Genomic DNA, 72,089 nt, shown 5'->3' with positions numbered 1-72,089 from the left:
CATCTCTGTTAAAAACTTCATTTGCCGATGAAAGAGTACTTCACATCCACTCTGGATTGAGCCAGGGCAGCAAGTGGACCCAATCTGACTGACTTTTCAGTAAGCTCAGGAATACCAAATATTAAAAATGTGTAGCTTAAGCTCCTGCAAGAGGGTTTTTTTGGGGTAGAAGTCCAGATACTTGCAGCTTGCAAGTGGACTGCTGTAGAGGAACAACAGCAGAAGACAAAATTTAAAATAAGTGTTACTCTAAACACATACACAAAGTTAAAAAGAGGAGATAGTAAATTAATTTCATGCCTCAAATACGTAAGGTGTTTGACTGTACTATGGGCTCAAATGTTTAAACGGCCAAAATGCATTTGGTATCATTCTTCAAAGACGGCATTTCGAGTGGCAATAAATGAAATAAGGTGCAGTACTTCAGCATTTAATTGTGAAATGTGTTACTGAAGTTGCATTGATTCTTGTAGTTAGAACTGAAACTGCACTTCCCACAAATTTCGCTAGGTGTCACTAAAAGGATTGGAAAATAGAAAAACGCAGGGCCGAGCAGGTACCCGAGGAAACACTTCGTGGGAGAAGGGCCATAATTTTTTTCAGCACAAAAGGGGATTTTTAAACCCAGAAGAAATGTGCACATCCAGATGAGAGTGCAGGTTACAGCCTCTTGATCTCTTTGCACTGTAGCATTTAATACACTGTAGAAAGTATCGGTTTTTTAAGATCTCAAAATTTTAATGTCAGCAACAGAAAAAAAACATGTGTCCACAAGTAGTTAAAAGTACAACCTCCAATGATGTTTAATAAATCTCTTACACCACGCTGGGAGGGCCAACTTTTGTCTTTCAACTGGAAGAGCCCAAAGCAAACGATATTGTAGTTCGGATCGCGTGGACTCGCTTCTCCTGACCTCAAGTCCCATCTGCTCGTTCAGCTGCTGGTTCCATCAGTAGCTCCGTTGAGCTCTTTGGGATTGATTCTGATGTGCCATTGGCTTTGTTCAGCTTTGAGTCCTTTTGCAAATAAAGGGCAGTGAACAGCTCCCGCCTGATGAGAATCTGCGCTCTCGGTACCATGTCCCAGTGTCACCAAAACCAGTTGTCAGGGACTTTTTACATTGCCTTGAACAAGGACAGGGCTATGCTTCCCACAGCGGGCAGGGCCACAGCCCAGGAGCTTTCAGAAAGTCTCTCTTCTCATTCTAACTCATAACTATGGACCATTTTGGTGAATGGAGTTAAATCCAGTCGGTGGCCGGTCACAAGTGGTGTTCCCCAGGGCTCGGTACTGGGGCCAGTTCTCTGAGGTTCTCTGAGGTCCTGCAATCCATCAGGCTCCGTCAAGAAAGCCAGAGATCCCACAACAAGCTTGAACTCGGCCACATGGGGCAGCGCGAGTAGATTATGGCGGATATTCAAGAACCTAAAAAGTAACATATCAGGTTATGCACATAACAAGAAAAACAGGAGAAGAAATTCCTGCTAACGTGCACTGCGGCCAGGACAACATCACTCTGGGAAGTTCCCTAGCACTTTGCTTGTCATAGCTAAATGGGCACGCTCCATTTGCCAAAAAAAAAAAAAAAAAAGACTTAATCGCACTTTGGGAAGGTCATATGTGGAAAAATCTCAGTGACAGTGCCTTTACAGCTGATTCTCTTATCGATAAGTCCATTATGGATCTTACCTGAAAACAATGGTTAAAGTAGACATTCTCTCTTCAACTCTTTCATTACTTTCAAAGGTTAAAAGCATTTTGTGGCCAATAGCATTTTCAAGTCACTCTTTCAAATCCTGCTCTCCACTACTTTTCTGCGTCTGGTTGACTTTTTCCACAGTAGAAGATTCGGTGTAACACCGTCATTAGGGTGCGCCAAATTGTGTAACTTTAGAAGTTCCTTCTGATTTTACAGCCCATCATCCTCCCGACGCTTTCCTCATTCTGGGTTGGCAGCCTGGATGATTTGTTGAGCTGGTATAATTACCCTGCCACGCTGATGGTCGGGTTGCCAGGCCGGGTTAGAGCTGCAATTACCTGTTGGCAGAAGCGTTACTGTGCTCCAGAGAGGAAGTAAGCAAAAAATACAAGTTTGGGGTCATTTTCCCCCCCGACGAAGCAGAGTTCATACCCACGCTGTAGCTCATCTGCCTTTTTGAATCCTTGTTTCCTGAAATCCATTTTTTTTTTAAATCCTGAAAAATGGGAGCAATGAATGACAACATTTGTGTAACGTTTACTTTTCTAAATCAATTTGGGAGGCGCAGATTATTTGCTAACAGTAATGCGGATGTGTCTTCTGGATGGTTAGTGCGCTGATGGACAGGACAGGTTAGACTTTCAGTCTCATGTTACATTCCACCGAAGTCAGCCCTCCATACTTCACAATTAATTTAAGATTCAGGAACAAATCCTGCTGCATTTCCTTCAGCTCCTTGCCGGATGGCAACTTTTTGGAAGTCTGGATTTAGCATTTTAGCAAATTCAGAGGTGCGCCACCCTGCAGCAGAGATTGGGGCCTCAGTAAAAGTAAGGTGGCTGAGCAAGGACCAACTCTGACCGGAGATAGAGAAATACGGTGAAGGGTTTCCCCTGTTCTGATCCCCGTTTGCAGACTGGGGACCCCCTCACCCCCCGCTTCCGGCCAAGCGGACGAGCAGTAGGCAGGATTGCACTCCAGTCCCGGCCTTTGGCTCAGAGGTCTTAGGTGTCCACCGTACATTTTATCATCAGCGTTTAAACTCCTAGGATAATTAAGAACAAATAATTGCTTTAATTGTTTAAGACTATTTTTAAAAAAATAGTTTATTTTAAATAATAATCTAATTTTAGATTAATAAATCTTAAACTGACCACTAACGCAGCCGCCTGTGTACCAAACCTGGTCTCTCCCCATTAGAGTACTTCATTGCCGTGTGGACAGCACTGATTGCCGGTGGGTACCAACTTCAAACCATCACCTCCACCTAAAGAGCCCAGGACGCACTCTCTGCCCCACGTCCCTGCCTGAAGGTGTTGCCCATCCTTCCACCTCACTGTTACAGCTGTGCTCCGAAACTCATCCCCTGGGTAAAGGAAGCCCTGCTGGGCAAGGTTGCACTGGAAGAGGTCCCATTTTCTGGGCATTAGGACGTGCCGACATTACAGAACTTTGCAAGAAGTCTGACATCTGATGAGAATGGTGGGTTTCCTCGCAATGCTCCATTTCATAGAATCATAGAAGGGTCTGGGTTGGAAGGGACCTTGAAGATCATCAAATTCCAGCCCCCCTGCCCTGGGCAGGGACACCTCCCACCAGCCCAGGTTGCTCCAAGCCCCGTCCAACCTGGCCTTGAACACCTCCAGGGATGGGGCAGCCACAGCTTCTCGGGGCAACCTGCCCCAGGGGATCACCACCCGCACAGGAAATAATTTCTTCCTAGTATCTAATCTAAATCTCCCCTCTTCCAGTTTGAAGCCATTCCCCCTCGTCCTGTCACTCCATGCCCCAGTAAAAAGTCCCTCCCAGCTCTCCTGGAGCCCCTTTAGGCACTGGAAGGCTGCAATAAGGTCTCCCCGGAGCCTTCTCTTCTCCAGGCTGAACACCCCCAACTCTCTCAGCCTCTCCTCATAGGAGAGGTGCTCCAGCACTCAGAGCATCTTTGTGGCTCTCCTCTGGCCCCGCTCCACCAGGTCCACGTCTCTCCTGTGCTGAGGCCCCTGAGCTGGAGGCAGCACTTCAGGGGGGTCTCCCCAGAGCAGGGTAGAGGGAAAGAATCCCCTCCCTCGCCCTGCTGGCCACACTTCTGATGCAGCCCGGGGTACAGTTGGCTTTCTGGGTTGCAATCACGCATTGTCAACTCATGTTGAGCTTCTCAGCCGGCTATTTCCAGATTATGTTGGATTTCGATTTGCTACATGTGCATGTTCAAAGAAATGCCTGCAGCTACCATCTTTACGTGGCATTATAACCTCAAACGTTAGCTACAAAACAGACAGAACGTCACTGCCAAGCCCCCATTCACTTACTCCTGCACTGTTTTTCCCCAGGTACTGATCATCCCTTCCCCAGACTAAATTAATTAGCACACTGATCGTCTGTTGAACGCTCTCTCTCTCTCCTCTGCTACAACTTGAGAGGGCATTGCATGGGCTCCCTCTCAATTATCACGTTGCAGAAGTACAATGTGCAGCGCGGTAACGAATGCACTGATGGGACAGCGTCAGAACAGCCGTTCTCCAGAGATTTGTCATGAAGAAACGCTTCCATGTACAAGATTTCATCATAAAAGATCATATAAAATGGCATCCGAGGGCTCATTAGGAGCAGCATCAACACCCTTATAAGCATAAAATGAATATATAAAAAGATAGGTATTAATAGCCAGACAGGAGAGCTTGTAATCGTGCAGCCTCCAAATGTACTAAGGAAGAGTCAGTAAAAAGGCTGTGGTTTTTACAAAAAAGACTGGAATCGGACTCATAAAGTGTCAGCAAAGCACACTTAGAAATCCTTTTTTTCAGTAAAAAGGGGAATCAGGAACATTTCTATTTGTAAACTCTCTAAAAACCAGAGTATATACTTCCAGTAACCCGAGAGATTAAGAATTCGGAGAGAGTAGCCCAAAAGGGAAAATAACACCACACACAGAACACAGGTACCGTATGTGGGCGGAAACTGCGGTAGCCAAACAGGCAAAAAGTTTGCAGGGAAATAAGGCTCTGATTTTCCAGCATTCGTTAACACCAAGTTCTTGTGAGCTCCCTTCCCCTTGATCCTAGCTAAAATTGGGGTTTCTAGCCTGAAAAATAGCATGGACAGAAGCTGCAGGTGCCCGGGTACTTGAAGATCAGGGCTGTAGCCTGTGGTAACTAGTCACATATTCTGCTCTACGATGGTTTTACAGAGGACCGTAGTACCTAAATTTGTAACAGCAACTCAGAGGGAGCAGCATAATTGATAGGCCTGAAGAGTGCAGGTAAGTAGAAGGATTGTATTTATATCCCTGGTGCGAAACCCAAAGGGAACCGGGCTATTGCACACTGGCTAAAGTGCTTGAAAATTGCCACCGATTCCTTTTTGTGTCGAGTTCTTCAGAGATTTAGTTCGTTCCTCCGTAGAATCCTACTTAATGCCTCCACAACTCATGTTTAACCATTATCACTAGCAACCCCGCTCATAACCGCTTCTTCCTTGTCAGATTCCACGAAGAGGAATCAAGGGGAGATGATACCACTGTTTCCTAATACAAAGGAAGGAGCGACAGCATTTCACAGCGTAGCCTACGAAATCCCAACTCTTCCACACTTTTTCACCAGCCTGGTTAACGGAAGAAATTTGATATTTTTGTACCTTGAAATGACTAGCCTTCTTAGGCTTAGGAGAATAAATTAAAGTCGAGCCAAAGTATGCCTCAGCTGCAGCGATGGGCAGATTGATTTGCTTTCCATCTGGGAGATTAAATTCCACTGCCAAAAAAATGGCACCAGCATAATTAGCTGTCAGTCAAGTTGCAAAGAGACAGACTATGTGGGATAATTGAAAGCCCTGCAGCTTCTCATTACATACTACAGTAGCCCTATTTGCAAATTTCCACCTTGAGGAGGTTCTCCGAACACGGTCAGGATTGTACTTATTCCTCCTGGCGCATTCTTCTGAAGTGAAATGGGAGTATTGCGCAGGGATGGATTAATTTTAAGTAACTTTCGCTTAACCTAAGTTGGTTATAATATATTTGTCAACAGCCCCTGACAGCTCCACTAGGCTTTAATTGCAAGCAAATTCAAACAGCGTGAACGAAATGGTAGGTCTTCAACTCCGGTTATGCCCAGGAGACACCTTTATAGGCATAAAAACCTCCTCCCTCCTTTTTTCTTTCTTTTCTCTCCATGCACGATCCCTCCCTCGTGAATTCTCTTATTCGGCAAATTGTAATTCATAATGAACCTATCAGTATGCGATATTACAAACATGTATGTTTCATAAAATAATCGACTCTTTTTTTTTTTTTTTTTTTTTTCCACTCCTCCCCCGTTTCACGAGGCTTGAGCGTGCTTCAGCGATTGCCGAGCGTACAGGAAAGTTTGGGAGAGAGAAGTAGCTCTGCCGACGGGCCCAAGCCTTGCTGAAGGCTGTGGGGTTGTCTTGGCAATGGGGCAAGAGGCAAACAGGGCCCTAAGAGTAAAATACATTACAGCTTTCATCCTAAAACCATAGGGAATATGTAAACCAGATATTTCTTTTGAGTATAATGGGAGCCAGCACTGACTGCAGTCTTTTCTGCAGTCGAGATTTGCTTTCTATCGCTCTTCCCCAGAAACTTCTTTACTGACTTATAAAACAAAGAGAATTAGGTCCATCGCACTCGCCAGTTCCCCAGTTTTTAACAAGAAACGATTCCTGCCAGCTCTGGCTGACCGCCTGGGCCATCCTTCGCTCCCCAGGGGAGGAGGCGACTGTGCCCCTTGCCTCACGGCTGGCCCTTCGCTCGCCCTGGCAGCGCCGATTGTGGTGTTATGTCTCCGAGGCGGGAGGGGACGGGGAAGATTTTGTGGGCTTCGCCTGCTTTTGGCAGCCTCAAAGTTCTCCAAACCAGAAAAGTTACTGCTTCCCACAGAAGAGGGAGCCAGTGTCACACCTCCCGCATGGCTCCGAACCCCCCGAGCTAATAAAGCTCAGCCTAATACACTAATAACTCTTCTTAAACCAGAGCTTTCATTATAAAGTGTAATTTATGTTCACCTTTAAGAGCACCACAAACCTGAGCCCTCTTACAGGCGCAGATTTGCCTCTTGCCTCCCCGCAGCACTTCCCCGAAGCTGGCAGTGTTTCCAGACCTGATGGGACTCACTGGTGTGAACTGGGAGCCAAACTGGGAACGGAACAGGTGGTTCATAAAACGACTAAAGCTGAAGTAACTAGCTTGCTGCTGTGATGTGGCAGAAGACTGGCTTGGCACAACAGAGCGAGAGAGAAACTGCGGAAAATGGTGCGAAACTCTTTCTGATTATTCAGGCTCCATCAGAAATATAAACACGCCGACCTACTCCTCTGCCTAGAGGGAGCGAGTCAGGATTTAGCACACAGCCAGGTCTCACGCTGGCTTATCCTCACGCACGTTAGGAAAGGGAAAATCGCCCCTCTTGTCTGTGCACAATGCCCCTTTATGATTTATTAGACAGTCCTCCTTTTTTTGCCTCAATTACTCACTTCAAAAGGGGGTGGAAATGGGACATTCCTAGCCCTAATACTAAATGCATGTAGTCAATAAAAAAGAAAAAACGCTGAAAAATGTTTAAAGGGAGGGTGCTTAAGTTATTGCAGCCCTTGGGAGCATTAATGTATGTGCCAACAAGTTACTGTATGTGGCTTTAACATGCTTATTTATTCTGCTGCGCAATAAAACCCAGTCTTAAATAGTGCCAAAACCTGTTTGCCATGGCAACCCCTCATCACACATGTGTTCCAGTAGTACTTACAAGCACCTTCTTAAAGAGAAATACACAGCAGGATGAATGGCTTGTGACCTTCGGGGCATTTTACAAAGTTTTAAGCACCCAAGTAAATATTACTTTGGACTGAAATATTTCTTCCAGGTATTTTTTTTTTCCCTTCTTCTTCTTTTTGAGTAACTCTTTAAGCAGTGAAGCAGAGCTTGTTCCTCGTTCGCTTCTCTCCAAGTGGAGCTCTAATGACTTGGACAGAGCACAGAGCCTGGTTTTTACCTGGCAGGTCTCAGGTGCTGCCAGTTGCCTGGGGAAGCACGGTAGGAATCAGCTGGGCTTCTATAGTTTCAAGTGCACTGCAGCTGTTCCTGGTGTAATTAGTCACCCTTCGCACTGGCACAAGAAAATAGATCTTTTCCCTCCTCCCATCCACCCTAACTGTTTGCTCAGTCTAGCCACTGGCCTTTAAATCCAAGAGTGCACGTGTCCATAATAAAGCTGCATAACTCTAATGTTACACTTACCAGTTCTGCAAGTGCTCAGCCCAGGAAAGGGTTTGATTCTGCCTTCTATTTCCACTGCTTAATTTACTGCTGTGCCTCAACAAAACTGGAGAGACAAGCTCATTTCCCACAGCACGCAGAGAGGCATCCGTGGATCCTAGCAGCAAATTGCATTAAAGCGGAGCAGGTACAGGTTAACCTGCTGAGCCATCCTCCAACCACAGGACTCTGCAGTGCGGGAATCCCTGTAGGGAACCAGTTTCCTCGGATTGCTGTCTGACCGTGCTATCTCAGCTAGACACAGCATGAAATGGAAGAGCAGTTCCACAGCCTTTCTAGACACAAATTCCCAGTGGCTCCACAAGCAAAGCCTGATGGATAGTGGCCATCTTTTTTTTTTATTATTATTATTATTATTATCATTGGCTGTTTGTTCTGCCGGCACGTTTGTCATGCACGAGCAGCAGCAGCGGAGGGAGCAGCCAGGCAGGTCCTGCCCAGGGAGCGTGGCTGCTTCCAGGAAGGCTTAAGTGGCAGGAGTTACCCCGTCTGCCCTTCCCTCCTGCCTTCCTTCTCACCTTCTTCCTTTCGTGGGGTTCGCACTCCACTCCTTTCCTTCCCTTTTCATTTTAAAAAGTGTTATTTTATATTTCCCCAGCTCCTCACAGGTCTCTACACAATGATGCTGCACCTTTACTCCCCCAATGACTGAGGCCATCGGATACTGCTGGAGGAGCCTCTCAAGTAGCTGCTCACCATCACCTGCATCACCATCACATCAGCACAGCCTAAAAAGCCCTCTCAGACCCCAAGGAGGACTCCAAGAAGGTCCCCATCATCACTGCCTAAGTGGGACTCCGTGCTTGGGACATGCCTGAGGACATGCCCACCTCACTGGACTCTACTAATAAGATTCCTGGGGGGAAATGAAAGGTATTTTAGTCCTCTGGCATCATATAATGAATTTCTCCACAAGAAAGCTCATTTTAATCCTTATGAAAAGAAATCTCTGAACATTATCAGCCTCTCCTGGGCCATGTGCTTTCCCCAGAGCTAACAACCCCCCCTTACTCCATCGCCCACCTCAATCCCTGTCCTGGACTCTGCTGCCGACTGCGCTGGGAGGGAGAGCGCTGGATCTTTTTTTTCATGGGGAACGGTACCGGGAACGGTACCAGAAACGGTTGGAGAGATGCTCCTTCTTCTAGCCAGATCCAGGGAAAAGATCTCTCCAGCACCCAGGAGAGAAATCCTAGAAAGCACCAAACCCCAGTTGTTTTAAAAATAAATATATGTATATAAAAGCAAGAAAAGAAAACAGTGTATTCTTAATGCTCCATTATTAATGGTGCTCAGGAAGGGATTTTCTGCTTTGCTGGAGCATGTAACAGGCTTAAATTAGAATCCATATCAGAATATAATTTCTTAATTATGCAGATAACATTTTGTTCTTGTAATGACAACATAAATGCTCACAAACTGCATTGGTTAAACATTTCTATAAATAACAGAGACATCTCTCTGCTTCCGCTTCGATAAAGACCACAAGCGCGTCACCTTGACAAACTACTAACTGATTAAGACTCCAGGCATTTAATAGTGTTGTCCTGTTGTTTTCAGCGAGGCTTTCAGCTACTGGTTCCTGGCACAATTCCTGAAGCAGTTGTGCCAGGGATGAATGCCGATTTCTTAGCCCCATGCTATTAGTTAACCTTTTCCAGCCAGCATCGTTAGCAAATTTGAGCTCAGGTGCATCCTTTTGATGCTCAGTGAACCTGTAGAAAGAGAGCTTTCCCCGGGGACTGTTTTCAAACACTTCAGTTGTGCTCTTCATCTCCCAAAACAATACCACTCCTAGAAAAGAAATAAATGCAGGTGAAGTATCCTGCTTCTTTTCTTTCCTTTCTCAGTGACTGATCATTTTGCGATCCCAGTGACCAGCATGGAATGTACACACAGCACTTCCATGCCTGCAAACGTAAGTGACAGGACGTGGTGCAAAATTTCCAAATGTGCAGAAATAAAATGTAACAGCTCTGTGCCGTAAATGATTCCTTCTGGTAAACCGCAACCTGCTTCTGAGCTAGTGCAGCAAATGTGGGCTTTACTACCCTGGCAGTGGGATCGATCCCTTCCCCAGTAAGTCTTGTAAACAGATACATTTCTTGGTTGAGAGCTGATTTTTGATCAACTCCGTGTGAGTTAAAATTTGTGCTGAAATGTCCTCTTATGAACACTTCTGTCATGTCTTCCTAAACCCCAACTGGAAAACATCTTGGCATTATACTGGTGTCATCAGTTTAGAAGAACATATAAAGTTCAGTTTATTGAGCTGCAATTTCGCAGTACATTTGCAAAATTCAGAAAATATGTTAATGTGTTATTTGTCCTAAAAGCAGACACTGAAAACACACACTGATCTACTTGTGCATGTGTTTACAATTATTTCTGTAAATTACTGTGTCCAAATAGCTGTTAGAAAAATTTCCAAGCTAGTGTGTATATGTTCAGTTTTACTCAAATTCCCATAAATACATAAGAAATCTCTGCTGCCTAGAGACTTTGGAAAACGTAGTTTTAACTGGAATCAAATATCATGAGTGATACTTATTACTGCATCCTACTTGCCCATTCCGTTATAACTTGGAGGCATCACAGTATTTTGTGTCATTACATAGTGCTGGAGGCATGAAAACTCTCCAGGCTGATTAGCATCTTAAAATTTCTCACACTAAAGCACCTAATCCATCGGAAAGGACTGTTAGGTCTCGGCTGATCATTCATTTGTCTCATTGAAACCCTATGACTCCATTTTAAGAGCTTTTTTATAGACTCGTATAAAGGAGAAAGTGAACTTTTTAACATGTTTGCACTCCACTAAGTCAATACACATAAAAAGAAGTGCAACTGGGGTTCCTACATGAATATATGGCCCAGAAGTGCTAAGCTGGTAAAGAGATACAGCTACCAGTTAGGCAAGAGATTAACTTTTTGATTTCCTTTTCTTCACTTTGCTAACATCTTCCTGGAAGCAGGGGGCATCCAGGAATGTGACAGTAGGATGAGCCGGATCCCAGACAGCTGTTTTACCCGCTAAATTCAGATGTGCGTTTTTCCCCCCAAATTATTCTCTTGGAATATTCCATCTTACTCTGGTTATCATTTTGCTATTGCTTATTTGTCCTTTGAACGCCAGTCCAAACCCCACAGCACTTAGCAGGGTTCCCACAGCACTGTCATTACTGTCTCTGTAGGACCTTATTGTTCAAGGAAATATGTGACTTAAAAATAACAAGTCTCCTCTGTCCCAAGAAGTTTATATCGCAGTACTTTGCCCAGTTACCGAGTAGGTTGGTCACAGAGCAGGGGTAAGGATTAAGGGTGTATTTTGCCCACGTGAAGGCCTGGTGCACTTGGCCATCCTGCCGCCTACATACGTAACGGTACATAAAGCACTGTGGAGTGTTTGACCATCCCATTTACTGTGAGCATTACAGAGCATCTTCTCCCCAGCATCTCTGGTACTTCCCAAATCCTTCCCACATCAATCCAAAGGAGCTGAGTCACATGAGAGTGAATAAAATCAAGTTCTCTCCATTGGTGTTGTTGAAGGCACTTGGCCCCCTCTTGGATGCCTGTGAGATGGTAAGACAAACTTAAGAGGGAGGAAGACAAAGAATTTCAGCTGCTGCAAGATGCAGCAAATGAAAGGAACATGTTTTTAAATAGAAACCATCAGTACCAATACAGCTGTCAACTGCGCTTTGCCCAAAAAGTGAATTTTTATTAAGGTCTGTAAAATCTTCTAAATCTGGAACTTTAAAAGCATTTTTCTGTTTAAAATGAAAGTTTAAAATGGCAGAGCTTTATTGAAAGCTAATGTTAAAGCAAGAGTTTCGCCAAGAGACTCGGAGATGCATGCTGTTATTAATTATCATTTAAACATCTACATCTTCAACAGTCTTTCAAAAACTGTCTGAAGTAGTACAATCAGGATGTCCCAGCCAGATGGCTAATGAAATAGCATCAGCCGGCCTTTCCCACAGACGATTACCTCCTTCATAGTCTGTAACTTTTAAAACACCCACATCATTGACAAAGTTTAGGAAAAAAGGTTTAACCCAAAGTTAACGACCTTGGTATAGTACCACCGATTGCTCAGTTTGCAGGAACCTGAGTGGCATTTGGGAAGTAATGAAAGAAATCAGAAAAGCTCAAAGGACAGTCTGAGGCTGTTATCTCAGGTGACATAAATCAATGCAGTTCTTCACTCTCTTTAGGTCTGAAGAACATTTTACTTCCTAAAAATCCGGAGTCGAGCTATGCAGCCAGGAAGCGGGGACTGAGGGGAGGTGACAGTGGAGTCAAGCGATGAATTTGTCAAGAAGTATAAATTGAGCAGAAAAGGCAAAGAGGAAATCTCAGGACTCTAGTCATCCTTCACAACAGTTAATCCCATATCGCTACGAGTAGTTCCTGGTGGTTCTTATCATCCACTGAAACCACATGGCCAGGCTTTGTGGGGTGTCCAGCAGGGCAGGAGAGAAGGGATCGCAGAGGACCTGGCACAAGGAAGAAACCTCCTGCATTTCCAGGTTCCTTGGCAAAAGAGTGACCTCATCCACAAGCCAGGGGAAATCAGCCAAAAACCTTCAGATACTCCTTGGTAAGGACCTTTCTGGTGCTGCCTTCATAGGCCCAGTCACTTCTCCACCCCCAGCTATGTTTTAAGAAAATTCAAATAATAAAATCCAGGCCTTGAATTGGTACACCCTACAAGTTCAAAGCATACAGACTCATCTTCTGTTTCTAGAGGATTTGAGACATTGTGTTGCATTTTGTGCACAAGGTTTCTTCCAACTCTTGTTCACACCTCAGCATCCTCCCTTGGCTGTTGATAGCCCTGTGGCAATGAGCCTGAACTAAAGCAGGGGTCCTGGGATTGTCCATGGCACACTCCTCCAAGCTTTCCTGCCATTTTCCCTTCCCTTCCCTTCCCTTCCCTTCCCTTCCCTTCCCTTCCCCATTCTATAATGGTGTTCCTTTCAATCTAGGCACATTTGGGATCAGATGCGATCCCAGCATTAGATCAAGAGCATAATTTGGCCTTGAAAAGAAGCTGACTTTTGCCAGGACTGGTTGGAACACTTCAAGAGAAGGTAATTTTGAACTGCAGAAGAACTGGCAAGGGAAGCAGCAAAACAGGAACAAATAGTGGGAAGAACACACAGAGAAATGAAAGAATAAATAAGCAACAAGAAGGAAGAAAAAAAAACAGAGGAAAGTAAGAAAAAAATAAAGAAGGAGAAAAACTAGAGGGAGGTGTACAGAGATTCAGAAATCCCAGTTATAGGCCGGGGGAAAAAAAAAAAAAAAAACAAACCAAAAAACCTTCACATCAGTTAACACAATAAAAGAGAAAGCTGTGAGTTGTCTTGGATGCTGTTTCAGCTAAAACCTTCCCAAGTCGTTAATCTGTTTTCTTGAAAAGTATACACATTAGTCCAAGCCCTCTGAAGGGCAGTGAAAGCCACAGAATCCCCAGCCATCCCCAAGCATCACCTCTTCCTAAAAACACTGTTCTATGGTGTTATTTATTTGACCAAAATGTTGAGAACGTTTAAACCAGAGGGAACCACATGCTAGAGAAAATGCTTATTAAAAACAGCCTCAAATTATATGTATAATTTGATACTGTGTTTTTAAAGTTGTATAACAATAATTCAGCTCTTTCAATAAAGTCAGGTTATGCTGCCTGGCAAAACACCCTGGACAAAGGCAACGTTTCCATAGGGGAGATTTTCTGATCTTGTTCTTCTCAGATTCTAACAGCATGCTATATGCTTTCTTTGGATCGCCCTACATCTTACTTACCCCAGAATACAGCCAGAATCGCCACATCCCATCCACACACCTGTAAGAAAATAAGGAAACTTATTCCCAGGAAGGATGGGGTTTAGTCTCCAAGTAATAGTTTATGCCTACACATTGACTGTGTGAAGACGGCTATCCCCGTGGGCTTATTTGAAAGACTTTGCTTTCAAAATAGGAGTGCAAAAAACACCAGCCACGGTGATCTTCCTGGAAATGAGGGCAGAAATTTATGCCGTCCTCTCCTTTCTGAAACTGCAGTGAGAAATACCCTAGAAACTCCTGTTTTATTACCATGAAATGAGAGTTCAAGGGAGGAGGTGTATGAAGGCAAGTAGACCTGCAGCTGCTGGATCAAGATAAACATGTACACAGCAAGAGAAAAAATTGTTCATTGGTAACCCTAAAATTAGAGGGAACCCAATCCTGATCCACAGGTTTTATGCAAGTAACTTATTATCATATCCATAACTGTATTAAGATTATAGCTACTGATTAAAATAACCCAGAAAATTAGGTAGTTACACGGTTTGATAAACTTGGACCATAACTTCTTGGCGGCAACTTTTCCATTTCATAAAATAGGGATATAAACACAACTCTTGCCTCACAGGGAAAAACAAACAAACAAACAAACAACACATGACTTACTCCCCTCTCCCTGGAGGGAAGACCTGGGCGCACCAAACACATCGTTGAGCTCTGCCAACCAACAGACAAGATTTCCGATCATGGGCAAATTTGCTGTGGAAGGTTAGAGGTGGACAGTACCCAGCCTTAGAAACTGTGACAGTCATGGTGAGAGCAACAGTAACGCAGACTCCCAGTGCCTACTGTATCATGTTCAAAGGTATTGAAATCAGCTGTCAGATATAAAAAGGGTTTGAGGGCACTGGCATGCAGAGTATGTTCTCCAAGTCTCTACCAAGCTGAAGTTTTGCGGGAAATCTTGATTTATGTATCTATATAGGGCTGAATTGGCCTCATCACCCAGGGATTGAGGGAAACTCAAAATAATTGCCAGCCTCTTATATAACTGGGGATTTTTATTTTTATTCCCCCCTTCCCTAAAAAATGGTTTGGAAGCTTCTGCTTGCACAGGATCTGCAGACCCTTGCAACAGCAGGCTAAGTTAATTAGCTTTTGATTCCCAAAGTCTTAAAAGGATGTCAAGAATAAAAGGACATTGAGGTCTTTGGGTGAATGAATATAGGATAGCAAGCCATATGTAAGTAAGTGTTTAAGTGTTTCTACTGTTACCCTAATTCCTAATGTGCTCTGGAAGACCGGTTATGATGGGCAATTTGACAACAATCTGAAATATGCCACATCCAAAATAAAATCTGTGACACAACAAACGGTCTAAGCAGCAAATACAATGTTTGCCCATGTGTTATGAGTTTGAACATGTGGAGTAGCATAAAATGAGAATTTGAAATGCTTTGGAGTTTAACTTTATTACCTCACTCAGTGCCTTGTTAACTAGGCCTAATTTTAATCAGCCAACTGTCTTAATTTAGTTGCAGCAGAATTGTCTTCTAGGGGATGGTGGGAACTACATGCCAGTGGGACATTGCATTTATTGAAGGAGCAGCATTCCTGGGGTGCTTGTCATTCTAAATAGCTTTGTTTCAGAAACAACGGGCAGTATAATTTTACCGAGCCCTGATGACAGTCTTGAGGTCCACTTCGCCATATTTCTCCCAACGACAGGATTCTCTGAGATCCAAGTTTCTAAGCTGTTCGTCTCAGTAAGATCACCATGACTCCACTCTCATCTTGCAGAAAGGTCAAGAGAAAGCCATCCTCACAACAGCTCTTGGGCCAAAATACTTGGGCCTTTCCACACTGGGACAGTTCATCAAAAGATCTCTAACTTCCCTTAACACTAAATGGCAAAGTTTTCAAGCAGCTTCTTGCTTCCCTCCCCCTTTAATTAAAAAGAAACAGGTTTAATAAAAAAGCCAGTGCCCTCCTGAGAGATAAACAAAAGGGAGGAGGAACCACAGCCAAGCGAACAGGATCCACTCTCTGATATGCAGTTTGCGCATGGTTAATGGATGGTGGGCATTAATATTTCTTACCCTTTTGTCTGTGTTCACTGTAATAGAAACCCCTGTCTAGACTGAGTGGCTACTACAAGTAATCCCAGTAATATCCAGTAAAATCACTCTGAAATGCGATAGCTATAGTTATCAAGGAGCACCAGGATTAACTTGATTGATTGAACAATGGACTTCCGGTTTTTAACATGATCTATATGTGTCCCAAAAAATCAAAAAATATACATAAGGTTGTAAACCCTTCAATGCAGGGCAACTTATCATAGTCTGTAAATGTACTGACACACCCTAAAAGGAGAGAGATTAGTGCTGCTCCAAAATGAAAGGATAAATGGCAACGGCCATAAGAAAATACTTTCACTTAACCAGTTCTGCAAGGACAGGACACACTGACCTCTCTACTGGTAGCCAGGGAACAAACAATACATACTTGGGTCAATCTTTCCTTAAAGGTCCTCTCCTGAAAATACATCACAAATGAAGATTTTTGCAGTCAGTCCAACCAAGAGAGCCATCTTCTCTTCCTAGAGTGCCCTCTCCAGTAACTCAGTAAAATCTGCTTTCATTGAACAAGAAGAGTTAGGTGCTACCAAGAGGTATGAGATGACATCGAATGCATTTGCTGAATTTAAGTGAGTAGCAAAACTTCTAGATCCAGGTGCAGAGCATCAGCCACCTCTGCTACGAATGCATGGTGGTTTTCTTGCTGACCTCGGTCTGCAGGTGTGCACCCAATACCTTTGCTTTGAGCTGAGATAGTCTGTGGTGTGTATGGCTGATCTTTCTGAAGACTGATTCACATCAGTGAATAAATAATTAGCAGAAGTACAAGATCTGAAACCAGAACTCCTTCATGCTTTTCCAGCTCTGTTCATAGTCCTCTTTATGAATTTGGTCAAAACTGAGTTCTTTGTGGGCTTGTATGAGTCTGGAAATGAGAAAAAGGCCTCTACCTGGCACAAAGGAGCTAATATTTAATAACTACATGCATAGTTTGGAAGAAGATGAACCACTTCTCAAACTAAGAAAGTATCAATCTTTAGAAAAGTTACTTGATAAATCAATGTCATCTAAGGAATCGCCACCTAAAGAGATGAATTTTATCTCTGCAGTTCATAACCAGTTCCCACTAAATTGAAAAAAAAACTATCTTGACTCTATAGCAGCACCCGGCTGTAAGACAGCTAACAAAAAAATAAATATATGGTTACCAACAGTTTTAGTACAATGCCATTCTCTTTAGGAATGGCTTTTTGAATTACCTGGCAGGGAGGTGGGCTTTTTTTTTTTTTTTTTTTTGCTTGTCTATGGTGTACTAACAGAAAACATGATTGCAAAGGAATGGAAGACTACTAACCTTAGCAAATTCTTCTGATGTTCAGGTTATTCCTGCCCTAATTGTGCAATAACACAAAACATTCTGTCACTGAACTTTCAAGCCCTGTCTCATACATCAGCAAAGAGGCAAGTTTCCTTCCTAAGCATCTCTGCCTTCCCTTTTATAGTGCACCTGTGACTCACATTTCCTTTGGTTCTTGCACTAAAATGGCAGAACAGGTGGTTCAGGTTTGTTTGAAAAAACAATTAAAAGAGCTCTCACTATATTGCCAATTGTTAAGTAGCTCACACTTACTCACCTGGGACTAGTCTGCTGCCACAGGGCTGCTTGTTCCCTTTGTTTCTGTAAGTAATCCGATTTGAGCAGGGCAGAGCAGGAAAGGGAACTCCACAGAAAGTCCCTCACTTTTTTTTTTTATTTTTCTAGTGGAAACACTTTTATTTCTGGAACCTGGGACTTGCTACTGCCCAGCTTTCCTCAAATGCTGACTGAATCCAACATTTAAAATGAGCAAACAGTGAATGATTTAAATCACTTCCACTCCACCAGCCGCTATGGAGCTGTGACAATTTCTTAGGTGAAGACATGGTCCATGTCTAGCAAAACATGGTTAAAGAGCTCGCTGTGCTGACCTGACAATGAACCTTTTGCTGAGCCATTCTCAGTGCAGGAAAATATTTATTTTATTACAGCCCTGCAGAATTCATCCCCGTCCAGGCACTCAGATTAAGACCAAATGTGTTGAGCTTGCGTTAGGTGAAGTTATGAGAGATCTGTATTTGGGATTTTATCTAACTTCTTTTGTAGATGCTAGTGATGCTGAAATAGCACAGAATAAAAGAATTGCAATAGTAATTGCTCACGGCATCGTGCAGGTTCTGTTGGGGACTTCGTAAAGGGGATTGCCCTATCCTGTGTTGAATATTGTTTTCAAAGGATTACATAACACGAGTCTCCCTGAATCCTAAGAAATTCCTTTTACAAGGAAATTCGTGAGGCTTCCCTGGCTGGCTGAGTAATGTCAGGCCTTCGGGTCTTGGCTTACGTCAGTTCCCTGCACATCACAGGGCCTGCAGACATCTCTAGCCTGGGCTCAGTAACATCCTGAACCATCCCAACAGCAAGAGGGAGGTGGAGGAGGGAACCTCTCCCCAGCCAAACCTGGAAAGATGTGGAGCTGTGGAGAGTTCGTAGTGGACATGTGTCTCTAGGCATAACCCAGGTCTGACCTTGGGAATCCTGAAATATGATAGAAGGGACCATCTGAGCTGTACTGAGACCTAAGTCTGAGATGTACATTAAGACACCAATGAAATACGTTCATACGTTTCTGATTTTCACTGCGTTAATAGCTATTTCAATAGCAGCGAAAGAACTGAAATCTCCTGGGGTTAGACATTGATGAAACCATTAAAGAGTTTTCTCACCAAAATTTCTAAGTAATCCATGTTCTCATGGTAACAGCAAAATCCCTGTTAAAATATAGTTGCAAATATCCTGTTTCTTTTTATTGCTGAGCTGATATATCAGACCTGGGATATGAGATATATGATATTTCCATTACAACCGTAATGTCTCCTTGGGACCTCTGTGGTGTCACTGTGTATTACCAGACTTCAAGAGTGATCCTGAATACAAGGATTTTATTTACTAAAATATCACGTATACCAGTTCCTGATCCATCTATTGTAGTACAAAGAAAGCAAAAACTAATGAAAAATAAAAGCTAATTCCAGTATTTTAAAGCCTAAATATAAATTTCAAACTTAGCAAGTGTGGTAAGGAAATACAGAGGAAAAAAGTGTGAAATCAGAAGTCCTTTTATCTGAACATGATCACGAGAGAAATGCCAAATGAATAGCATGAGGTTTTATTACTGTCTCTGGACTTGTTTCTGCAACTGTGTGAAAGCAACGTATATAAAGGAGGCATTATTTGAAGACGCCCCCCAGTTCTCACACAATTTTCCAAAAGCGTAACGATATATCACTAATACAGAAACTGAGATCTGCCACAGTATTATCTATCTGATCTATTTGGAAGTAGCCTGAGACGCAAGGAAGGGTGGTGAGATGCAGATGTTATCAATTAGCCAAAGAAGTTAACAAAACAACTTCAAACCGCAACAGTTGTTCCAGCTGAGAAGTCTGAAGTTTGAAGTGGGTATTTAGCCGTTGCTCTGCACTCACTTCTTTTGTATGTGCTGATAGGAAGCCAGTAAGACCGCAGCTGTGAAATCCCAGCTTTGGGAATGAGATCCTGCCCATCAAATCCAAGGAGCAGGAGGCGAGACTTGCACTGCAAAGGATGCCCAGTCCTGAGGCATAAGTCACAACTGAAATGCAACAGGTCTTGTAAAATATTGATAAACAAAGAGAGCGATTAAAAAAAAAAGTATACCCACTTCTGTCAGTGGCAAACCCAGCGGTGATACAAAGGTTATGTGAATTGCTACTAAAAAGAATTCCTCCAAATCATGACAAATAAAGCAAATGTGTGGGAAAGGATGACCAAGTCTAGAAATAGAGAGGAAATTTGGTTGTTCTGTGCCCTGAAATGTCATCACCTGAGTGAGGTGCAGTTGCACAAGAGTATGTGAGTTTTTGCAAACACTTCTTCGTTTTTAGACTATGCTGAAACCATCCGTTGATCACTAGCTAGAACAGCCGAACTATGGCAGAAGGAAAATCAGGGATTTGTATTTGCAACTGAAAAAAAAAAACAAAACAAAACAAAAAAAACCCCGCAGATGTCCAGAGCTCAGGAGAGAATAAAGACCTTCCTTCCCAGCAGCTGCTGGATTCCCAGTCCCTGTCTCTCTGTGGCTTATTTAGTGCAGCCTCTGACCATCCTGGCAGGCCCATCGCGTCCAACCAAACCTGGTACTGAGAGCCAACCTACAGGCGCAGCCAGGGGGACTAACGTGACTGCTTTCAGCCGCTGAAGGCACTGCAGGTGCCAGAGCAGCCTGAGGATACTGCAGCGTATAAGGGCAGTGTCTAAAGCCTGTGGGCACAAGCAGAGCCTGTGGTGCTTTCTGTGGAGCCTACGGGAGTGGAGCAGAAGCTGCTTATCACCTCTGTGAGTAAAACTCATCCAGACTGCGTGTTCTGGCCTACTTCTGCAAAAGTCAAAACAAAGTCTTGGAAACATGTAAATTCAAGGTAAATACAGTTTGTCTGCAAAGGCGTGATGTCTTGAGTGCGAACAAAGTTCCTGGAGATGTCCACGGCCCAAAATCTTGGGTGGGAGACAGAAATGTACTGCAGCGTTCAGCCAACAAGGCTCTTTGGTGACAAGCCCACAATATAGAGCAAACCAGGGAGAGATCATGGGTTACGTGGTTGGAAGCATTAGGAGACGAGAACAACCAAGGATAGCTGAGTACTTGTACTTATCACAGTTAATTAAAAAATCAGTGTGATTCAGAAGAGTGCAGCCAGAGGCTTATAAGGCAAAACGTGGTATGGAGGGTGTGTGTTGGCGTGGTTTAAAAGAAATAACAGCAAGAAATACTACGTTCTCTGATGCTGAAGTGACAAGAGAGAAACAATAAAAAATTGCTGTACCTGCAGTTTGTCGATGAGCTCTACAATATGCTGAGAGCGAATGGGAGTTTATTTCATTGCCTTGGAGCAAAGAGCCATCCCTTTCCTACCACAAGTCCTGCATGACGTGGCCATCAGCCCAGAGCTGCTGCGATCCGTGGTGTGTTATTTGGATTGCACCTGCTGTAGTCTTGTCTAAGGTAAAACACTAACTTCATTGAGTTCATTGGCAAGTGGTTGCACCAGCATATAAGCAATTTGAACGAGGTCTGAGTCATGCAGCCGTGGCACCTGGTGCACCAGTCCTTGCATAAAATAGGGCTGAGAGAGGCCTCCTGGGTCGCTGAGCCTTGTCTCCTGCTATCACAGGCACCGTGTCCTATAATCCCCTTCATAAACACAGCAGCAGCTGTGGGAGAAAAGCCTGGAATGGCTAAGGATGCTGAATGGGAGGTGTTAGAGGGTCCTGAGTCAGGGGGATTTGGAGTATGCAAAGAATGCAGCTTCGTGGTGTTTAGAAGAGCAACATAATATTTTATTAATGAAGCTGGAAAGTCATATATCCAGGGAAACACCCAAGACCTTAATTATGCCAGAGAGGCATCAGGGTAATGCAGTACTTGCTTTCTACTTCTGGACTTGAGTTTGGAGAATTATTTTCTTCTGTTTCAACATTTGATTGAGCACAACATGCCAGCAGGAGAGGAAAAAAAAAAAAATCACACTGGTTTCCACTCCTGCAAGTACTGTGTCTGTTTTAAATCATGAGAGAGGGAGACTTCTAATGAGGCTGATTCATATAATGATGTATTTTACAAGCTATTCTCAGCAGATTCACTGCAATATGTCATTCTTTATGTACCATGAGAGATATATGAGCACATGAGCTTACGAAGGGTGGGGAAGTCTGAATAATTGACCAGTTTTGCACCTCATGTGCTGGAGAAGGAGAGAAAGAATTGGAAGTTCACATAGACTATTGCTTCCAAACCCTCCAGACCTCAGGTCAGCTGTGAACTCCACTCCAATAAATATGAACATTACAAGACTCGTGTCTTAAAACTTATTTCCAAGGAAGTGTCTCATTTTATTGCAACACGAATAAGAGACTCTAAGGTAATATTTACTTTGTTTTACATTTCATAAAAAAAGAGGACTGTAATTTCATGGAGGCTCTAACAGAAATTCCTCTTTCCATCCAAGCGGAAGAAATCATGTTCAGGACCTTTCCCCGAGGGCTCGAGGAAAGCACATTAACATGGCAACTCCCACTCCGCTTTTTTTGTGAGTTACTCTTGCAGGAGGATGAGGCTGGAATTGAGAGAAGCTATAACTGGACTAACTGGCCAAACTCTGACATTAAAGGGTAGGCAAGGATGTCGAGAGGATAATCCCAAAGATGCAGCTCTCCAGCTGATGAAAATCAGAAGAGCCAGATAATCGCTGAGAGAGATTCCCACCTCGAAAGAAGGTAATTGCAGGGGCTTTAAGTAAAGGGTGCAGTAGTTACTCCAGTTCTGCCTGTCACTCCTGTCACTGCTGACTTTCCCAGCACTGTCTTTTAAGATGCTGGAGGAGGGGCCGAGGCCCTTTTAATGAAGTGAAAGGATGAGCGGGAGGCCTGTCCAGAACAGCGGTGGAAAGAGAAAAGACATATGCAGAGAGCCCCGGGCATGGGGAAACCAGAGCCGCAGCCCCTTCCAGACACAGGAGCTGCTGAAGCACAGATGTCTTCAGGAAATCTCCACGCTGCGCCCCAAAGAGTTTTGGCCAGGTGGGAGAGTGAGTCACTTCCGAGGCCGCGCCAGCGCCCGGCTCTGCCGCACGCCAGCCAGCAAGGACAGCCCAGCACCGCCTGGCCCCCGGGACCGCTTGCCGAAGGACGGTGCCGGCGTCTGACTGGTGAGTCCCACCTGGTCTGGGCTTTTCAAGCCGCATATCCCGATGGCACGCTCGCAGGTCTTTTCCGTGCGTCTCCTTGCAAGCCCCATGCCTGCTGCACGGCAGGGGCCCCACTTTAGCCTTTTTCTCACCGCCAATGTAGCAACCTGATTTCTGGCAAGGGGATCTGGCTGCTGTTCCCTCGCTGGGCTGCCAATATACCTCCTCTTTCTGGCCCGAGGGGCCACCAGAGAGCGATACGTGCTGTTGCCAACTCCGTCTGCCTGGGAACAAGGGACCCGGCTTGGAGCCCAAGCCCAGATCTTAGCGGTTCCCTGCTGCTAGCCCACAGACCAGCCCTTCTGGATTTCTTAAAGGCAGGCTGCCCTTACTTACTAATTTTCTTAATTTTTTGTGGCCTCGTCAGTGACTTAGTCATAACACCAGGGTCAGCCACCAGCTGCTGCCTATTCCCACGGTGTAACCTGCCCGCTTCACTGTCTTTCCTTAAATGTAATACGTGGTGCATTTGTGTCTGGTACTTTCTCTTGTTTCTGCAATTGAAATTTTATCCGTTCATGGAGTGCCCGAAATTCTGCAGAGACACTTGGCCTGAATACTCATTTCACTGTTGAAAGCCAATACTGCTTTAACAGATGCAGTAAAATTGTGAGAATCTAAAGTTCACTTTTCTGCTTTAACTACCACAGATGAAAGAAGCCTACTTCACGCAGCCGAATGCCTCTCTTGCTTGCTGGCACATTAGCTTTAAAGGTGTTCTGGTAGTTTTCAGTCCTCTGTGTTGCCTAACTACTTTTGTCCAGATCCTCAGCTGGAGTAGATGCTATGCCGCAGTCAGCAGAGCTACGCTGATTTATACCACCAGGCATACTTTTTTTTTTATATATAGATATCCTTAGAAAGTAATCACCAGGCTCCCTCAAGCTGACTCCACATGACTTGCAACTGCAGTTTCAAAAGCAACGCTGTTCCTGAAGCTTCAGCACCCCTCGCAGTATATTCCCACACTGTGTAGGCATCTGTCCAGGGTACAAAGCACTCCAGACCAACACCAGTGGCAAACTCCCAGCCTCCACTCGAAGTATCATTCATCTTTTGACAAGCTTGACTGTATAATTATTGTATTGCCTTGCACAATTTCAAACAACGTTTCGTAATGACACAGAAATCTCCAGACCAAGCTGTCAAATTATTTTCATTGCAATAATTTTAAAAATACAAACCCTGTCATTTCTTCACCTCTGGGAAACAAAACCAGAACAAACCAAAGCATTAGCAGCGCACACTCCATCTAAACCCAATGTCTTTAGATTCTCTTTCAATATCATTTCTGCCCTGTGAGTTAGACCAGTGCGGACCAGTTCCCTTCTGCGTTTGCAGCAGCTAAACACCCTGTGGAGATGTTAGGCTCTGTTTAGTGTACAGAGCTCACAGTCCTGAGTTACATGGCTATCTCCATTCAGCAACACAGTTCCTCTGTTCTCTGCCGACCTTGCAGGTTTGTCACCATTTGAAAACAATTATTTTCCTCTGACTTGGCATTTTTGGCTGCTTCCCAACTGCTTGCGGGCACTTTGGGATTTATAGTCAGAGCTCCTCAAAGGAATAGTTATCTTGAAAGTTGAAACTATTTCCAAAAGGCTAAAATGTATCTTTCAGCTGAGTGTGGTTTTCCCTGCTCAAATTGCTTCATATGGATCTAGCCAATTCTTTTTCCTGCGATGAAGTGGTTGCAGGAATACCTAAGGACTGGGGTGGAGGGAAGAGGCTGATTGTCTCACCACCAGGGACTTTAAAATAGCCGTACAATTTACTTCCCTTTTGAGATGCTTTACTTAGTGGATGAATGTGAATCAGATCTTCTAAGTGGAACAACTTCTTATGAAAAAATAAGGTTCAATAAAGTAATTTGGCTGGTAAGCAAAGCTAATATAGATTTTTAATGTTCGCAAGAGGAGGAGAGAAGAAGATCCAAGAATTACAGCCAGACCCAGCTCCCACTGAAGTGTTTAGTTCCCAAAGGGGGAGTCCTTACATACCTATGCACAAAGGTCCTGACCCTGCAGCCTGTCTTCTACCGCGCCGCGTGAGACTGCATTGCCGATGGGGGACACTGGGAACGGGGGCTTAGCACAAAATTACATCAGCTGTACCTCCCCTCCGGACTGCAAATTGGGATCTCGACATCCTTGTATGTTGTGTAGTGATGACAATAACTGTGTAATCCCAGTGGGCAGCTGGATCTCAACTTTCCTGGCTAGTGTTGAGCTGTAGCGAAGCCCAAGCAAGCCCCTAACTCGGAACAGGGGGGGCTGTGTGTGTAGCAGAAGGGAGATTCCAGATGGCATTGGCACTATTTCCCTAGCTGTAACTTTTCAGGTCTTGGTTTCAGAGGTGGCTATCTGACAGAGAAAAATAGAACTAAAACAAATTATCTCAAAGTGTTTTTACCTTACCGTTAGCTCTCAGTCATTATAGTCCAGCCATCTTTGAATTACTCCTCACAAACACACTAGCTCCCCCCAAAAATAAAAACAATAATCCATGCTTTTGGTTTAAAGAACTTATCTTCCTTCCTCTAGCACCTCATGCTGTTGTCACTTTTTATAACTATGGAAGGAAAGATGTTAAACTAGTTTAGGAAGTTGTGCTTTGATCACTAGCTATGTCATACAAGAGGACATGCCAAGTGGAATTTTCTACAGTCTCCTTAGCAAACACCCTTCTAAAGATCACATAAAGATCTGGACCTCAGTCTGGCACATTTCAGACTTGCTGATTTCTGTAGTTAAGAAAATAAAAAAAGAGCAATACCACTAGAAGCACTTTTGGAAATGTTTGATACCCCAGCCTTGTCATGCAGCTTGTGCATGATGCAGTCAGCCGGAGTGGCCTTGGTCATAAGTCCAAGTAATGCTCCAACTCACATTTCTGCAGTCTGTTATTGCTCGCTCATTTCATGGGAGACAAATATTTTATTAATGATCCAAGTCTGATTCCTGAAGTGTAGACTTTCACTCGCTCATTAGTAAAACATGCAAAATACTACAGTAAAAAGAAGTGAATCCAGGGATCTTTAGAGTGCCAGCAGAATGTCAGTAGTTTTTGATAATAACTTTAGCACAAGCTGGACAGACTGAAAGGTCAGTGCTATTTGTGCCATTGTTCTCATGGTGAGGGTCATGCGTGATCTGGGATGGCAACACCACCTGAACAAAGAGAGTAACAAGAAACCTACACAAGCTCAGGCATAGACAAAGAATTGGGTCAGTAGAGATTTTTTTCTAACACAAATAAAATAAATTAGTAGTCACACTAGATCTAAAAAGGATGTTCAAGGATCTGTCATTACATGAGTCTACTAATTTTCTATTATATGATCTTTTTCTCTTTCTATGCACAATAATATAACACCCTTGTAGCTATTACAGCAAAAGTAATATCTCAAGCTTATCTTCAAATAGGTATTTAACAGTCTATGTTCCATTATAACAGGTGGGCATGAGGAAGAAAGCCAGCACCACTGGACAATAAGCTTCCTGCTGCTTGCCAGCTGTCCACGGACTGTGATCCGGGAAAATACTCACTTAGAAAAATCGATCAGAGACAGGACATTGATATGATATACAGTGGCACCACTGCCTTCTGCAGAGCACTCAGACTTACACAAGCAGATACATTAAAGGGAACTGAGCCTGCCGTTTTACAAGAAAGTATCCTATACCAACGCTAGCTTTGACCATACTTCACCCTCAGGAATAATTCCTGGCATTCCCATTGACTATTTCTCAATGCATTAACACCTGAGTGATCTCTCTGGAAAGCCCTTCTCAAAGGATGCGCCGTCCTGTCAGGACTCTGCTTCTCCTTATGCCAGTGCTACCTGCATGCACTGATCCACCGGGAGCATCTGCAATTCCTTGGGATTCCTTCCCTGTGTGACTGACCATCATTAAAAACTGTTAGCAAATTCTGTTTACAATTGGTTGAATCTGTTTCCTTAAAGAAAAGTGAAACCGCAAGCAGGATAAGAGGGTCAGGGGAAAATTCCTAACACTTGGAATCCAACACACTTTAGAATAAAATGCAATAAATTTGCTTAGTGAGTGACAGCAGCACTTGGTAGGAATGCAGTTGTGAAGCACACCTTTTATCAAAGCTGTGCTTTTCCTCACAGCTTTATCAGACAGATTTCTTTGCAGAACTTCAGTACATCACCATCTGAAAAGCTCACATAAAAATGCAAAGTTAGGTCTTACCTGCCTTCACCCGCCATGCATTTCCTTGACTTGATTCCTGACGCTCTCACCCCTTGCAGACAAGAGCTCTGTTCAGCACAAGTTTTAGGTGATATTCAGATTTCTTTCGACACTCAGAGCACTTAATTCTTCAGGCTGTCTGGAATATATTGGCATTGGGTGAATAATCCCTCCCAAGTCATCACATCAGGCCTGTTTTAGTAAATCTTTCCACTTATTAAGAACAAATTTATACCGCCCAACTATGCTTATTTTTCTAAGGAGTCCTTTAAAAATAGTTCGTAAATTTATGAGCCAGCATACAGTGCAAAAATACAATAAAAAAGAAAAAAAGTCCGTGACACATTTTAGCCCAGTTTAAACCGTCAGCTGAATCCTCCCATCTTGTATAGAGCAAGCAAGAGTTTTGCATAAAAGCAGTCCGCAAAATGCTGCTGGGGTTACGATGTTCTTTCTGAAGCACCGGGCAACATTTCACCTACTTTATTAGCCCGTGGCTGAGCTGGTATCCACATTCCTGAACGGACAGACAGGATTTAGAGAGGTATATGTGCAGACCCAGTGAGTCTGCACCTCTGGAGGAGAGGAGGGGGTCTCCCCTGGACCCAGCTGGACACACAAGCCTCTTGCGTGAGCTCCCTGTGCCCTTCTTACTCACGGCCATGCCCGGGAGAAGCCAGCCTGACTCAGAGCAGCAGTTACAAAACGGAGTCCCTGAAACCCTGGTGAATCCCCTGCTATAGGTTAGGCGAGTTCACATCTGCAGTGCCGCCAGATGCTAAAGGGGTCTTCGGGAGAAAGAAGCCAGGGGACCAGTTGCTTGGGGCAACCTGCAGGCTGTTCATGGCAGCCCCGGGGAGGCGGGCTGGCGGCGGCACGCTGTGTGCCCAGGTCTTAGCCAAGCAGTGGGGCCAGAATATTGCAATATTGTCTAGGAGGGATCAGCGTCAGTCAGGAGAGTTACTGTAAAATCTTAGTGACCTAGAACTTTATATGACTGAAAGTCAGACTTCCTTCAGAAGCATGCTTATCGCCTCCCTCAGGCCAATGTACTGGCGCAGACACACCAGCCCCTGCCTGGCGACGGGACCTTGCTCTCTTTTCACGGCACTTTTGCAACGGCGTAATGCCCTTTGACTTCTGCTGAGATCTACCCTCAGTTGTGAGCGTGAAAGAAGAGGTGCGGGTCCAAACCTGGGTGTTATCACACTCTGCCCCAGAGTATGAGAATTGCAGTGGTTTGGTCAGTGTGTTCTTAAATTGATGATCCTTTTAAAGAAACAGCCTGCCAGTGGATGGAGAGTTCATTGGTATTGCAGGAGTGTCTTTTAAAGATGTTCCCCCAGGGCTGGCTTGAAGCTTCTGCTTGACAGGTGTATGTAACATACCGAGATCCAGGGAGAAATCCTGCCTTGTCAATTCAACTGAAATGAGTCAATGAACAGAAATGACAGAGTCGGCGGTTTCACGTGTGGGTTAATTTACAGCATCTCTAAGTGTCTGCCATTTCAGTACTTGGAAATCCTGTCACATTCTTTGAGCACGTATGAATTATAAATTCCCACTAAAGGCCTCACACATACAGATGTTTTGAGAGTTAGTAGTTGCTTATTTTTCCTTTTCTGTGAAACAAAAAAGGCAAAAGGTGTTGCAGCACATTCCAGAGTAATCTATTGCCCAATAGCAACAGTACTTCCCTATGCTGCTAAGAGTCGTATTTACCATTCAGGAAGATATTATTCTACACTTACAATACAAGTAAATACAAAGCATTTTGGTCTGGGTTTTTATTCAAGCAGATTTATGCCTTGAATAAAGCTCACATCTCAATGTACAGCCAATATTAGGCAAGTCAAAACAAAATCTGATTTTAATAAATAAGTAGTTTGGGGTTGGAAAAGATTTTGCCTTTTTTTCCACCATAATATATAAACACCAACTATACACCTCACAATGTTGCCACTGGAAGTTTGTACAGCACAAAGAAATGTACAGAGGTATCCAGAGAAGATTATGGTATCTTGCTGCCACGCTGGCCTCTAGGTTTAAAAGTAGCAGTTCTGCTGCAGAGCACCGTAACTCTGTCTCTGCTTTTCAATTGGAACCTTTTGATGGGAAGAAAAGCAGAACAGGTATCTCCCCTAAGCCAAAGACTGATCTGCAGGTTTCTCCATGGCTACCATCTCAAAGACCTATGGACTTGAGAAAAAGGTGGTTAATATTTTAATCAATTACTTTGAAAACATTCTCCACCACTCTAGACAACATCTTAAATTATTCCCCGTCTTTTCTACATTCCCATAGGTGCTCTGTATTACTTTGGTACTAACTACTATTTGAAAAGTTGGCTGCACGCAAGCATGTGTGATACTACAGCTAGTCTGGAAATATTTTTTCTAGAAGTTTTGTTTCTGTGAAGAGGTACAGTCACTGCACTGTAGGCACATCGAAGTGCCTCCCTGCCCTGCGCTCAGAAGAGTTATCAGGGAGATATTGCATTCTGCGTCAGCGGTTGTCACAAGCCCGAGCAGAGCGCCTCAAGCTCAACACATTTATTTTTGCTGCATATGGCCTTGAGGTATTGCAATACAGGGGCTAGAACCGACCCGATAAAGCCGATTTCTATTTCATTTCTGGAGGTACTTTGCTCAGCCCGATTTCCTCCTGCCAGTCGCAGCCTCCACCTGGCTGTAATAAGGGAGCGCAACTCAGAAAATCTGCCCCGTGCTGAACTGTCTGACTTCAGGATCCATTTTTTGGTAACAGTTTCTCTTGCTGTGACTACATCAGTAAGCAGTGATAACAGCTCTTTTCTCCAGGGCCACATTAAGCTGCTTCAGGGCAGACTTTTTTATGTCCTCTTTCTCATGCCATTATGCACAGGCTTCATGTCCAAAAAAATCATCTGTCACTTCTTGTTCCTGCAGCATTATTCTGACAAAAATCAGTCACTAAGAAAGTCCTTGATGTCAGAGGTTTCATCAAAGCAAAGTAATAAATATTGCAGCAGTCAGCTTGTCTTCAGAGTCCTAGTGGTTTTGCCAGAAATCTCACTTACTCCCTCAACACTGAGTTGTCAAAAGAATTTCATTTGTTGGAGTTTCTCTTTCTTTCCACTGCTTCCCCCTCCCCCCCCCTCCTTTTCCTTTTCTTCTCTTCCCAAGGAAATGAGGGGCAAAATACAAGTGAGATACTGTACCATCTTTATCACTCCACCATCTGCAAACGGTTTCATTCTTCTGACAGTTTCACATGCAACCTTATAAAAAGACCTGGCTCACTTATGCTGCTGACTTCAAAGATGTACGAAGCTGTGTTGGACCAGTCTATGCTGGTGGGGCAGATAATAAGAGGCTGTGTTTGATTTCTGTGAGAATCTATCTCTTTGTCAAACGGCTAATGGGTGAGAAAACATTTCTTCCAGTGTAGAGCTCAATCCTTCTTCAAAATGAAGGCAGAGAACAAATTAGGGGCCAAGTGAGGCTAAGAAACCCTAAAAGTAAGGAACTAACCTCAGAATTTTCCCTGCCATTCCACAGAGAAGACAATGAAAGCTCTTGGCATCCCTACAAATATGTCGATGGGATTTAATATTGTTCTTTTCTACTTCTAATCATTTCTCTGTGCCAGATGTTTCATGATCTCCTGGAAACGGGCTACCAAACTCAAGTCAACTGCATAGCACCCATCTTTGCCCAAACCATCTTTTCCTTTGGACGGTGCTGTGGACAGGCCAGATGTGAAGCAGGCATGTCCCACCCTCCCTCTCCTTCCGCAGCTCCATTCCGTTGATTCTAAATAGTTCTGCCGTGCACTCGCCCCTCCCAGTTCCCACTAAAAATCAGTAGGTTTTGGGGATGCTCGGGACCTTGCAGTCTTGTGCTGGGTCTGGCCTGCTTCCCTGGAGTCCGTGGTTCGACGCAAAACCTTTCTACCTGACAGAAGGATGAATGGCAACAGGTCTTTTCTGCCTCCTTGTTAAAGGCACCTTTCTGAACCTTCCAGTGGCTGTTTTCTTCACATGAGCGTTTTTCTATTTTCTGTCTGTTAGAGGAGGTCATGACATTGTATTTTGCCCTGTGGAAATTTTAAACAAAAATAAAGCTATTTTTATTTTCATTTCCAGTTCCTCTGAATATCGAGGGAATGTACATTAGTCCCTTTTCTTTCAAAATGACTTTTTAATGAAAACATGTTTTTCCCAACACTGAAGACATGGCTTTGTGTTCTCTTGAACACTCTTGTTTTTGTTTTAAGTAGCTCTGATGAAAATTACTTTGTTTCTCTTTTACTAGAAAGCTTCCGTATAGCAAGGCAGAACATTGCCTTGAAATGAAGAAAAATCTCTGATTTTAATCTTTTTATAAAAAGACTTACTTTTTTTCTCTGTCTCATTGCTCATATTTTAAAAAATAATTATCAAATACATGAGGAGAAAATCTGTGCTCACACTGAAGGTTTTTTACATTCTCCTTGACTGTTCACAAGCCCAGAGGATTTCTTTTTATTTTTTAAGCCTCTCTAGAAAGTGCAGCTTTTTCTCTGGGGACAAGTTCTAAAAGAAACAAATCAGAGATGAGGAATTTTAGTAGTCAGTTCACTCTCTGGCTCACTCCTTTGTCTCTCTCCTGTCAAGACACTTTGATTCTGCATCCCCCACATATCTTAACATTTCGAGGCATTTATAAATTATAGAAGTATTTATTATTGTGGGGAAAATATGATCATTCACTGAACTCATCGTGAACTTTGCACGCATGCTCTCTTCTTTTGTTCTGAGATTTTTTTTCCTAGCAAGCAACCCCCTTGCTTAAAGTCTGCAGACTGACTTCTAAGGCTGAGATCTTGGCAGGTGATTCCAGGCTCGTACTGGAGAACCTGGAGCAACAGCGAAATGCTAAAATGCCCACTGTATCTTACTCTTTTCTACATCAAATTTGAAACTTTCCTTCAAGTTTGTCTGATTTTTCATATCGATACAGCAAGCACCATGTCAGTGTGTAAATCTCTGGAAGAAAACTACCCATCATCCCACGTAGCTTTATGGAGAAAATTTTGTGACATTTTCAGTTCCTAGTATTGCTAAAATATATGTTTGTAAGGACGGGATGTGAAAATCTTTTGAGTGCAATTAAACTGTAAGTTTCACTTTCTCTGGTAAATAATAGAAGGATTAGCTGGTAGACATTTAACAGGAATCTTGTTATTCCTCCACTCTTCCAACACTATTAAATGGAACAGTTCAATGTGGAAGAGGATTTTGGATATCCAGGCGTGAGAGAGATCGGTAATTCTTCATCTGTGGGATCTGGTCCACTGCTGATTGTGGAAATACACGATAATGTCATGTTTCCTTTCATACTCTTCCTTGAAGCTAAAAAGAATAAAGTTCTTGTCGGTGCGTGCTGTTCTGTTGCAGCAAAGACACTTCTTGAATATAGACACTCTGGATTTGAACTCAAGTCCCCAGAGAAGGCCACTTAATCCACAGAAACACCTACAGTAGCCCCTTTAAAGACTCCTCACTTACTATGTCTTGTGTGATATCTTCCATTAACGCTACCAGGGACCCATACTCTGCCTGATCACCAAATGATCTGTTCTCCACAAGGCCAGAAAATGAATGCATTTAATAAGGATTAACCCCTGCTGGCACTAGGGAGCAATAAATATCATAGCACCAGCATTCGTAACGCTATAGTTATCATTGTGTCAGCATTTCTGTTATAAACCAGGGTTTGGGGTGGATTAGAACTCAGCCATAAAATTTTCTCCAGGCTGAAACTTGGCATAAAAAAGAAATATCAGTCTATGATTGTTTTTGGTTTTTTTTTTTTTTTTTAAGATTAAAAAAAAATATCTCTTCAGTCTATTTTAAGTTGTAAAAGGGAAGAATATGAGTCTCTTCCCAAACTCTTTAAATTGGGATCCGGGCCTCTGGGAATGAAGAAAGACTCTGACTGTAGCTGCATTTAGGGGTGAGTTTTCATTGGGGTATCAGAAGTTCAGGGATTAAAGACGTTTTTTAGTATTTCTTGAGAGCCGAAAGCTTTGACATATTATATGAAAGAGCTCAATTCTTTAGCAACGGGGCTTTAAAAATATTTGAAGCTACCAGGACCTCCAAACCACACTCAGTACCTTGACCAAGCCCCCAGGTAAGTTGTCCCACTCCGCCCCCTCTTTGTGCCAGGCTGCGGTGGCACAGGGGACAGACGGGGATAGCTGAAATCAGGTCGGTTTGAGGTTTTATTCTAAACTCAGACTTGAGGGTTTTAGCAGAATTAGTTCCCCCTCAGAAACCAGATGCATGAATGAGGGGACAGACATGAAAGAAAGACATCCTAACATTGCTGGTGTTGGAGGGCACGGAGGAAAAGTGGGCACAGACCTTTGCTATGGGGCGTCACGCGTGAGTCTGACCAGCTCGCAGCTGCGGACATTCATCCTCCTGTCCCTGACTCCCCGCTGTACGACAACACTGCGTGGGTTTCACTATTTCTGGAAGAGCTTCTCTTTGGAGAAAAGCACGATTTACCCAGCAGTGTACAAGCACACACTATCAAAAGGGTCACCACTATTTTGTGTAGATCTCAAGAGGAGAACATGAATTAATTTGTTCCCCCAAAATGAGGTTTTCTTTTAGAAACAGGAGTGCTATTTTTTTTTCTCGTGTAGTCTGAGGTATAATACTGAGTTCCAGTTTCCCTTAAGAGCTGAACTTCATCCTCCTACTAGGATGGTTTTATTTTAGTTACCAAATATTTGAGGTTAAAGTGAATAGTTCATCTTTAATGGGATTATCTCTTTCAATGTTTGCTTTCATTACAGTTTGAATTGCTCTGAGCATGAGAATCTAACCTCACCAAAAGCATATTTTTGTAATTTGATACAAACTAAATTTAACCTTTGACTCTCATCTATAAAGACGTTACTTTTTTCCACCGAAAAGCAGAATGTTAGATTAAAGATCTGCCAGTTTCAATTTCCAGGTTGCTAACCTTCCTGTGATTGGGTCCTGAAATGTGGAAAGCTGTGTATTTAGTAAAGGTATTTAATATTAATAGTAACAGTCAAGATGGTCTTATACCTGCTACTTATAATAGCTAGAGGGAGGTTCTCTACTGACTTTTTAAATAGAGAATAATTTCCTTTAACTACACTGTACAATACAGTAGAACTCTTTGGACAGATATATTTAAAAACAAATCTTCCCTTTGCGATACTTTAGCAGTTCATCATAGTTCTTTTGTTAAACAAATAATTTTCATCTGAATGCTTTGGAATATTAAGCCCGTACTTAGGAAAAACAGATTCATGTTCTCTCTCCTGAGGACTGGCTTTAAATGTGATTCGGAAAGGGAAACAGATTCTCTGTATTATTCTATATTTCCCCCAGTAAATCATCAGGAGAGGAGGCGTTGCTTTTTAGAAGAACCATATTCTTGTTCTCTGCTGGAAGAATCCTTCTAAATACACGGACTTTTTCACTTGTGTTTTGATAAGATGAAGTGTAGAAGCTTTCCCTGAAAAAACTTCTCAGGTATTTGTCAGGAATTTAAGTTTTTTTAAAAAAGCAATTAAGTGTGAATGAAAAATTATTGTGTCTCCAGTCCTGCAAAGGACAGATCAAAAGTGGATCGACCGTCAAAGCTCCGGTGAAGTTAAGATACTTCTTCCCGGCGTTTCTTCAGTAATGAAGTAAAGGGGGAAATGGCTCATTGTATATGTCAGGATGCAAAGGGGAATGTGGCACATGTATTTATTTATTTAATCCAGGAAAATTCACTATGAATTCTACAAACCCCTTCCACTGGATACATTTCCTATGACTCTATTTTTGTACAATTCATAGAAAAGACTTTGTGTTCATATACTTACTCAGGCTCCATATGGAAGACTGATTTAGATAGAAAGATTACTGTGTTAAATCTGTCCATTCTGTACAGGGAAGCAAGCAAGAAAAACGAAACCCGCCTTACATTTCAGCTCTGCAGTCATCAGAGAAGAATACTGCAACTAAAATTCAAATTTTAGTTTGAACACATACTGCACTAATAAATGGTCAGCTTAGAAGCATTTCCTGTTTATACACTGTGTTAATAAGCATCCATCACCCATGGCACATATACGGGATACCAAATTCAAATGTCAAACAAAATGTAAGAGGTCACACATTTTCCTTTGCTAACTAAAAGTGTAATTCATAAATATTATTGCTACCAAACTCTCCATCTACAGCACTTGTTTAGAAATATGCACATGTAATATAAATTGTGATTAAGTTAAATGGGTATATTATTTCCTGTTTTAAGGGTGAACAGCAGCATGAATTATGTTTTACTCAATAGGCATTTCAATAAAAACCTATAGACTAACAAGCTGCTATCATACAGTTCAGCTGCACAGACTAACATGAGAAGGGTCTTACGATCCACCACTGATATTTAAGCTGGTTTTTTGTGTCTGTTATTTTTGCTGATGCGTAGAAAAAACATTTCCTTAGCTCAAACCCCCTTTCTATTTTTTGTTATAAAAATAAAGCCTATTTGATTGTAGGGGGTTTCTACATGCAGAATAAATAAGATAAATTCGATCTGCTAACCTCAATCTTTTTACTTTTACTGACTTCAGAAATGTAGGACTTGAGGAATTCTCTCTGTTAAAATAATCATCAGCTCCCGCATTTTGAAATTACTCATTTTAGTTTGTAGAAATCAAACACTCAAAGGACAAAATAAAACAAAGATTTTAGAAATGGCTTAAAGAGATTTTTGAAAATGAGAAACGTACTTTCAGTGTCATGTAGTCATTAGATTTTATAGAATTTTCTAGCTAGCTCTCTGCTGTGTCTCTTTTTGTTTGCTATTGTATTTCCAGTTAATTTGAAGCATTTTAGGGCCTGATTCAGAATTCTCCGAGGTCATCTTAAAGACTTGCAAAGCTGTAAGTAGATTAGACTTAAATGAAGTCAAAGTAAAAAACGCAAACTCTGATGTTATAAGTAATAATGCCATACTGACAAAGTGTTCTCCCCTCAGGCCCAATTAAAGATCTTTCTCACAAACAAACACAATGAAAACATTAAAATTGAATTAAAAATATACCATTCCCGCCACTGTTATATAAAAACTGCCGGAGTTACTTGGCGTTCTGAGTGCAATTAAACAGTAGGCTCAAAGGCAGATTTTGCTAAAGAAATATCTTAGATTGTATGTAAAGAGGGTTATTCCCACCGAGGAGCTGCAGCCCAAGATAAGCAAGCCCAGTTACTGCTTGTCTTGAACAACTGCGTACAAGACGTGGTTGCAAATACTGTCAAATCAAAGGCTTTCGAGGCAAATAAGAATGCCACACATTCCCAAGTTATCTACTCCTCTTTTTTTTTTTTTAAGCTTTTGTAGAAAAGAGATTTTAGCAAGTCACTGGAGTCTGGTGTTCTTTTAAAAGCTTGTAAAATAGGAGTCTGAATATTTTCTTTTATTAGGAGGAACATAGTGCATAGCAAACACAAAGAAGATTACTAAAAAGGAAGGGGTGCTAAGTCCTTTAAGATACTCAGAAATGAAAATAAGTTCCATATTCTGAAAATCGTAGAAAAACAGGCGTCTAGGAGCACCGTACATTAGTATAATTCAGACTATTTTACAGTAGTGTAAAATCTTTCCCGTGTCGCTATTTACGAAGTGAAGGGGATACCAAGGCAGATACTATCAAAAAGGGAAAACATCATTCCATTTAAGTATTCCAGTAACAGAAAGAGAGTCTTGTTCCTTTAAATTCCAACACTAATAAATAACTAATTGTGTTAATCTTCCTCTCCATGGTTTGGCCACAGAATTTTAGTAGTTGAAAACATAATAAATTGAGAAGTTATTGTCATTGATACGTATTACTGAGTGATTTCCTTGAAAGCAGTCAAAAAATACAAAAGAATTCTAAAATCTGTGTTTACAAATCCCTGTGTTGTGTTTGTTTTGCTGTGGGGTTATATTGCTTATTTTTCACAGCTGTTTAGCTTTTTGGTATACCTGAAAAATTCCCAGAAGGAATTCCCAAGAGGGCGTCTGCTTTTCCACCTTACCACATGGGGGCCTGTATTGCCTGTCCATCTCCAGGGTGGAAAAAGAAACCCCCAGGTGGTCCAGGGAGCAGCCTCTGGCAGTCAGCTCCAAAGGGGGAAGACGCTGGGCAGCAGCAGCGTTGAGGGTCTAGAGGTGATCTGGAGAAAAACACCTCCCATGGGAGCAGCCAGGACTTTCTGGATCCTAGGGGGTCCCCGGAGCTTGTGAACCACAGCTCAGTCCACGAGGGAAGAAAAAAATGATGAAGGTGGGGAAGAGGGAGGCAGCAACTACTGCCCTCTTGACTGATGATGTATGGGAAAGTCCACAGGGAAAACCTCTCCCAAGATTTAATAGGGGAGGGGTGGGGATGTGATCCAGCCCCAGGTTAGGAACCCCTGCATGTTCAAAGGAAAGCTTTTATGAGTAAAGACAATGCCTTTACATGAGTGAAGATCAAACCCTTCCTAATCTTCTGTTGCAATAGACAAATGACTTAATAACTGTCTGCATATTCTCCACATAAGCTTTTTAAAAATAACTGAAGAAGTTAGAGGAATTGGTATTGCTAACCTTTGAAAAACAGGGACTGGAATAAGTAAGACCACATTTTGTTTTCTCTCAAAGGGGCCGAATCGTTGGGGTTTTTTCCCATCCTCACACAAGCAGTACCATTTTCTTGGGAGATACGATTTTTCCTGAAGACAAATAGAAGTAATGCAACAGCATGTCTTTCTGGTACAAAAGTGCCCTATGCGTGTTCCAGCTGATCCCAGTTAGCTGGTAGATCTACAAAATCTGTCCTTTTTTTTCTATCCTTATTGCTAAAATCCCTGTTCATGCTGATATGAGCTTTTGCCACAGTTAATGAAATCTCTTCCTCTTCTAGACATTTTGTGAATGTGCACTGATATAGAAGAAGACCTTTACATAATAATAATAATTGATTTAAACATGGTGAAAAATTAACCAGTGTTGCCACCACAGATATATGCAGTACAGTGGTGTTTTATTGATGCTCATTTCCCTTCCTCCCAAAGATCTGTTTGAATTAAAATGAAAAGTCACTAATTGTAATAGTTGTAAAAGAGCTTTGTGCTGTTTTCGTTTCATATACACAATTGTTTAAAGCACTTCCTCCACTGCAGGAGGCAAAAGTGCTTAACTACCAGGTTTCCATTTTCTTTGCATTCCCACCTATGAAATTTTACAACTAAAAGGAGATGATACAACATCTAGCCATTGATACAGAAACATGAATTTTTAAAGGGCCTGAGGTAAGGATTTGGGAAGGTAACAATAACTCATACACTAGCAATGGGTTCAGGAAAAAAGGCGGTTCACTTAAGAGCCAAGCGCCAATTACAGCAAAGGTGATTTTAAATACATACTTGTAATTTGCATTCCTCTGCCAAAAAATATGTTAAAGACTGTGCATTATCCACAGATACACCAAACACAATGCCTCCAACACAACTGGGTTTTTTTTTAAATGGATCTCTGTATTGTTAGCCATCTACCCCAAAGAAGACAGTCAGCAACACTTTGAATAAAAGCTGATTTGTGCACTAAGGACCCTGTGGGTGCTGAAAGGTGCGAGCTCCTGGGGACTGGGGTTATGCAATGGGCAAAAACTGTCTGGAGAGGGCTGTCCTCTGGTTTTGGTTTTGACCCCCCCAAAAAAAAGAAATGCCCACAAATTTATAGTTCTTCCTCCAGGGCCTAAAACATACCAAAATGCAAATAATTAAGTGATTCTGTGTATAGTGTCATCGACTGTTTAAAAAAAAAAGTATTTGAAAACAGACTTCGAAAAGGTGGAGCAGAGCAGAACAGTCATGGACAGCAGTCGAAGTGACCCTACAGCTCCACAGGAAAATGTGGCTTTGATCTGTTACTCATTTAAGCTTGGAAAAAAAATTCAGTTGGTCAATACATTTTGTTCAGGTTACAGGTTGCTTAACTTTGTGCATCTTCTCTATATGTGCATTATGAAGAGCAGGACACAGGGAAGTAGTTTTAATTCACAATCAGTGGCTTCCTTCAAGATTCAAAACAAACAGACAGAAGATGGTGAGCACAGCAACACTTCCGCAATAATATATAGTGAAAAATATTATTTGCTCGCTGTGAATAACGGTTTGGGTAGTATGATTTCCTACCAGGGCTCCAGTACTGCCCTCTATACTGCTCAGACAAGCCCCTCTGAAATAATATAGATCCATATCCTTAATTAATTTTTTTGCACAAGGTTGTCTGTGGAGTACGTTCCACCTTCACTTGCAGAAGGTAGCTAAAAAAGGTGCACCATGTGGGACAAACTACAGTCTGCATGATTGAAGGTGATTAACGTATTACTGTTAGGTACATTTGTGGGAAAGCTGATCAACCAGTTAGAATTTTGACTTCATAGTTACAACCAGCTGGGAGTTGAGTAAACTACTGTTGCAAAGCACAAAGGCTCAACTGGAGCAAAACTGGAGAGACGCCATCTCCAAAAGGGAGCAACTTCTGTCTTTTTTCCAGTAACGTTGCAGCTCCTCCTCTGTGTCAGAGACAAATGATGAATTCTGATGGGAGGAAGGCTGTGGGACACAAATTTTACAGTAAAAGCCAAATGATATTTCTTCCTGTTTATAACTGCAGAACTCTGGTGCGCTCAGCAGCGCACCAACTCCTCCCAGGCACTGAGCATGTGTACAGCAGAGCACTAAATCTGCATTAAGCCCTTAGATGGCCAATGTAACACAACTGTCAGGTAACAAGAGAAATTTCATCCGTCCATGGTCAATTAAGCTAATTTAATTCCGCAGCAACTCAGTGTATAATGTTTAGCCCTTTCCACCGCTTGTTTTGTTCCACTGACATTCAATCACTTATTTATCTCTGTTGCCAAATGGCCACACCTGAGTTCTGATTTATGGAGCACAGTTGCAAGAGAAGAGCAGCCTGTTTGGCTGTTGATTATTACATTTCTGTTTAGTGAGTAACAGGTTCAACCTGCACCAGTAACTTGGAGGGAAATTGGCAACTGAAACTTCAGTCCTTCCACCTGTCCAATTGCATTCCTTGCTTTTGTTCGAAGTAACAAGTTTTTCTTGTTGCCTGTGCAGATTTTTCATGCACTGCTGGGATACCTTGCAATATTTCTTTCCAGACACCAAATGAGTGTTTTCACTTTTCGGCATATTTAACGAGCCTGACATTTCTGGGAAGACTCAGTCCTTCTGTGCATGCATTGGTACAGTAAGCCCACGGTGTCTTGAACACATCATGTTTATCACTGGCGCAGCCTGCGTCTGCAGCTCCTGAGCAGTAGGTCTGACTATCCCCAAAGCACTTATCTCACTGCACATTTGTGATTGCTTTGATCTAATCACAGGCAACGGACGAAGCTGAGATTTCAGGGTGGCCAGCAGCTCAACTGGCACAATAACCCAGTTGGGTTGCCAAACATCTGGCTATCCACCCCTAAAATTTAAAAAAAAAAAAAAAAAAAATCTCCAAATTACACTCAGACAAAACTTCAGGGAGAAAAGGGAATATGTGTCCAGGGAAACCCAGATGTTGGAGTAGCTCTGGATTGGATGGGGTTTAGATTGGTGGGGTGGGGGCAATTAGTGTTTTTTTAATAGGAAAACAAGGTTGTAAACCAACATGAACTAGCAGCGGGCTTCATGAATAAATGTATGCTTGTGGTTTCTGGCCCTGTTCACGGAGGTTCTGAGCACTTATAATTCATATTTAAGGCAAACAGAGCTTCAGATGTTCAGCTATGTTGAAGTCGTTGAAGTCATTGAAGTCTATTGTGTCCCTTGAACCTCGAGACACAGCAGCCTTTTAACTGCAACTTCCCGTGGCTGGTTTCCAGTACAGAAACATAAACATGTGAGGTCTGCTGACTCTCTATCTCCATTTAGACTCTGGGAACTTGATAAATGCAAAACATTTGCTTACCTTATGAGAAGAGGAAGTCGTGCTCTCTATTGCAAAATTTTGATGGCAGAATGAAGGACTTGCTGCTGTAAACCAAGAAAAATAATGCTAAAAAACTGCATTTTCAGACAGATTGTGTGGATTATTTTTTATGATTTCTGACTGTTTTGACTTGGCAAAGCAGGAGTCTAACAAAACAAGTGATGAAGGCTCCTGGCATGTGACTTCTCAAATATTCAGCAAGTATTTGTAAGCTTTATTAAGTCAAGATGAGTCATCCATCTTGACTTGCTTACATGTACGTTTCATGTACTTCGCTACGTAGACCAATAGACAGTGTTAGTCGTTTGTTTTATTACTACAGGGTTATATTCCAGCAAAACTATCTAGTTTTGATGCTGTTTATTTTCAGAACAGCTCAGGGTGAATCTTGTAGGTCTGCAAAGCCACTGGCCTTTCTAACATCTTTTCTTGGCAGAGGAGACCCAGAAATGTGAAGTAGAATCTCAGTTTTCAGTTTAAAATTAAAAGAATAAGTTGCTTTCCCTTTTCTTTGGGGACTGTGTTCTTGGAAATATAAGTCTGGTAAAGACAGAGCAATTATTTTTGCCGAAGCTCTTTCAGTGCTCTATGCAGAAGGCGAGATCTTTTGCAGCCAGGAAAAAATAAACCTATAACAGTAGGTATTTTGATTTTCGGAAAGCCTCCATGTGAGGTACGGTTTAGAGAAGGGAGTGACAATGACACAGATGTTTACCACAGGGTGTGTGGTAAATCTTTTTTTTTTAAATCCTTTTTTTTAAAAAAAAACTTCAACTTGTCCCACTTAAATGCATTTATACAGTCTCTTCATAGCTGTAGCAACCACTGGCTGCCCAAAAGACCTGCCTCAGCAGCCTTTGGGTTTGCACAAATCACCTTGGGGTATGTACTTGGTAAAATCAAACCCACGACAGAAATATGGGATTTCTCAGCCTATAATCATATCATAATTCTGCCACGTTATTGTGCAACCATTGGAGTAGGGGTTATGTCCAGCCCCACTATGGCTGCACAAACTTACTACTACACAACTAATTAGTGAGGCGAGTCCTCTGCTTATCACAAGTGGGGTGAGCAGTTTTTTGACCAGAAGAAGGGGCCAGCCCACTATGAAGATGGCAGCATGATCTAATGAGCTGTTTATCAGTCTGACCAAGGGATTATATTGTGCTGGAGAAATATTATGAAGTCATACAGGCCACAAGGCAATAATTTGGGACATGAGTGTTCAACATATGACCTAAATCTAGCCGAGGTTTGTTCATCTAGCCAGATATTAGTTTAAGCCAGTTCTGGAATTACTGTCTGAAGCCAGAAAACCACACAGCTAGGTCTTATTTAAAAAAAAAAACAAACTGTTTTTTTCTGTGGAAAATTGTTGTTCCAACTAAAAGAAATTCATGGACAGTGCTTTCCTTCTGCTAAAAACTTTATCTTCTTACTGGAAAAAGGAAAACCTGGGCACTGAAATGTATCTGCTGAAAAGTGCAAATTTTATGTTTTAGTTCCTGCCAACAAGTTGTTCTTAATGGAAACTTTGTTTTCATCACATTTTCTGCAGAAAAACTTGCCCAATATTTTATCAGCTCCACACATCACTGATTTCCATTTGCAAAGTCTATGCTACTTTTCTTTGTTCATGTCTCCATCATATAAACAGTCATTTTTATTACATTCTCTTACTCTTTGAGACCAACAACACATCTTCAGGAAAGAGAGTAAGGGAAAATTAACTGTTTTCAGTAGACATGTCTTTTAAAGCAGTAAAAGGCAACAGATGGAATGACATGTGAGAGGTTCTTGAACTGAAATATATTTCGGTGGTAAATACATACATATACATGTATATAAACTCATCTATATGAACACACAGGCACATGTGTATGCACAGATGTACATGCAAACGCAAATAGCATATACATGCTGCAAGGTAAATAAAAGCAGATGGAAACAGATTTATGTTTCGTAGCCAAACGCACTTAACAGCATCCAAATGAACCCTGAGAACAACGTTGTAGAAGTACATTGTATCTGCAATAGCAATCTACCTAATCTATTCTGGACCTCATAGGTTTTTGGCTGATGTCTCAGGGTGCTCTAATGTTGCCAGTTGTGCAGTAAATCTGCTGGGTCATATTACTAGACATATCATACCATTCACGGTACAAATGAGCCATCAGCGAACAGCAAACACCAATACAGATGATTTGTTAAAAAAAGACAGTAATAAGCAGGACTGCCCTATCTTCTTACAGCCCTGTGAGTGAAAAATGAGTTATAATGCAGAACACCTGCGCCACATAATGAAAGTCCTGGAAAGCAGTTATGGCTCAGGAAAGCTGGCTCACAAGAGTAACATATCACTGCATCCACCATCCAGGAATGTAAAGCTCAACAATCAAACCCAAAACAGCTCAGAGCGGACACCGCTTTTGCCCAGGTGTTTTTCTGATGACAAAGAAGCAGAAATATAGTTCAGTGCTTAAGGTGTTCTGGGGGAAACCCTACTATAAAGAGTTTCCGAACTCAGTCTGGCAGACAGGTACTGACACAGAGCCAAGATTTGCCCATTCTGAAGGTCATAAGGAACACAGAAATAGTGGGCTGCCCTTCCCTTAAATCAATCCTTCCTGCACCGAGCTTAGCAACACGTGGCTGAGCCACTGAATGTATTTTTCACAAGACACGATTTGAAGAGGCACAGTGTGTGACAACAGAAGATGCTTCTTCATTAGACCAAATATTCTTGGAAAACAACAGAGAAGTTTTGGGGCATAAAAACCCTTGGAGAAGCAGTCAAGATCAAGCCCCACACAGGCTGAGAAAACCTTCTCTGCATGCTGTAATTATGTTAGTTATTTTGTTAGTCTGAGCAAAAAGTGTGATTGTCATCTGAGGAGCTGAGGAAGGTGATCAGATTTTTACCCTGTGAGACAGAGACCTGGAGTTTTGGAGAGTTAGCTGGAGAAGGGGGTCATGTGAGGAAAATCTTAACAAGCAATAAGACCAGAGTTCAGGCGATGGAGACTCTATCAAGTCTCTTGGGAAGCTGTTCTGTTAATAATTTATACCATGTTTAAAAGTTTACCTCTTAGTTCTAGTTTCGATTTTTCTATCTTTGGCTTTGAGCCACAGGGTTCTGTCTGCCAACCTTAAACAGCTTTTTATTCATGATATTTAAGGATTGGGAGTGCAACCTAGAATTTCAATTCCACTTATCTTTTCCTTCCACTTAAGGGTCTTTCCACCACTTTTTTATTCAATGTCTTCTTTTGTATCAGAAGAAGGGGTCCCTAATTTCACTCTTTGGGGGTCAAACATAGTGCAGTACAGACTGTGTGGAAAGGTACTTAGAAAATGGATATGGAAGGTCTAGAGAGATCCTGAGAAAGTCATAAAGCTCTGCAATGAACACAAACCAGAACCAGTTCCTGGAGGCTTCTAAAATAAAACTGATGCCTTATTAAAAATTAACATTTTTAAACCAAATCTCAGTTTGAGTGGCAAGTACAGAATAAACCCAGCAAAGCTGAGAAGTAAATCAGTTTTCCAGGGGCTGGTCCGGTGTGGTCAACCCACTGGCGGAGTGACTGTGGATTTATGCTGTTGTAAATAACAGCAGAATTATTCCCCTTGTCAGGAGATTTAACCATATTGTGCCTTGCACTCTTTATTCTTTGGAAGGCCTTTATGTAACATTACTGGTTGTCCTGAAAAAATTGGGATTAACTTGGAAGACATATATTGCAGATTGGATTAGACTTCAAAGAGGTGTTGCCAAAGAGAACTTTTAAAAGGCTTTAAAAAAGGAGTTGTACTGATACAGACTCATTCCCTTTGAACATGAAGAAAAAAAAGCAGAGTTTAATATTACTTAAATACGTCCAACAATTAAGTTGCTTAGTACTCAAGCAAACCACACGGGGAGGCTTTCAAAGGAAAGTGGATATTTTAGTGACTTACCAATGGCCCCGTTTCTCCTCAGTTTTCATGGCTTTCCTGCAGTAAAGGCAGCCATTCCCTGTTAACAGCCCAGGACACGCGTGCCAGGGAAGAATATGGCGTGGAATAGGGAAATGGTGCCAGCGTCTCCTCCAGGGGGCACTAAGAAAATGCTAAAGTGCAGAAACAACCCAAAAAATCAGCCAAAGGGGATAATGAATGTTAAACCTTCGCAGGACACGGCAGAGCCCGGAGGAAGGCAGCAGGCAGCTGGCTCACCTCAGGCCCTTGCAGGCCGCCATTTGCCATGCTGACGCCAGGCTGCCATGCCTGGGCCTGCCGTGCCCTGAAGCCACCTGAAGCCCGTCTCAGCGCCCATGTCTGACCCTGCTCTCAAAATAACACCACCAATACCCCCACCAGCCACACAGCTGCTAAAACATCTCCTCCCATATAGATGCCCCAGCCAGCTCATAGCCTCTCCCAACCCAGAGAGGACCATTGAGATGGCGAAGCCTGAGACTTGGCCCAGGGACTTCCCTTTCGTTTGGGTATAAAATGGCCCCTTTGTTTTTCACCCTTTCCCCTCAGACTGTGGCCACCCACTTCTCAGGCTCTGCAAAATGATCTGGGGACTGATGAACGCGCCTGACCATACCAGCACCTGCGGTTCTGAAACACCACATAGAGTTTAAACTGGGGATGCTGAAAAAGCGAAGGGGTCATTTCTGACCAACGCCTCGTGACCAGTGTCTGCCCCAAAACCTCCACCTTGGCTCGAAGAAGCTGAGGCGAGCAGAGAAGGGGAATCACTTCACACAACCCCATGTCCCACAGCCCCGCTGCTGCTTTCCCCTGACCCTCCCCGCGACATTGCTGGAGGGGACAGCGCAGTGTGTTTCACCTGCACAGCGTTGGATTGCCACTGGCGTTTCCAAACAAACATTTATGAGTTGCTGTTGAGCTTTTGGAGTTGTGGGCCAGGCCCTGCCCTCCTATAACGCTCAGCTTGGAAGCAGCAGGCATAAGGCAGACATGCCCAGGCTCCACCAGCCTGCGGGTACCAAGCGGTCCTGCCCCCCCTGCCCACTTCCATCACACTTGTGGGGTCACCCGAGATGTGGCTCCAGCTCCTCGGTTTAGCATTTGGGTCTCTGAATGGTTTTCTGTTCCTCTCCATCTATTTTTAACCCACTCCTCTTCAGGGTAAGAGAGATTATTTGTCAGTAAGGCTTTCAGGTAATTTTATTTTACTGCGGGGAAGGTGAAGCACTGGGCAATGAAGTGAAGTGCTTCTCCAAGAGTATTTGGTTGTTTGTAAGGGCATGTGAAATGCACAGTAGAAGCGCCAAGTGCTGCTGTGGTATGGACCTTGGCCTACTGCAGACTTTCTGTTGGGAAGAGAAAATACAGAGGGTAAAAAGTCATTGTTTTTGTAGTACATAATAGCTCTCTTTCTTTTTCTCCTGAGAAGCCTGGGAACTCCAAACAAATTTGAGGGCAGTTTTATTAAATGAAAATATCCGTGCATTATGAGCTAATTTATATCTTTCTAGCCTAGCTCCACAAAAGGTCACTTTAAGAAACCACTCTCTCAGGAGGTGGGGAGGACTTGTGAGCTCACAGTAATCCTCCTAATTGCACTCTACCTCGGTTTCTCATTTTGTTAATCAGCGGCCAACAAATCCCAGCTTTCAAAACTCATTATCAACCTGCTCTGTACTATTACCCCTGCCCTCTCCCTTTGCATACACACCCTGCACATCCCTCTGGCTTAGGCGTCCTCCAGGTTGCCTTCTGCATCTTTCTGGTGCACAATCATAACCAACTTTTCAATATAGGTCAACTATAAATAACTGGGGTACTGCTGCACGTATGGATTAGTGCCGATGAAGAAGCAGAACAGAATGAGCTCCGGTGGCCAGATTCACTCCTGCAGGGAGCTTTAAAATCCAGTCTGGGTTCCAGAAGACCTCTGCCAGTGGAAACTGCCCAGGCCCAACACTTCATCACTGTATCTCCTGGCTGGATCAGCCCCACCCAACTTTATTATTAGACAAAATTTTACAACTGGAAGCTCAGGTCAATTTTTCACAATCTGCAAATTAAAAAAAAAAAAAAAAAAAGGCAATTTGAATTTTTTCCAAACTTTACATGACCCTTCTCCCGTCCCTTTGGAGTAGATCTGGCAATTTTCAGGTCTAATGAATTTTCCAAGTCCCAGTAAAAGGGGAAGCTGCCTGCAACCCTGCCTACAAGCTTCCAAGCCTGCTGGCTCCTCAAAGCTCAGGAGCGCTTTCCACTGTGGTGCCTCTTTGTGGTATGTGCAGGATAGGTCTAAGCTTCTCCCGGACTTTCTTCAGCCTGCTCTTTTTTGGTTACGATCTGTCTCAAACACACAAAAAAAGAGGATTAGCAGTGGAGTTTGGCTGAAGAACAATGACATCTGTTACAGTGCCAGGTGACTGCCATTTTTTGAGGGTTTTGTGACAAGAACATTACTTAAGAGCATGACTAGATGAGAAACATGTCCCACCTCCATCCTGTGGATTCTTGCCCTAAGACTGTGGAAGCTGTGAAGAATCCATTTTCTGCAGCTTCTTCAGAAGCCAGGATTTATTTTATAAGAACGCTCAACTATTTTATCAGCTGTTTCAGATCAAGAATCCACTGGTATCCAGAGGAGTAGTGGCTACATCTTAGCTTCCTCCCCAACCCTCTGGAATTATATTCTTAAGAAACAAAATAACAGTAGTCATTGTTAACTAGCCATAGCCATATGTTCAAGTTTGTCCTACAAAGGCCATGAAATATCAACCTTTGCTGTTCTTTTGGTGACTGGACATTACAGCACATTCCTTAGGCAGCATATACAGGGGTTAACCTAGAAGGAGGTCAAAACACCATGACGGCAAGGTTCAGGGGGATTTTCTGCCTCAGTACTCAAAATCTTTAATTGCACAGGCTTGTGGCACAGCTGCATTGTCATACTCAAGTAAAGAGAATGGAGATGGTTGAATTTCTTACACTGGGATCTGGGGCTTTGTAAGTCACCGGTGTGCTCTGGCTTCATGCTGAGTTTGCTGTGCAAGGAGAGTTGGGCACCTCAGAGCTAGATATAAGCTGATAGCGTGCTCCAGCTCATCCTTAGAATGCAGGTGATGGGGTTGCCCCAGGTGCTGAGCATCTACAAACTCACAGAGGAGCATTGACAACAGGGAACTATAAAGCAGTGTTTAGAAGCAGATGGCTTTCTTTCCCCACTCCTAAGCAGCCACAGACAGTGCAGAGTCATACTGACCCCTCTGCTGCAATCCAGCTTTATGTGCATGGACTCTCATAACGACATAATACCCAGATCTCCTCACCAGACTTAGCTGTAGTTCTTCCCAGACACTGTTCAGCCCGGGCTCCCTCCACCTAGAAAGCTTCTGTCACTTCCTGCACATGGAGACTGAAATAAATAGCCACCTGCACCAGGATTCACTGAACATCTCCCAGAAGAACCTATAATGTTACAGGCTGCATGTTCAGAAACACTTCTGCAAATCTAAGCACACTAATGCTCCCTTTCTATATGTAACGGAAAGGCCACACTGCCATATGCCCAAAAGCAAAGGAAATCCTCCTCCATCTTGCATGCAGAAGAAAAGGAGTGACTTCATTCATCTCAGGTTTCATCTATTTTGACTCAGGTATTTACCGGTTTATCAAGATGCAGGTAGAAATCTGAATGGGCTGTTCCAAACTGTCTGTGTATCTTCTTCTGTAATTGAAAGACCTTAAAGTCTTCCCCAGATCTTACCCTTTGCCCATCTTCTGTTGAGGAGCTGCAACTATCAGAAAACTGCCCCTGTCTGTCACTTCTTTTTGGAGGCTGAATGCCATGGAGGCAGTGTCACTTGTCACCTGGTTTCTTCACCAACATCTGTTGCACCACCAGCCCTCAGTCCCCACTGTATCACATGAATTGCAGACTCTGCACCAGAGGAATTACGTGGAGCTTGAGGCAGCCATGATTTATGCTGCAATACAAATTACATCGTAAATTATGCTGCCCTCAAAGACGAGGGATGCTGACAAAAGCACCTGTTGTCCAGATTCCTCCCTTCTCCCCAGACCAGTCTCCCTCAAGGTCGAGTCATGGCCAGCATGGTTTAGGATTCAGGCCACAGGACTCTGCAAGCTGAAGGCACTGGGGACGGTTGCTTACCCAGACTTTCAAGGGAATATTTTAAAGATGCTTTGTATACAGGAACAGAGGAATTTAAATCAAAATTTGTAAAGACAGATAATAATGGCTAGAACTAGCCTGGCTTTCTAGTCTGAATGTCCTTCATACGAACAGAAATAGTAATAACAAATACCAAACAAACAAAAGGTGAGACAGGTTACCTGTGTACTGTAATGGCTTTTTTTTTTTTCAACTGTTCTTTTTCTTAGTTGCTAGCACATACTGATATGCATTGGCAAAGTCGACAAGGCAGAATTAACAAAAGCCTTTTCAAACTTTGCTTTTTCAAACCCTCAAACTTAAAAAGTAAGCTTTTCAGTCTCTAAGAGCTTAAAGCTGTGTTTGTGCCAGTACTGGTGACCAGTTCAGATCAGTAAAGTATAGATGAGCCATGGTCAGCCATGCAGGAAAGCTAAATATTTTGATTTAATGGATAATCTTCTCCCCTTTTCTCCATCACTCTATGGGAGTGTTTAGTTCCCATTAGGCTGTCAATGAAGACAGGGTTTCTCTTTCACTTAGTTGGCTTACATCTCACCTCCATCACCCGGAAAGTAAGAAAAGCATGATGACTTGGTGCAAAGTTCCAGTGCTAGCCTGGCCCTGCAAACCAACACCTCCCATTCAGGCTAGAATAACAAAGGAAGCAGCATAGCCATCTGCTGGGGTTTTCTAGTCATGCCCTCTTTTTCCACTAGGAACTTTTTGCTTGGGCAGAATCTGAAGATCTTTTTTTTTTTTTTTTTTTTTTTTTTTTAACTTCTCTGTCTTACCCAGTCACTTAAAGTGACTCTGCCCCCAGAACCACTTTGTGGTTACTGCATGTGCCCAAAGCAGCTATTTAGAGTTGTTCAGTGCAGCCGGTGCAACCTGTCCTGAATGTATGGAGCTTTGCAGTGCACACACATACTTTTCTGTCCTGTCTATGGCACCCAGAAGGACATGACAGCACAGCAGATGCGAGACAGAGCATTAACAACTGCACTGAGACATGCTGAATCTTAGACTTCAATCCCCATCGGTGTCCTTTGGACTCCCCCCTTCGTGACATCCCGGTTGTTGCGATGCATAAAGACTCCTATCTTTGAGAGGAACCATAGGAAAAGGTGTGCCGTATTTGTTCAAAAATTAATTATTGATGTCAGTCAAACTCCTCAGCCTTGAAGGTGTGAAGGGGAAACATTAAAGCTGTGCAAAGGTCATCTTTACCAGGACCTGCCTATGCAACGAAAGGAGCTAAGGCAGAATGATGAATTGCCAACGAGTTCCTGTGTGTCCAAGCAAATGACAAACTATTAACCTGTAAAACTGAACATTGCGATACAGGAATTCAGCTCTGGGATAGAGTTTTCACTGGAGCATGTAAGCAGGAGATTTTGTGAGTTGTAGATCAGATCTGTTGATTTCTTCCTCTATATTTTCATCTTAGACTGAGTAAATGAGCACCGCATGTGGAGAAACAAGATCATACAAAAGAAAGTAGAAGATGTTGATAGAAAAATAGTGGCTCCTCAGCTATGTATAGAGGTGAAAAGTAGAGGACACTTTTACCAGACTAACTTTTCTTTTGGTTAAAATGGATATCCAGATTCCTGTGGACTGAACAAGAAAATGCTGGCGGTATATGGAAAGTAGAAGGAGCAGCAAATGGACCTTCTATTGCTGGATACTGGAGTCTATCAATACGAAACTTTTTGTTGAACCGGGGTAGTAAAGTAATCCTTTGTTTATTATCCTCTTGTTTCAGAAACAGGCCACTTGTGAAACAGGAAATCTCTTGAGGTCAAATCTTTCACTGAGTTATACTTAAAGATCAAGTGCAACTAAGCCCAGTAAATTACACAACGACATATTGGTATGGATGGAAGAGCAAAGAAGTAAAAAATGGAAGTTTTGACAATCATGTACTTCAAAGCCATCAACACTCTTCCCAGTCTCCCCCAGTTACTGGGATGAAGATTCTTTCATGAATCTGCTTTTTTCTGCTATAAAATTGGAGCGCTTGTTAAGAGAAGGCTCAGAGGCTGAAGTAATACCAGCCGGCTGCCGCGCTTGCATGTGATCTATAGTCCCAGCTCACAGAGAGTTTTTAATATAATGATTTTACAGCCCCAGGGCTGCCACACTTATTTGGATATCAACAGACACTCACCCACTTAGCAAGTGAGGAACCTAAACCAGACCAGATATTTTTGTTTAGATCCTTTAAAAGTTGTTCCCTCTACTTGCTTTCCTTAGTAATCCACAAGTGTTGAACATCTGGGACTCATTGTCTGTTTTCTGATGACTATGAGGTATCTTCTATTTTGAGCAAACCCAGCAAATCTCAGTGTACTGCCCAGTAGGTTACTCAACTGTGTCAAAAAAAGCTCAGTGGAGAGTCTCCTTAATCTCTAGCCATCCAGCTTCATATGGGCAAGGTCTACCTGATTTGGATGGGAAGTCACATCCATTTCAATCTCTCATACATGGTTTTGGCATGCAACTGCTAACACTAACTTCATCTAGGACATAAGCTTACACCAAGACACTAAAAAAAGCCAGGAAGCATTCCATTTCCATGATAAAAATAAATTTTCAAGATGCTTCTTGGAAATATGCATACATTTTAAAAATGAACCACACCAAAGAAAGCAAGTAAAGGAAAAGGCTCTGCTAGTTTATGATACTAATTTCAGTTCAAAGTGAATTCAGACCTAAGGCTTGGGTTATGTCTGCACTAAATCTTGAGGTCTGCAGTAGACAAAATTGCCTGTGTGTCCAAAGAGAGAACTTGCGAGAACAGCTTCATGCATGGCTACGCAGTAACTCTGCGTCCTTCCCCGGAGTATGCAGAGACCTCAGTCCTGTCACACTACTGTGTGTGCATGGTCCAGCTGTGTGGACAGGGGTGCACGTGCAGGCGAATAACACATTTAAGCACCATCCTTGAGGGTGCTCTCTGCATCCATGACTGACGCAGGCAGCAATCCCTGGGAGGCAGAGATGCTAACGCAAAAATTAGGCCTGCAGGATTTGAACGGGAGCTGTGGGCGCTCACCACCTTATTTAACAGGGTCCAAGACTATAAAAAGCAAGAAAAAAAAAAATCCTACTCTCATTAGGGTCTGCAGACTTGGCCTGCCTGAGAACTGGAATAACTTACTGCATTGTGGCTAGACTTGGGCTGCGCACACAGGGGAATACTTAGACCCATGTTTGTATTTCACATGCTTCGCAGGTTCTGAAGATTATGAAGATCAGCTTTGTTTGGCTGTAGCAGTAAACAGTGGGCCTGGTCGGACAGAAGCAAACGCACCTGGGCAATGCCACTTCAACTTGGAGTTTAACACAGAGAAGTTACCTGAGTGAAATTTATTCACATGTGTTTTTAAAGACTTCAGTTCTCAGCTGGAGCAGCCAAGGCTCAGGACTGAAGTGCTGACACCCTTAGTGGAAAGACAATTCAGCTGGCTACAAACATCAGTGGCTATATTTGCAGCTGTCATCACAAATATATTTTGGTTTTAGATGGAAGGAGAAAAGAAAACAAACACAACATTTTCTGGTTAAACAGAAACAGAGTACGGAATCACTGAGACTTTCTAAAGGAGAGTTTATTTAATTTATTCTTCTGTACACACAGCTAGTTTGCTAGGATATTATAACTCAACTCATTTCTCTGGTGACCCATGGCAACCTCTGGATCAAAAGGATTACTCGTGACTCATAACTTACCTTGGCTAAATATAAATATAGGGGTTTAGGTTAAGTAATCTAGGCCTTAATCAATAAAACATTTAAAGTGACAGTACAAGGAGGGATTTCAAAAGTTGTGCTATTATAATGTTAACTCCTAATACCTGAATTTCTGGAGCTGTCCTTTCCTGGTTTTAACACAGATGCCCCACATGAAGGATTTTCTGTGCATTTTGTGCATATAAGTACAGCTGCACACAGTTTCAATGTTCTATTCCGTAGCGGACGTATGCTCATTTTTCCCCACAGGAAATCCAAGCAATTGCCCCTGTGTGGAATACCACAATTAGGTGACCATAATTGCATGCTTAATGAGCTTGTATATGTTTTGAGTGCCGGTTTCTCAGATGTGGCCATCTAAATGGATACCTAAATCTCAGTTTTGGATGGCGAGGTTGAGAAAAAATGTATGAAAGTCTTATTTCATATACTTAAATTGGACCATTTAAATGCCCAATACTTGCTTAAGTGCCTGTATTGCAACAGCAGATCTTACGTGCAAATCAGCCAGCCCTGTGGGCTAGTGTTGGCAACCAGAGGTTGAGAAAATACAGGTTGAATAAAATATGACTCCTTTAAAAGAAGTCTGGAAGCTTTCCAAACAACTACAAGGACGTAAATATTACCAAATTGTTTCTTCTCAGCCTGGGGAACCTGCAGTGTCATTCCTGGTCATAGCCACGGTGGCTGGTAGAGGGAAGTGGTTGCCAGTCCGTGATACCGGTCCAAACCCTGCACATCAGGTGAGCAGAGGGTGAGCATAGGACAGGACTCCCCACTCCCAAGGTAATGCAGCTTCTACAACCCATACCTCCTCCCTTCTCTTGACGGCTCAGTTCATGGGTTCTTGTTACCCATGGAAAGAAAGGTGGTGCCATTCTGAACAGGTGCCCCAAGGATGGTGGAGCTGCACACAGCGACAAGTTGGAGTCTTAGATATCCAACGTTTTCTTGTGTTTGGAGTACAGCTTAGCTAGCCTTGGGCAAGGAATGAAACGCAGCCTGGTGCAACCTCACTAATGTCCATTTTAATACACAGATGGATGAGGCAAGGGGCAGTTCCCCAGCAAACCATCCAATAGCGATTTCCAAGTGTACAGGCACCAATAGATTAGACTTGATGTGAAAATTATTTTCTGAGTTGGTAGGAAGTTAAAAAATTGATAAGAAGCTGGCTTTATCTGTAATTATTTTAGTATCATTGACTAGCTGGCACTTTACAAACAAATATAAACTTTGCTGTCTGCTGTCCATAGTTCCACTGATTTCAGTGGAGAGATTCTGGACTAACACACCTTCCTCAGAGCTTGTAGAGTCCAATTTATGAATAAGCGGAACTACTAGTTTCAGATACTAAATAACTACATTTTTTCCTTTCCGAAGGAAAGAGCCAAATTTGTATCTGGCTTTTATTCTTGCCCAGGGTAATGGAAAAGAGAAGATGAATTACAGCCTTAAAAACCCTTCCGTGAGTTCTTCGGTATGAATTATTTTATATAATTCACAGAGAAGGTGACATGATTTACATCAATATATACAGTTAAATTATTCTATATTGTAAACCATTAGCAAAGAGGGATGAAGGGCTTATGAAGAGGAGTGGAGAGACTACAGTGTTATGACAGAATGAAAAATTTCTGGACATGCAAGAAGACATCACATTGTTTCCATTAGAAGATACTTGTGTATGTTTCCTACAGCAACTATAAGATCTTTGGCCTGTGCACTGGAGACTATTCTTTGTTTATTTTTATTATATACCAGAAACTTTCGTACAGAAGAGCAGGGCAGATTGCACTTCAATTCCTGAAGTACGGAGAGGGGTCCGTTATGGGCGTGTGTGTCAGAGGGATGTAACTCAAAGCTGATTGGTATTATCCAGTCTATATTGTTCACCCAAGCCCTCGACAGTGCAGGAAGGATATTTTTTACAGCACGGGCTGGTGCTTGCAGAGATTTGAGGCACAGTTGCAGTTTCCAATGCAATAGAGGGCTCTGATATTCTCTTCATTTTGGTAGTGGCTTCAGCCTCGCTTATTTATTGTTGTTTACTATCTGGTGCTGAAGATTCCTGAGGAAAAGCAGTCAATTAACCTCTAAATCATTCTTGCAACTGTGTTTCAAGAAACAATCTTGTTTTCTACAAGGTGTTTAATTTTTCCCCCCTGGGGACCCATTTAACTTTCCTTTCTAATCTCCTGACAATCTGGAATGAGGTCTTTAGTAGTTCTGCTTGTTGTGAAACAGCTTTGGGAGATAAGTCCTAGTCTATGCTAACCACACTTCAAATAATCTTTGTGTAACTGTGATGCAAACCCATAATCTCCCCAAGCAAGTTTATAACCATTTTAACAACCAAGACTTAAGGAGGTTATTGCAGGATGGGCAGGGAGAGAGGGGTGAAGAACTGACCAAGGAAGCACAGTTCAGTTTGTCTTCCAAACAGCTCTGTCTCTCTTACAGCTTTACAAGGATGAAGTGACTGGTGAACAAACAAGGAGGCCTAATCTCAAATAAAGAAAGGGGGTTCCACTCTGACCAGCAGCCTTCTTCTGGAAGGTCGTATAAGCACATATTTGTTTCCTTGCAGTGAGACAGATGCTTGAGTTTCATAGGACTCAATGCCTTCAAACGTAGATGAAACATACCCTTGGGATAACGAGTATACCAAGCTCTGACGTCTGAATGCACACACGTAGCTGCTGTGCGCTGTCCTTGGGGACATCAAGGGTGAGTGAAATGAGAGGTAAAAACTTTGTATTTGAACACTGGAGAATATGTTGCATTAAACTGTTCCTTAGACAAAGTCTACCTCTGACTACCCTCTTTGCGCCTGTCTTTTGATAAAAGAAACCCTGCACATATCAAGGACAGAAAACAGATTGGGATTTAAAAATAAGATGGTTTCAACATCCCTTCAAATAAGTCTCCCAAGAACACAGCAAAACACACAGTAATATACAGGGGCAGAACTGCTTCTAGAAGAAGATAAAAGCCTCTAAATATCATTTTTGACTGCTTTCTGTTTACTCAATTGCTTTTAATTAAGCCTCACTTGGTTTGGGGATTCAGCCAAACACGGAGAACCGAAAGGAAAGCAAGAAACCCAACCCCTCAAACCTTTGCTCACTAGCTGAATGTTCACAGCTTTAAAACACAGCCTTCCTCCATGGGGGCACAATGCTTCTGTCTGAACCTGCTTGTGAGAATTTATTATCCCTGTGTGCAAGTCTTTGAAACCATGATTTTAACGGTAATAATTTCTAAGCAGTGAAATTCATGAGAGGCTGTAATATAATGCCAAGTCTATCCTATTATGGTTTTAATTGGAATATATGTTTTATGTGTTATTAGAGAAATGTTACTGTCCTCCTTATGCTTAATACTATATGAATAGCTAAAGCCCTCTAATGACCATGTAATTTATTGTCCCTATAGTTATGGCATTAAGCTACAAGTCACCTAATACTTGCAAACATTGTAAACTCCAATTACAGCTACACCAGTGATCCTTCTGTCAACTGAGCTAAAAATGACTGAATGATAAGGTTAAGCACTGAGCCACGTAACGCAGTTATCTGGAGCTCAGCACCTGTACTACAGAGAAATGTCCAATAAACTATGGTTAAATAGTTTTACTTTGTTATCAGATATAAGTATAGCAAATACCACCAGCTTCCAGAATGATGTTGATCGCTCCGATTCCACCAATCCTTTATGTATTTGTCAGCTTTATCCTAATTTACTGCTAACAATCCCTGATTCTCAAGAAACCGAGAGATTTCGTGGGCACTACAGTGGATTCTGCCTACCCCTACAGAAATGGTGGAGTTCCATGAAAAATTGTGTGCAGTTCCTGTGCAAGATGGGGCATTCTTTTCAAACCCCCACAAGTATTTGGGAAAATACTAGACTAACTGACAACAGAATTCAGAGAATTTGGAAACAAGTTAGACAGCTTTTGGCTTGTAAGTGACAGTAACTAGTTACCATTTGAGGGTAAACTTTACATACAGAGCAAGGTAATATTCAACAACCACTGTAAATTGCCAGAGTACAAAAGCAGACCTGTAATCAGAATACTTTTGTCTGGCAACTTCAACCAAGGAATCAAAAATTCACTCAGCATAGAGAAGTCAATGCAAAAAGATACTGTAAAGACCAACCAGAAAAAGCCCCCCAAAATGGAAGACCTCCAACATGATAACTGAAGATAAGGCTAATGTCAGAAGACATTTACAGTCTTGATTCTTCATTGGCTTTTTCTAAACATGAAGGGTATAAGTCTAATCTGTTAACCAGAAGAACAGCAAGCTACATGCATGCACTAAATCACCTCCATACAAGGTTTATTATCAGCACAAATGGCTCTTCGGGATCATTAATAATTTTCTCTTCAACGAGATTTTTATTTTTCTTTGGTCAGAAAAAAGGTGGGTAGAAACCAAAGGGGCCATCTAGGCTGATCCCCTTTCTGACTAGTTCTGCACCCTGTAATTTTTAAGAGGCTTCCAGATACCTAACCCTTGTATTAGCTTTTCAAACTTCTGTATTCCAAAAGTAGAGTTGCAATTCAACTTCAAAAGTGACCTAGGAGTCCAGGTGGGCTCCCAGAAAGAGAAGACAACTTTAAAAGTTCATTGCATTCAAGTACTCTGCACTGTACCACCCAGGTACCCTATCTGGCTCACGGTCACTGTAATTTCTGGTGAAGCTGTAAATTAAACACAAATGCATGGTCTATCCTGGGGACATTCCATTTCTATGTAGTAAAACCTTTCCTAAACAGTCTATTTTAAATATTCCTGAGATGTGCCGTTAGGCTGAGGGGTACTCTATCCACAGTAGAAGTTTCATTTCCTTTTTAAAGGTGGAGGCGTGTGAGAATTATCACTTTGTTCATTCACTATATCATGTTTACCTGCAGAGTCACTCTTGCTGCCCAATTTCTATTTATCACGTTCTTTACAATACTGTAGTGTACAAAAGTACCATAAAACCCCATGTTGGTCTGTTTTATTTTATTTCCTATAAAAAGACATAGATTATATATGTGTATATATATTCCCACAAACTAATTTGCATTTGTTTTGGAAGGGTTTAAGCCACACAAGAGGCAATAGAATCCCAGCACCAGTTGCACTGAGAATATTACAAATGTTAGTGGAAATTATCTCCTGGAAGATCCATGATGTCTGTGTAATTCCTCTGGCTAAGCATTCCTTTCGAAAGAATACATGTAGCAAATCAAGTGCATAAGATGGATAAATCACTTTTCCTCACTCATGATTTGTGATTGCTCACTTAAGCCACCATTACGTTCCTGCAGCCCAAAGAGGTGGACTAAAGCTTGCTAAAGAGGAAAATGGCAAATTGTGCATTTCAACTACTCATTTTTAAAAGGAATGAGCACTCAAGCTACATTTTGTGACACGTTTGAGATTTGTGCGGCTTCATACATTTCCCATGACCATCCAAATGTTCATGAAGAATTAATAACATGGTCCTGCCTTTAGCAAGTTCCATTCATTCTTATTTGTATCTGGCTATAATCAGCACCGAGACCCCAAATATTGGACGACTGCATTTGATTCTTGAGTTCGTTTCTTTTTGTTTATGTCAAAGCAAATTAGCTGGAAGGAGCCTGACGAGGAAATCGAGCAAACTGTGGAAGGTCAAGAGGTCATTTCACTGAAATGTAATATAATAAGTACAATTTAAACAATGACAAATCCCATTCACCTCTTTTGTTTTCTTGAAATGTTTAGAATTATTTTTAACCATCTTTTTAATAAATAAAATTGTTCTATTAGTTTGTCATACATTTGGATTTCATTAATTTTAGAACATTTTCCAGGCATCTAAAATTAAACAGATGTCATCGGGCTCATTTAGACCTCAAATAACCCTTGCAACAAAACCAATTATTCAAGGGTCAGCTGGAAGTTGGAATTTTATAATAAAGAAAAGTCAAAAAGTTAAAAAAGAAAATGAAGAAGAAGAAGAAAAAGAAGAAGAAACAACGCCAATTCCCTGTCCAGATAATTGTTAGCACAAAAATTGAAGATCCGTTTTATTGTTGGGGGAAAGGGTGGAGCCAAAGAGTGAAAGTTCAGGAAAGCTGGTTTATTCCCTGAATGCCCCAATTGTTCTTTTTCCCATGGCAATTAGTCAAGAAATCTTTCTTCCAGCTTTCTAGCTCTATCATGGGGATGGATAAGACGACAAAGGTTTGGTTTTGTTCTGAAAGTTGGTCCTGTTGGTCAAAGAAATTTCCAAAACTTCATGATCATGTCTGGGAAAGTGCAACCCAGGGAAACACAGCAGAATGGACAAAGGCAGAACCTGGGAGTCCTGACTACAATCCCATATTCTAAACAACGCTTCCACCTACTGTAAGAATGCAGGGGGTTAATTTTGCCTTGTAAGCACAAATTGTCATTTGTCGGGGAGACTTTTGGGCAGAGGAAAATGTTTGCATCTCTACTGGCCTCTTTGAAATTTCCACCCCCTCGGCTAGGACTTAGCTCTGTGAGCGTCTGATCTGATGTTTGGCACAAACGGCACGGCAGGTCTGCGAGAGGGGAGCTGGGGGAGAGGGAAGAGGCTGACATCGAGCCATGGCAAGGACAGGTTGGAAACCGGCTGGAGAACGTGCTGCCGGAGCGTTCCCCGGCAGATGTCTCAGGGGGCGATGCTGAGCCAGTACAAGATGCTTGGGAGGAATAAATGGCTTCTGTTAGTCCTATGGAAAGGGAAGCTTAAAAATGTGGTAGAAAGCCAATTGCTTTCCCCTTTCCTGCACCTTGCCAAAGAGGGAACTGGGTTCCCAGCTCTGTAAGCGTCTCCAGATTTACAGGGGTGTGTCTGAGATCAGCCACAAAAAATCCAAGCATTGTGATTTCTTTGCTGAAAATTAGGAGCTGGGTTTTACTTCGCTGAGCAGGAGGGAAAATGAAAATTGCTTTTCCTTTGTAACCTGAGAGGCTGAGCTGAGCTCTCCTGCCAGACTGCAAAGATCTGCAGTGGCCCCTGCCCTAAACTATACCATCCTCCTTAGCTGCCAGGATTGCTAAACGGAGAGCTAGAAAAATGAATAATGTATTATATGAAAACTTTATTACCATAACTTTAAAATCCTGCTCCTAGAGGCTGAAGATGTCTCTGAAATACCGTCAAGCACAATGGGAAGGGAGTAGAGGGCTAACATCTGAAAAGAAATTTAATCACTGACCTCTGAAAATCACGTTTTAGCTTTTTCATTTATTTTTTTTTGCAGATACAGTAGCTGTAACTCTCCATCTGACCCAACATTAACTTTCTACAAATTATAACAGATGATTTATAGAAACTCCCCTTATTGCCTTGACCTATTTTGTGTCTGCTCTCGCCTCCTACGCAGTTGTATCCTGTGGCCTCAGTTAGTTGAGTAGATGTGCTGGCTTGTTGCTTTGGGACTGAAGTTGATAGCTCAAGCCATGCAGGCCATTCCCAGAGAGGCACCGCAGCCCAGCAGAGCTTCTGTCCACCAAAGATTTATCCTTAACATGAAAAGAGAAAAGAATGTGGAAAATTCACACTGATGAGCAACGGGCAGAAGTCCCTTGAACGACCCGGGCTGTTCTGAGCACAGCTGGGGAAGGAGAGAGCACTCCACTTTGAAGATCCTTCCAGACCAGTGTCAGGGCTCTGGCATCCAGCCAGCTGAGCTACCGCGGGGATCAGCGTCCTAAACAGCGATGAGTAACTTCCAGCACGGAGGGATGCAAAGTTAGTAGAGAGCTCTCCAAAACAGCCACATTCCTGCAGAAGCTCTTCGGTGGAGTGAAGACCCCGAGCATCCCACTGCTTGAAACTCCTCCCCAGCAGCTGAGAGGGCATGGGGTTTGCTCTGCCTGCTGCCTTCTACCCTGGGACAGGTACCCGGGCTCAGCTCTGGGCTCAGGTTTGTAAAGCCGAGTGACCCAAACCGATGGCATCAACAGGGAGCTAACGCAATCCCCCTGCCAGCGCTTTGCTGCCGGGCAAGCCGGCGGGCTGGTTCCAGGGAGACAGGGGGACAGTCAAGACATGAGCGGTATGGATGTAAAGGGAACTGAGCAAATACAACAGCAACGTGGCAAAGGCAATCCTAGTGCAAGCAACACCCCTGTTCCTTGTGTCTTGCTGCTGCCATGCTCCAGGGCATCAGGGACTGGTGGCCTTGAGGAGGACAAGCAGGGTCAGACAGTTGTTGGCTGAGGGCTTTCTCCCCAGAGCAGATTGCAGCCAGGACCGGTGCTGGGCTCAGGGTATCCCAGATCTACTCAGCAACACAATGGAAAGGCAAAACACTGCGACAGTAATAATTCAATTTTCAGGCTGCTCTTTCATCATACAAATACAGAAAGAAAAAAATAAATCAATAAATCAGGGACTTCTTTTTTTTTTTTTTTTTTTCTGAGAGACCGAAGAGCAGAAGAGATTTAAAGAAGGTTTCACAGACAGGGGATCCTCGGTGTTTTCGCTGGGCTGTGCCAGGCTGCACGGGAGCCCTTCTGCCCTGAGCTGAGCTGAGTGTGACAGATCACGAGCCTCGGCTGCTACAGCCAAGGCAAGACTCAGAGGAGACTTCGCTTAGCACAGCTCTGGTCAAGTTACCGACCCATTGCTTGTACGTAACCTCAGGTAACAGATGGCAGCAAACCAGCGATTGTCGTGAATTCATGCTAAGTTTTCCCAGCAGAAAGATTACCGGACCTGCCAGGAGTTTGATTCAGTTAATGCAGCAGATGCTGCCGCAGAGAGAAATGCATTGCACTAACTTCAGCCTTCACAGAAAGCAAAGGTACCTCTTCAGATTTCAGGTTTCCACTAGGGTTTTTTGGGGAGGTTGTTTTTTACATTTTTCCTCCCCTTTTTACTTAGTGCTTTCCAGGTTTAAAAAACAAAGGCTGCTCATGGTGGAGGAGCAATAGTGGCTTTCATATTTAATAACTCTCTTGTTCAACATGTGGCAATTGTTAGGTAGATTTGAGCTGCAATTAAAGAGGCACCCTTCTTTCTCTTCAGCAACAATATAGGCTCTTAATCCGACTAAAACCATCATATTTTAAGAGCTGAGATCATCCTGAGGCAAATGGTATCAAACTTAACATGGATCTGTTTTTCATAGGGAAGTTTAAAAGTTAAAGTTCACTTTCCTTAAAGTCTTCCATTAAAGAGACGGCAGCTCTGAGTGCTCTTTTCAAGTATCCACAGGTACCCGTATCATACAAAACAACATCTGGGGGACGGAGGGGAGAGGATAATTACTGAAATTCCTTTGTGAAGTCCCTTTTTCTTTAAGAGCCTGAGTTGGGACTCTAAGTAGAAGCGAGATGAGGGGGTTTTGTTGCCTGATTATAGATTTGACTGCAGATAAAAGTACTATTTGTGTGACTCAGCCCTCGCAGTGCTCACAGGTCTGATGTGGATAACTGATAAAGGCTGTGAAAGACAGGAATAAACAGTGATAAAACAACGGAGCGCAGTTTGGCTTCGAACCAAAACACATGTTTAATAAAACCTGCACGGTTCACGGGGAGACATTTTTGTTTCCTTTTCTGGTGCCGAGGTGGCTGCAAACATCCATACGGAATTTGGGCTTGAACCTAGTTTGTACCGTCGCTGTGGTCCAGTGGCCGGGCTGGCAGGCTGCGCCGTGGCTTGCTCCCACGGGGGCACTGGGCTAGGGTCAGGACTCCAGGCTCGGGGCTCCAGTTAGTTTTAGAGCTTTTGGGTTTACAACTCAGTTTTTTCAACTGCAACATGAGGAAATACCCACCGGACGACCAAAGGCAGGGAGAGGGGCTGAAAGCTGATAGCGATGGTGATGCACACAACAAGGTGAAACAAACGCATCAACAGAGGGAAAATATTTCCTTTCCGGTCTTTTCCATATTTCACATCCAAGTTCCCCTTTGCACCTGAGAGCATTAGTTCAGGTGCCTCAAATTCCTGTTTTCCCATGATAGCTCCCACTCCCTAATCAGCTGCTGTTCTGCTGCCTTCCTCTCTCCCTTTTCCTTTCTCTGTTTTTCACAGACCTTACGCTGCAGAGCAATTTTAGCAAAAGACATGAGCCCTTGCTCTGATTTACAGCCTTCATCTGTGCAAAGGTAAGAAAGCCGCCGTGACAGCAGCAGTGTCTTTCAGAGGATCTGTACCAAGAGGTATCTATTAATATCCACTAGTCATGCTGCTAAACCCCTACGTCCTCCTTTGAAAAGGTAATCCTGTATTGTAAAGGCTCAGCAAATGAGAACACCAAGGGACTTCCTTCATTTACAATACCTGCAAATGACCTGAATGAAAATACCTCCACAAACTGTCAAAGTTTGTGGAGGGCACAAAATTGGACAGGGAACAAATAACGAGGAACAAGGGATTTGAATCCACTGGTTGCCTGGGCCAGTGAATGGAAAATGCAGTTTAATGTACAGAAACATAAAATAATAAGTCTGGGGCCAGCAAACCAGACAGAAGGATATTATACTGAATGGTGATGCATCATATTGACCAGTGAAGGGATTTAGAGGTCACTGCAGGAAAATCCTCGAAGCCTTAAACTTGGCATACAGCTAAAATGAAAATAACTATAGGAAAGCAGCACAGCGGTGGAGGCAAAGAGAAGGCACGCATTCTTCCTCCGCTGTCTGTGTGGCAAAACAGCACCAGGACTTTGCTCTAATTGGTGCGATGCCATCTCCTCCCGGGCAGCGTAATAGAGACACTTGGGTCACCCGTTCCCAGTGCACCCCAGCTCCTGTCTCAGCGCAGCGAGCCATCCCTACGGCTTGCCCTCCAATGGGCACGGAGGAAACGGCATCCCAAGGTGTTCACTTGCCTACGGGTAAAGCACAGGGGGATGCTGTGCAAGTTCACTCCGAGGCTTAGTGATGCTGGTCGGCAGGGATGCAGGAACCCAAACCTCTGGCTCATTTGCTCATCTGCTTTTGGTTCTGAAAAGCAAGGAAAGCCAAAGCAGCAAAAGGCTGAGCCCCCCCCCACCAGGCACAGCGGGTTTGCCCATCTGAGCCAGAACAGCCGCCCGAATCCTGCAGCCACCAGCGGGACTAAGGACCTGCATGTCATCCGTCTGACATTACTGGCATATTTGCGACAGCCTGTCAGAGATAAAGTGGAATAGTGAAGGGTGGGAGAAAAGAAGCAAAGGTGCTAAGGCAATTAATTTTCTTCCCCATTTTCTTCCCTAACGAGCAGCCTCATTTCATTATATTCCTTCTCCTTGCCCTGCCAGAGTACTTTATCCCTCTTCTCTCACAGCTTTCCCACAAAAACATCAACCAAAGGAAGTTTTAAAATCTTCTCCCCTCCCGGCTGGTTCCCTGTTTGAACCGATATTTTGATATTTTTCCCCACTCTTCTTCTATAATTGTTAATACAAATAAATAACCTTTAAGCTTTGCTGAGCTGGACTGCTGGTGAGCTGCAGGTAAAGAGCTCCATAAGATCGTTAGCAATATCCTTGGAGTATCCTAATCCCCTGGGGCATCGAGGGGAATATGTGGTTATACATGATGGAAAATGGTGAGCAAATTTAGCATGGGTCTGAATCAGCAGTTCACACACACACGTACACCCAGCCTTGTAAGATGGACTTGTCAGAAGGACGAGGTGGGGAAGTGTTTTCTCAGTTCTTGGCTTGCTGGGCAAGTGCATTACCTCTGTCGGCCGCTCCTGAGTTAATTCTGGTTTTTCCCACCTGGGGGAGCAGCAGAGATTCAAAGTCATCCTGCCAGACTGACAGCACAGGTCCTTCTTCCAGGAGAGGCTGAGACAGGTAGGACAGGGTAGGTACCCTTGGGAGAAAGGTTATGATGAGCATCCGGAGGATGCAAGCGCCAAGGGAAGTCCCCCGCCCTTCTCCCTCCTCTCCCTCTGCAATCTGTTCCCCTCTTCTTCTCCATCCCTCCCCACCGCTTCTGCCCTTCCGCAGCTCCCCAAAACCACGCAGAGCACAGGGCCAGGAAGGAGGGTGGGGAGCAGAGGGGTTCCCCAGCCCACTACCGAGCAGGCGGGTACTGGGGCTGGTGAATGGCAGAGGCGCCCCAGTCCAAGCAGGCAGCACGAGGGCTATCGGCCAAATGAGGATCTTGCGAGATATGTGACATCTGGCAGTCACCGGCACTCTCTGTTCTTCGGCTGGTCCGCCTCTGGCTGTTTTCTTGTATAAATGGATAGATAATCTGGATGTGTTCCAGCTGAATTAGTGTACATGTAATGCTCAAAATGAACTTGAGGATAGAAATGCTTTACTGACCTATTATGATGCCTAAAATGCAGGACCTGGAATTGCTTCCAAGTCCCCCGATCCAGATGCATGTCCTGGCTGTCTCCCAACTCCACGGCAGGTGAGACAGATGTCAGACCTGCTGTTTTGCTGTGCTCCCATGTTTCCACAGGAAAAAAAAAAACAACAAACCAACCCTGGGCGCACTGGCCCGAAGCCACAGCAAAGCCCTAAAGAAGTCCTGTGGCCACGGGTCCCAGTGCAGAGACTTGCCCACAGCCGAGGTATAGCTCCTGTGTAACACCCGGAGTCTGACTGGACCATGCACGTTGCACGGAACTTTTAATACACACCAGTTGATAACCTGTCAGTTTGATCTATGGCAATTTCTTATTGAATAAATAAGATTTTTGTGCTGTCAGTACATTTGCTTTTCAGAAGCAGAATGACTTCCATCCTGCACAAACATGAAGGAAAAGAAAACATTGTTTGGTGCCATAATATCTCATCTCTCTGCCAGCTGCCTCAGCTGATACACTTTTTCTACTGCTCACAAGATTCAAAAGATATAGATATATATATATATATCAGCTAAATTCAAGTTTCCTTCTTTTTTTTTTTTTTCTTTTTGCTTCTGTTCCCCATGTGGCAAACTCCTGTATCCCCAGCCCTTTGCTACAGACCACTCTTTTCCAAAGCAGGCTTTAAAACGGGAATCGAGCAACACGGAAAGGTGAGCCTGAATGCAATCTTCTGTACCCAACTTTCAGACATTTGCCAACAGAACAGTCAGAAAAGACTTTCAAACACTCAGCTATTTTCCGCGCCTACTACTGATCCCATCAGGAGCTTAAACCCCAGCCCTTAAGGTGCTTTATTGCCTTAATGAACTCGTTGCAATAGCAGAGCAAAGATGAGCCGGTTTAGCTCCTGCTCTTCCTTAGTGTACAAACCGTTAAAATAGAAGAAAAACTGCAATAATAAACATGAGGGAGTTTGCTGCAGCTGTGCTTGTCAGCTCCAGACATTAGTGTGGCTAATTCCGATTGGGAACAGTTCCTGGGCTTGGTGATAAATTAATCCCAACTCTGATAGTATGTAAAGATTTCTCTACGCATAAGCTGAAAGAAAACTTCCCAAACTGCTTACAAATTCCCCTTTACAGTTATTTTGGTGACTACACACCAAAATATTTAGTCTGTATATCTTTTTTGGATACAGCACAATCTATTTTTTATTTTGATTAAATGATATTTGAATAGGATATGCTTCATCCAAAGGAAAAAACTTAGGCACAGGCTTGCACTGAAATTGCAGAAGGATGAAGTACAACCGATGGAGGTTATGTCTGTTTTCCTGCAGATAAGCCACAACTGCTCTATAGGAAAAAAGCAACGCTTTTGAAACCCTTCCGAGAACGAACCGAGTTTTATTTCAGATTGCTGTGTTTGGAAAAACCCACAGACTGACTGCTAAAATCAGGAAATACAATATCATTCACTGATATTATTTTTTTTCCATCCGTGTCCGTGACAGTGTTGGTCCGTTGGCAGAAGGAGATGGCCCAGAGGTCGAGGAGAAGACCCACTGGCTGGGAAAAAATGCCCAGGGCAGTGATTCAGCTTGACCAGTGCCTGTGGGAGACACTGCGATAAGGATGCTGGGGCCGTGGGGTCCTGAGCATCTCCTGCCGGCCGCATCCACCCCTCCACCGACTCTCTAATTCCTGGGCTTTCTCCCCAGCCTTCGAACTCACACACCACATTCATTTGGCAGTTGATTTTGGTCACACTCCTGCAGGAGCTATGGGTTTCAGGAAGTTATTCACCTGGGCAGTTTCATCTCAGCCCCGATGAATAGCTTCATTCTGGAATAACAAATATAAACAGAGGGAAGGCTGCTCGCCACAAGGATTCCTTTATGCTGCCCTGTGAATTGTTGGCCAGTGGCCATTTAGCATTGAAAAGCAAAAGCCACCTGTGTCAGGTGTGTTTAAAGTTCATATTGACTCCTGCCCACCAGTATTTGCATGATGGACAACATCAGAGAAAGGTGAATTTAGTCATTAATTTTTGCCTGACACAGGGAACAGAAATGAAAAGGAGCCCTTTTCTTCCAGGCAGAGCTTTTGTTTTCCAGCGTGATCAGTCAACTACCAGCTCTGCGTCATCCACCGCAGGGCAAACCCAGGTCTAGAGCGTCGGGGAGGTTTCGGGGTCCCCTCCTGCCCCGGCAGCCCCCACGTCTGTCGGGTCCCCGGGCACCTTTCTCTCTGCCCCTTGCTGCCTCCCGACCTTGCTGGACGTTAAGATCCCCTGAACCTCACACAATGCGGCTTCCTGGGAATGGATTAGAAAGCAAGCTGTGTGGTATATTTGTTATGGCCACGACTTTCAGGGAGAAAACTGTGACTTCTAGCAGTTTGTGTAGATTTTGTAACCCCAGCCAGCCTGCTACTGAATCCTTCATGAATTTTTACAGCTTTGGCTCCGTCCGTGAGCGGTATAGTAGAGAACACAGTTTTTTAATGGATTTAAAGTTATTCGTTACGTATTACCAAAGGGTGTAACATTCTTTATGATGTAAAATAAAGTCCATTTGTCTTCTCTCCATTTCCCACAGCACGCAGTGTTAAACACAGTGTGCCATTGTTGGTTTTCTCTCTGAAGCGGCTGTGGGGAGTTTTGGGCCGTGTCAGTGCGTCGGCTGTGGTTGCAACGATTGCTGCGGGCGCAGGAGATCGTACCGCTCGCAGCCCATAGGAAACCCTGAGAAGCCTCATCCCACGTAGGAATCCCCTTTCCACGGAAAAGGGGGGACCGTCGGTGGGAGACGCGTGGCGTGGCTCGCTTGGGAGGGCTGGAGGGATTCGTAAAGGGTTTTGGCGCTGAGGGCTCAGCAATGGTATGTGCCACTGGAGGATTTATAAGGTTTCCTTTCCATTCCCACATGGGAAACTCTGGGAGGTGAAAATTAGGATCTCTACTGTAGCGGTGTACCTCCCCAGTGACCAAAACTTCCCCTTTTCCACACGCTTCCCAAGTGGGATAAATTTGCAGTGTCTGGCTGCAAACTTGGCAGTGGCCTTTGCGCGGATGTCGTGGAGGGCAGAATTTGCTTGATTAGTACAAATACCATCTGTACGCTTGGTGCAGATGAGCGCAGTGTTTTAGAAACAGCCCATTTTGCTTATATAAGGACTAGCGACACAGCCAAAATCTGCAGCGCATATCTGGTTTTCTCAAACAATTATTGGTATGTCGCCAATATTTGTTAATTTTCTCCAGAACAATGAATAAACTGCGGCACAGAGACAACTGGCCACTCGGAACACTAACATCAGACAAGAAACACTGTGCTCTAAATGACTTAAACCAATTTATCTCCAGTTAAAAAAAATAGAGACAGGCAATAAAAAGCCATTTAAATTCTGTTGAAAACCACTCAGAATACATTTTAGCATCATTATCCGTCGGAGCAGGGAGGTAAATCCAGCCCTTTTTCATAGGCATTGTAGGTTTCTTTTATAACTTTCTAACTTTTATAACTAGGATTTTTGCTTTGTTGTATTTTTCCTGACCTAAAATGTCCTCCTCTGTCAAATAATAGTTTAGCAGCTAAGCAGTTGTTCCAAAATCTGATTTCTTTACACAGTAAAGTTAAGGGAAGGGCTCTTTCAGCCCTCCTAAAGCTTCTCTCCAACCGTCATAAACATGAAATCAGGCCCGGCAGAAAAAACACAGCTCAGAGACCTGTAGGCAAAGGGAGGACTTTATGGCTGTTGTCTGTCTGTAATGCGTGGGATCTTTAGGGACTGCCTCTTACGTGTCATCTGTCACTCGGAGCCTGAAAAGAAACAAAAGAAACCAGGGAAACTTTCTCCCAAATCATTCCAGGCCTGATCCTGCAAACATTTATTACAGGGCTTTGGTGGGATTACTCCCCTCAGCAGGCGGCCCGCAGTCCCACCGACACTCTGGTATGCGTTTAAGCATCGCACATCCCGGCATGTGCGCGGCCGGCGTGAAATCCAGGACGGGGCTGGGGGCAGGGAGGGGGGGAACGACCGCTCACCTGCCCGAGGTTTCCACGTGTGTTAAATCACGTCCTGGCTCAGGGCACCCTGTCTTTTCAGAGCTGCCCCTTGCACTTGGAAGGAATCCACCTAAATATTTACATGTATTTTGCTCCTATAGTAACGAGAATATTGCGACGGTGCGCCTCACGTAACCGCGCTGCTATATCCTGGCGTTGACGCCGTTGATTTAAATAGCACGCCTACGCGTACGCGCAGCTCCTTGCTGGCGAGGAAGGACAGGCAGCTTGCGGGAAACATCACACCGGCATCTGAAGCGGAGCAGCCCCGGTGCCCCGCCGGGCTCTGCCTTCTCCCTGCTCCGCTCCTCCGTCGGAGTGAGAAATCCCAGCGAAATGGGAGGGGTTAGAAAAATTAAAATTGATCCCATTTGTTCCTGTGACTGCTCTTTTCAGGAAAGCCGGGCTTTTGCCTAAGGAGATAAGTAAATTCCCGTATTCCATCCCAATCCTGCCCTGATTTAAGTTAATTTGGGGTTTCACCCAGCATCATTAATTACACTTTTCGTTCTGGATTTGAAGAAGAGAACTGTTATCCTCAATATTTCAAGGTTTACTCAGGTAAATCTTGTATCTCTGCTAAGGGGAATTTTGACTGAGTATGGTGGTAAAATCTGAGCTTTTTTTAAATTGTAGCACAACGCAGAGTGAGAACTGGGGAGAGGTATTTGAGGAAAATGCCTCATTTCTCTGTGAAGAGTATAAGGATTAAGCTGGATGTTTGTTATAAAGTTGGGCAAACTGGACAGAAACATTCGTCCTTCATCTCTGTTTCAAGTTTACAAGAAGTTTTTTTGTGAACTTACCCCTACTGTACTGTACCTTAGTCCCGTTACTGACTGACACAGCCATGGAAACAAGGAATTGTATGCAAACACTATGGGGGAAAAAAGGCAAAGAAAATAATTTCTGAAATCATATTTGCACAAAGAAACCAAACCAGCTTGAATTTCCAACAGTAAATGAGAAGACTAAGTCTGTCAGGGGGAGAGTGGCATAAAAAAAAAAAAGTCATATAATAAATTGATTCAAGAAAATCATATTTTATGCTCACCAAAGACAAAGCTTATGAAATAACCAATATTGAATTACTCACTGAGCTCTGATCCTACAGTCCGATTAACGCAGTCTGTCCCGCAGTAGCAGTACAGAACATAGTCCATCATTCTCAGAGGTACTAAAAGCCCTTACTTTTATATAGGTGGTTATAGATCTTGTTTCTACATAAAATTTCATGCTTTTATAAAAGTAAATTCCAAAGTAAATGTAACTCTTCAGAGCCATCATTACTCAGGGTTTTATTGCCAGGCTCATTAACTCTCCCGGTAAACATCAGGTCCAGCCACTCCACTCAGCCTCAACTCTTCTTCACTGGCTGGTAAGATTTATTTCCCAAATAATACTAAGAACACGCTGCTCACTAAGTTGCTCTCTCAGTGAAACTCTACAAAAAGAGTCCTCCAGTTTGGCGGCCTTATCTGGCATTTCACAGGTGTAAAGGGAGAGTACCGAGAGCCCCACAGTTGCTTAACAAGGGAGTTTTTTGGCTTTGCCAGAAGATAATTGCTCCAGTAGCGAGCTGCCGTTAATCCCGGGCTGTGTGCTCGGTGCTGACCTGCAGCCCTGCAGTTTACACCAGTGGGGGCTTTAGGGCCAAATTTTGCAGTGACTTGCAGCGGTGTAAATCTGGATTCCTAAATCTCCCTCCCCAGGCGTGGAGCTCCTTTGGATTCGAGGGCGAAATTCGGGGCTGATGCTGCGGCCGCTGAAATCGGTGGGCCTCGTCTCGCAGCGACACACGGGAAAGCCGCGGGCCGGGCCCTCTCCCACATTTCCTAACGGCAATAAACGGCAGCAATTAGGGGCTCCGTGTGCTCGGAGGAGCGGGGGCTGCCTTATCTCCTCCTGCCGCCAGCCTTGGGACCGGCGAGCCTGGGTGGTACGGGGAGGTGTCACCCTCAGAGAGGCTGTAGGGGGGATTAATGCCGCTGTGAGCTACATTACGTCCTGTCAGAAATCCTTGCAAGAAGAGCAGGAACTGGAACTGCAAGCTTTCAGCTCTAAGCCCTGAACTTGGGGCTATACGGCAAGATTAAAGCATCACTCTTTTAATGCTTTCCCATCAGGAAGTGGGAAATCTCAATGCGTTTAAAGGCATTCCCTCTTTTTCCAAATGAGTCAACAGACCGGTTTGATGTCGGTGCTTCTGCGTGTTCCCCCGTTCTGCTCCCTAAAGTGTTACGACAGCGCAGCAGCTGCCGAGCAAGAGGCTAAAAACCCTTCGGCAAATAGGCGCAGGGACCGACGTGACATCCCCGGGGCTCACGGCTGGAGGTCCGCGCTCCCTCCCCGGCTCCGGGACCGAGCCTGGCTGCGGGTACCACAGGGCAGGACTGCTGCAGAGGGAATGGAATCAGATAAAAGCACCGCAGAAAAACCTAAACATCAAGGTCTCTGCTGGAGGAAAGCGCGGGTTAACCCACTGCGCTGCTGCGAAGGGCGATGAGAAAGCGGTAGACAGCGAAGTGATGAAATAATTCATTAGAATGAGAGGGTTTTTATTAGCCCAGTGGAATTTCCTCGTTTGTTGGTAAATCTGTTTCAGTGGGCTCAGCTTTGCCGTCACCCACTGCGAACAGCGTGGAGATGGGAATGTTTTGCTTGCGAATGATTTATTCCATAAAAATGCAAATTCTGTGCTGAGTCCCGTGCTCACAAACACAAATTTGACCCTCACATGGAAAGCAGCACAGAGAATACAGGTTAACTGTTTTATTCAGCAAATTTTCCACCTAAATCAAACATGCGTACCCTTACCTGTGCATGACGAAATAAGAAAGTACGGAGGGAGAGT

This window comes from Charadrius vociferus, unplaced genomic scaffold (assembly GCF_000708025.1).
Source record: "Charadrius vociferus isolate BGI_N301 unplaced genomic scaffold, ASM70802v2 scaffold370, whole genome shotgun sequence".
Lineage (NCBI taxonomy): Eukaryota > Metazoa > Chordata > Aves > Charadriiformes > Charadriidae > Charadrius > Charadrius vociferus.
The sequence above is the reverse complement of the archived record's forward strand: the minus strand, read 5'-3'. Positions refer to the sequence as shown.